The 72089-nt window shown below is 44.3% G+C and overlaps 1 long non-coding RNA gene across 1 annotated transcript; it reads left to right on the top strand.

The window, feature by feature from the left end:
* The first annotated feature begins 39139 nt into the window (after nt 1-39139).
* On the top strand, nt 39140-61810 carry LOC121488979. Its single transcript, XR_005987224.1, has 3 exons — nt 39140-39303; nt 60949-61105; nt 61668-61810. It is a non-coding gene; the product is annotated as an uncharacterized LOC121488979 (long non-coding RNA).
* The last annotated feature ends 10279 nt before the right edge of the window (nt 61811-72089 follow it).

Below are 72089 nucleotides of genomic sequence, written 5' to 3'. Positions count from 1 at the left end.
CTTTTACAAAGGAGGTATAAGGTGTAGAAGACAGAGAAAAGGGGATTAGAGAGATGGCAGTGGGAATACATTGTCTCCAAAGAGCCCTGTGATTGTGTGAAGTGAGAATTCAGGCACAGGGCAGTCAACATATGGATAAAGACTTTCCATACGTTGTTGGGAGATCTAAAACTGACTTCCAGAAAATGCTGCCCTCTGGACCTACCTCTCTTAAGAGGCAAGGTTCATCTAACTGGTTAGGAAGATAGCAACACTAAACTTTTCTGGCACAGACCAGCCTGACCCTTCTGGTGAATTGACAGGCTCTCTAAAAATTACATTTTCTTCTAGAATTGTCTCTGAAACACTCCATCTAACTTTCATCCTGAAAGCATTTGTCAAGCTCCAGTGGACAGGCCACAGAAGAAAATGCTAGGGACTTCATAAAGCACAGAATCTAGTAGAAGACCTTCACACAGAAAACTAGGATCCCAGAGGGTTATATCTTTAATGCAAGCATGAATTAGATATATCCTAGCCCCCTCCCCCTACCACCACTACACTAAACATCAAGGAATATCACCTTTCTTCCATGTTAGCACTTGGGTAAGGGAACAAAATCTCTGCCTTGGCTACTCATAAACACAAGGCCATTGTATAATTTTCCAACCTCAATTCATACTACCTGGGTAGTCCCAAGAAACTCAAGTTGAGAATTAGTGGAGGGCTACTGGCTTGGTAGCAACCTTGGCTTATGGTGCTAAGAAAAATGATGCTTCTGAGATTTATCTCAAAGAATTTCCATTGATAAAACTTTAAAAAAATATGAGCTCACCAGCACAAATCACAAAACTCACAAGGATTCCAGCATAATACTACTGAAAAAAAAAAAAAAAACCCAGACAGGAGATTCAGTGTCCGAAAAGTTTCAGATATTGGATTATTAGTCCATAGAATATAAAACAACTTGTTTTATATTCTGTCTAAAGGAAATAAATTGAGGGTCTATATTAGTTTGCCAGGGCTGTCAAAACAAACTATCACAACCTTGGTGGCTTAAACAACAGATATTTATTTGCTCACAGTGCTAGAGGCTAGAAGTCCAAGACCAAAGTGTCACTAGGATTAATTTCTTCTGAGGCATCTCTCCTGGGCTTTATATGGCCATCTTCTTTGTCTTCATGTGGTCTTCTCACTGAATCTGAATCTCTTCCAATAAGGGCACCAGTTATAATGGATTAGGACCCACCCCAATCATCTCATTTAACCTTAATTACCTCTTTAAAGGACCCATATCCTATGTAGTCACATTCTGATGTACTGGGGGTTAGGATTTCAATAGATTAATTTTGAAGGGCCACATCTCAGCTTATAACAAGCTATATAAATACAAGCAAGGAACAAAAATTTATTAAAATTTTCGAGCATTTTTGAGAAAATATCCAACTAGAACTTCTGGAAATGAAAAGTATAACCATTTTGTAAGCCTCGATGGATGGTTTAAGAGAAGTTTAGCACAGCTGAAGAAATATACAACTGGAAGACAGACCAGCAGTTTACATATTTCACAGTCCAGAGAGAGAAGGAGAAATGATCAGAATTGAGAGACTTCATCCTCAGAATTAAACAGTCCAAGGAATCCAGGCAGGCTTTGCAAAGGAGGAAAAAGAGAAAGAAAGAAAGAAAAAAGAAAAGAAAAGAACACTCAGGGCTGAAACACTGAAGTCAGGGAAGATCTAAAAAGCAGGCAGAGAAGATGGATTGCTTACAAAGGAATGACAAATTTACAACTGACTTCTTAATAGCAGTCATGGGAGCTAGAGGACAGTGGAAACATTTTTAATATGTGGAGAGAAAGTAGCTACCAACCTCAAACCACACCTGCAGGGAAAAAAACCATTCAAAAACAAGAGTGAAATAAAGACACTTTGAGGTAAGAAAAAACAGACTGTTATTTAAAAGGAATCCTAAGGGCTTGTTTGAAGCAGAGGGACGTCATCATGTGTATAAATAATGAGATGAAAAATGGCATAATGAGCCAAGAAAGTGGCAAATGTATGAGTAAATCCCAAAAATGTTGACTTTACAAAACAATGACAAAATAAGTGAAATACACAGGACCAGTAGCGGAGGAATTGGGATAACAGGATTAAAGTGTCCTGGGGCCAACAGGATGTGCAGGTGGAAGGAAACTTGTTAATTAATTTTAGCATATGATAAATGAAGTATGCTTGTGAACAGTCCTGGAGAAGCTCTAGAAGAGAATTACATTTATAAGTCTCCAACTGATAGGAATAAATAAAGTCAGTCTCAAAGAAGGCTAAAAACAAGAAGAGATCTGGAGACGGTTACAGAACACAAGATAAGATAAGGAGATAAAATATTTCAGTGACCCCTTTACACCAAGACCTGATAAATGCCTCAACTAAAAGTCAAAGATGGCAGACTGGGTTTAAAATATCTAGTTACATGCTCATTCAATAGGAAACACATCTATTTTTTTAAAAAGATTTTATTTATTTATTTATTCATGAGACACACACACACACACACAGAGAGGTAGAGACACAGGCAGAAGGAGAAGCAGGCTCCATGCAGGAAGCGGGACGTGGGACTCGATCCTGGAACTCCAGGATCAGGCCCTGAGCTGAAGGCAGATGTTCAACTGCTGAGCCACCCAGGCATCCTAGGAAACACATCTAAAACAGAAGGATCCTTCTTTATTAATATAGAAACTTAAAACTATAAATTCCCTCCCAAATAGCATGTTAAGTGACAGCCTATACATTTGGAGGAGGGGGGGAAGATTTTTTTTTTTTTTTTTTTACTATATACCACTTTGCATTGAAAAATATTTAATGGCATGGGGATATACTTTTAATAATTAATTGTTAAATATTAAAAAATCAAATGGAGCATGAGCAATAAGATTCACTTATCCCCCAAAAGACACAGCCCTATATATTTGTGTCATACATGTATAGAAAAAAGACAAGAAGGAAATATAGTAAAATGTGAGCAGTTTAACTCAGGGTAGCAGGGCTCCAGTATTTTTAGTTTTCTCTATACATTTCTATAATTCCTTTGTACCTTTTCATATTTCCATAATGAAAGTGATTAAGTTTTATAATCGGAAAAGATTTATAAAACAGAAAAGCAACCAATACATAAAACCATATACTGGGGGCATGGAGGGCGACACAGTCTGCTCGTGTCATCCCTAATAAGCATTATTGGATTCCTGTTAGTGAACTTCGCAGGCATGAACCGACACCTGGGAGATAGATAATCAATGTGCCCTCAATGAACTTGCCCCCTTTGCTAGGTGGCTAAGAGCTGACTTGTGCCTGGTGTTGTGACCTCATATGCTTTGTGCTGTGCTATATGCAGTCTCATTCTCCTCTCCCTCAGAGACAAGAATGTGGGAATAGAATATTCAATAGTCTGTAGTACCCATTTGAGATCAGGGTTTTAAAGAGTAACCAAAAAATGCTCTGGGAATCTGAATGTTTCACATGGCACATATACAATTTCTTATGACACTTTCCTATTGCTCTGTTTTCCTTTTGAGTCCAATTTGTTCTTTCCTTAGCTGGGCTTTCTACTAGAACGAAATAAAAAAAAAAGGAAATGGCTTTTCCGATGAAATACCAAGAAAAAACTCTGATGACATTGGAAAAGATTTCCCTCATTTATCCACTGTTGACTTGGAAGGTACATTTCCTCATCTTCAGAAGCGAGAATAATGCTGAATTCCTCTGAAGTCCTGAGATGAGAAATGATGGATTTCCAGAAAGGTTATTACTGAAACATGGGGTTTTCTCAGTGTGGTTCTGAATCTTTCTGACCATCTGATCCATCCATCCATCCATCCATCCAACCATTCATCCATCCACCTATCCATCAATCCTCCTATACACTCAATCTAATGAATACATGTAGAAAAACAATTACACATTATGCATAATAATGCTACAAGGAAGGGAGTAAGATATTAGCCTTGCCCTTGAGAGCCTCATGAGCAAACAAAGAGAAGCATGTACAGAACTAATTATAATGCAAGTTAGACTAAGTGCTAGTGTTTATCATCTGTATGTGAAATGCTGACGGGGAGATAATGCAAGAGCAAAAGTTATTTCCCCTGCCTTAAAGAGATGGATAATCCCATGGGGGATAGAGAATATAACCCCAAGAAACAGTTGTATAACAAATCCTGATGATATTCCCTCGAGTGACCTTGGACTCTGAGTTCAAGGAAAGCAAGCTAAGGGAAGTGCATTCCCTTGCTCAGAAACGTGCTTTTTCCCAGGTCCTCTGAGGCAACAGTGGCAGTCTGTGAAAATGCGCATCTCCTCTATGCGTGGGCAAGTCTGCTGGCACAGGGTTTTACAAGCTGTTTTCATCAGCTTCTTACCTGCTCAGTTGAAATTCCCAGGCGTCACAAGATCCTTGCTTAACCAAGGTAGAGCTCAGTTCCACATAGGACTGACAAGACTCGTATTCAAGGCAGTAACAACAGCAGGTGGATGCCCTAACTGTCCCAGGAGCCCATTTTCTAGACCAGCTGCCCTACAGAACTTTCTATGATGAAAGTACACTGTGTACTAGATGGCCCCTCTCTCATGTGGTCAGTGAGTGCTGGAAATGTGGCTAGTGAGACTTACAGATGAAATTCTTAATTTTATTTCATCTTCTTTGTAATCAATTTAATTCAAATTCAAGTGCCTTCATTTTGATTAATTCAAATTTAACTCATGGCTACTGGATTCGACAGCAGAGTTCTAGATCATGAAGCTCAAGAACATGGGAGGTGACGAGCTTTTCTTGAACTAATAGGCATGTCCTGGTAATTCAGAGAATCACTTAGCTACTGAAGTGGGTAGAACTGGGCCTTGGCTTTCAACCGTCAGATGGTCTTATGCCACAGGGTTCAGTTTCTTGTCTTTTCTCCACCTCCACCCCCAACTGCAATCCAGTGGTTTCAAACATTTGTACCCTGATGAAACAAAGGACTCACAAGACCACTTAACCCAAATTCCATTAACCTGAATGCTAACCTCCTGTTCTACTATTGCCACTTCAAGACTTTTCATTAGAGTGAATGAAAAGTTCAGGACACTTTCAGTGGCACATCAATAAAGCCTGGTATGGGGCCCAAGAATCTGAATTACTAAAAAAATGTATCTAAGTAATTCTCCTGTCCTTTTATTTTATTTTTAAGATTTAATTTATTTATTCATGAGAGACACACACACAGAGAGAGAGATTGAGGCAGAGACACAGGCAGAGGGAGAAGCAGGCTCCAAGCAGGGAGCCTGATGTGGGACTCAATCCCTGGTCTCCAGGATTATGCCTTGGGCTGAAGGCAGCGCTAAACCGCGGAGCCACCCAGGCTGCCCTCTCCTGTACTTTTAGAAACCACATTGCTTCACACCAGAAGCAGAAACACCATATAGAACTTATTGTAATGAGAGCATTTACTCAGCCAACAAATATTTACTGAGCACACAATATTAGGTACGTATGAATATAAGTTAGGGAAATAGCAGTGAACAAGACAGGCAAGATTGCTGTCACATGGTCTAGTGGGAGACAAAAATAAACCATGAACATATAAAAAGATAATTTCAAGTAGAGAATGTTCATTGATGTGTGGAAAACATATAGTGTAAGGGAAAGAGAGAAGGACTGTGTTTAGGAGCTGCTTTAAACTGTAGTCAGAGAAAGTCTGTTTTCAGAGGTGATGCTAAAGCTGAGACTAATTATGTGGAAATCTGGGGGAAAAGCTTTCCAGGCAGAAGGAACAACAAGTGCAAAGACCCTGAGGCAGGGACAAACCTGGGCTGTCTGAGGGCTGAAAGAAGGCCAGTGTGGCTGAATGTAGTGAACAAGTCAGGCTGGGAGGCAAGGAGCACAGGAGTCAGATCATTTCGGGTCTATATAAAGGACAAGTGGCTTACATTGTACTCTCTAATATGGTTAGAAACCATTAGCAAGATTTAAGCAAGAAAGCGATATGGTGGCTTTCCACTTTTAAGAGATTATTTTGGCTGTCAGGTGGAGAATGCATTATAATAGGACAAGTGTAGAAAAGCCTAGAGTTGGGATAGGAGTTCTTGCTGTGGGCTAGACAAGAGATAAGGACTCAGATCAGAGCTGCAGCAGTGAGTGGGGTGAGATGTAGTCAGATTTGAGGGTATATATTGAAGTTAGAGCCAGTAGGACTGGCTGATCGAATGTGGGGTCCTATTAAAAAACAAGAGTCAGAGACAAATGATTTTTAAGATTTGGATGTGAGCAACTGGGTAGACGATGGCACCATTTGACTCACAAAGAAGCCCTAGGGGCAGAAATAGGCTTTGGAAGGTCACCAAGAGTTTACTTTTGGACATTTAAATTTGAGATGTCTATTGGACATCCAGGCAGAAATGTCATAGAGTCAGTTTCCTTAGGGGAAAGATAAGGATTAGAAAGATTTGGAAGTCGTGAATGTATAGATGGTATGAGACCATAAGAGGTTACTGGATAGAGTGTGGAGAAAAGAATGGGGTGTTTTGGTGAGAGGGGGCTGGAGGATGAGAGGAGAGCAGGAAAGGGAAGGGAAGGGAAGAGAAGAGATCCAGAGATTGAATCCTGGGGGATCTAACACTTGGGCGAGCAGAAGAGACTGGGAAATGCAGTAATGTGGTAGGAGGAGGGGCCCTAGAGAAGAAAATGAAGAAGGAGAGAGGGGTCCACTGTGAAAATAGTTGTTGGGGTTTTCTGGAAGATGGATCGGAGAATTGACTTCTGGATTAAGTAAAAGGAGGTCTGTGATCCCACTCTCATAGAGGTGGGGGGAACGTAGAGGATAGGAAGAGAGAAAATAGAGATGGTGATGATTCATATTTTTTGAGAAATTTCATCACAAGGGGAAACAGAGAGATGAGCCATGGTTGGATGGGAATGTAAGGTCAAGAAGAAGTTTTTCTTCTGTTTTTGTTTTTAACAGGAGTCATTTCAAGTCAGATGTATATGTCAATGGGATGACACTGGAGTAAGAAGGATTTTGATGATGCAAAATGTTGAGCCAGTCTCACTATCCCATGAGAAATCGGTCTGTGGTCACCTGGAGAATCCTTCTATACCAGTGCTCGTCTATGAGTCACACAGTGAGAACCGCTTCTGTGGACACTCTTTGAGTTTCCATGTGAAAACAAAGGCTTTTTAGTGGGATTGGACAAAGAGTGTGGCCACCAAGAGCTTGACATCATGTCTTTTAACAACTCGTGGGGTGTGATATCATCAGTTGGCATGAATCTTACCACCCAGGGAGACATGCTGCTCATGATATGGCCCTTGGAGGAGTGAGAGGCAATGAGTGACTCACCCAGCCTGGTGCTCCTTTGAGCGAGAGCCAAACGTAGGGCAGTCCCCCTGGGACTTATATCTGCTACTTCGACCTAGTGCCAATTCTGTGCTGCTCCCCTGATTAAATGGGTGGGTCAGAGCTTTAGCATCATTGGCTTACTCACTAGGATCAGCCCCCTCTTACCATTTGGTGTCCTTTTTGCCCTTACTAATTAAATTCCCTTGTAGGCAGTGAAGACTTAGGAGGTCCCAGGAACTCGGTATAGGTGGGCTGATTCCTACCTTGGTGTCTTTCTTTCTCCTGAAACGCTCCGCCCATAAGCAGTCGAAAGGAGATACGTGGGTAGAGATGGAACCAGGCACACTCTACATATCAATACAGGTATATTGCTCCAGAGCCGGGCCTGTGACATGCTTTCTCTAAAAGGGATAGACTATTTTTGTTCTTCCCCAAAGCACAGGATTTTTCAACAAATGCCTCCAAAGACCTGCTAATGACCCTGATACAGCAAACCATTACACTCAGATCAAGGACTGTATAACAGTAGGCAAGGGGCCCAGATCCACCTGTAGAGTCCAGTGTGCCAGGAATCAACGCGTGTCACTGTCCGACTGGATAGCCAAAGGCTGCTTTCTAAATGCATGACGGCTGCATTTCCAGCTTTTCCTGGGAACAACTGCCCCAACCGTGCCAACAAAACGGCCAGGAATGCATGCTGGTGCATGCACACTCCCACACTGGGCTGCCCAGGCTGAGAAAAGAGTATCTTAGTACTCTTCTAGAATACCTTATGGAGCCACAACACTCTGAGCCATTTGTGGTTAAAATGAAGTTTGCTTACTCAAGACAGAGAGCTTTGGTGATCACTGTTACTGTAGGAAGCCATTTGGGCAAACACTAAAAAGCACAGCTGTGGGGTGCCCTACAGTGAAACTGCTTCTCTTTGCTTTGACAGGAGCTTGTGTTTGAATAAGAGAGCTCCAGTGGCCGATGGGGAACAATAGAAAGAAAGATCAGATGTTACTATGGAAGCATCAAAAAAAAACTTGCAACTCCAGGAAATATCATTGAGGCAGGAAGTCAAAGCAACAGCCCTGTGCTGGCAGGTTCTGGACTGAAATCTTTCTGGGCCTTTTTTTTTTCCCTTAAATTCTTGAGGGACTTGGGGGAAAGGCATGATTATAGAATTGCAGAACAGTTGTAATAATTTGTAAGCAATATCAATTGAAATAGTGATTTGGCCATGGTTTATAAGTCATAATAGAATAATAACATTGTACCCATCACACAAATAATTATGAATGGGAATGAGCCTGACAAGGACAGAAGGTTTAAATCAGAATGAGCAAAATAACAGAAGCAGCAGTCTTCTGGAAGGGTGTATTTGGCCTCCTCATGTTCTCACTAAAATGGACTCTCTCCTACCCCTTCAGCTGAGAATTTAACCTGTGGGGTGCAAAACCTCATAGTGGTGGTTGACTAGGACACCTGGGAAAGGCTCAGGAAAGTGAAGTAGGGTACAATTGCATCCTGGTTTTGGTGCAAAGATCCAAGGGGATGTGTAAGGTGTTCTCAGCACAGGAAACAGTTACCAGGTGCCTGGGGGGCTTGCTTTAGCTAATGCGTTCGCCCCCATGGAATTTCTGAACTACTTTGTTTTAAACAGCCTTTGTGCATCCCTGCATCCCAGAGGGGACCCAAGTGTGGAAGAAAAGGTGAAGCTGGTCTTCAGCAGCTGTCCTTTCCTTTGTCTGCTCTTTCCCCGTAATAACTAGCACCCTCGTAAGAGCTCATGCCTTTGAGGAAGCAGAGAGGCCCTTTGAAAGGCAGTAGGAGTTTGGGCTGGCAGCCTGGGCTTAAAACCCAGGACAATTGACTTTGTGTGACCTTGAGCAAGGTCAAGTTTACCCATCTGCAAAATGGAGATTTAAATACCTACTTAGTAGGGTTACCATGATAATTTAATGATCAAATACATGTAAAGTACTTAGTACAATACAGTTCCTGGCATGAGGGACACTCAATATATGTCAGCTATTACAAGTTTTGATAATCTAGAGCCACTGGCAAATCAGTGTGTTTCTGAGCAGATCTCCCAAAGGTACTTATGCATTAGGAACACTTGGGTTGGAGAACCAATGCTGAACCCAAAGAAATTAATATCCGATTCTTCTAAGGCCTGTGTCCATGAGGGGCCTCTTAGATATGTGTCTTCAGATGATGACAAAATCTTTTCTACTTGGACATAAGGTCATCCTCGGCTCCAGATTCCTGGGTGAGCTCTGTGTGGCTGTTGGGGACTCCCCATCTTGTCCACATGCCCTTTAAGGGGACAGTTAGGAATCCAGAAACTCAGTTTACTGAGGGCCACAGACAGTGCACCTAGATTCTCCCAGAATTCTCTCTCCTCTCACTATGAGTATGAGGTTCCCTCCAGCAGTGAGGGGCCTCATTTAGATATTCGTCCTCAGCAGGGCCACCGATCATACCCAATCTAAGCAGTCTTGATTTGTTCCTTTGTACACAAAAAGCACGTATGTCTCGCAGGACTCACATCAGGGAAAATATAACTAATTAATATAATTTGACTTTGCTTGGTTCTTTTTTTTTTTTTTAAGATTTATTTATTTATTCATGAGAGACATACAGAGAGAGAGAGAGAGAGAGAGGCAGAGACACAGGCAGAGGGAGAAACAGGCTCCATGCAGGGAGCCTGATGTGGGACTCCATCCTGGGTCTCCAGGATCAGGCCCTGGGCCGAAGGCGGTGCTAAACTACTGAACCACGCGGCTGCCCTGCTTGGTTCTTAATGGTTGATTAGTTGATTTATACTAGGGCTTTTTTAGTCACAATGGCAAAAAAAAGAAAAAGAAAAAGAAAGAAAGAAAGAAAAAAGAAAGAAAGAAAGAAAGAAAGAAAGAAAGAAAGAAAGAAAGAAAGAAAGATAAGATTAATGACTTGCAAATGCCATATTTTCACTGATGCTCATGAGTAAGTTTGAGGGGATACAAGGGGAAATCATGCATTATACTAGATGAATCAGTCCCTTAGTGATGCCAGACATATTAGTATAAACTGGGTGGTTTAAAACAGTAGAAAGCTATTCTCTCACAGTTCTGGAAGACTAAGTCTGAAATCAAGGTATCAGCATGGCCATTTTCACTCCAAAGGCTCTACGTGAGACTCCTTCCTTCCCCTTTACCTCTTGGTGGCACCAAGCATTTCTTGGCTCCTGGTACCATAACCCCAATCTGTGCCTCCTCTTCACATGACCTTCTTTCTTTGTCTCTCTGTGTCCAAATCTTCCTCTCCTTTCTTTTATGAGGACATCAGTCATTGGACCTAGGGCCCTCCCTAAAGCCAGAATGACCTCAAGATCCTTAACTAATTACATCTGTAAAGACCCTATTTCAATAAGGTCAGAATCAGGCCTATAAATACTGATGATGAGAACAAACTGATGGTTGTCAGAGGGAAGGGGATGGGGTGATGGGCAAAGTGACCAAGGGGAGTGGGAGACACAGGCTTCTAGTTATGGAATGAATGTCGTGAGGACAAAAGGTACAGCCCAGAGAATATGGTCAATGGTATTGTAACAGTGTTGTATGGTGACAGATGTTAGCCTCACTTGTGGTGAGTACAGTATAATGTACAGAGCTGTTGAATCACTATGTCGTACACCTTAAATTAATGTAACATCGTGTATCAACTATACTCAAATTAAAAAAAATACAAGCAGCCCAGTGGCTCAGTGGTTTAGTGCCGCCTTCAGCCCAGGGCCTGATCCTGGAGTCCCAGGAACGAGTCCCACCTTGGGCTCCCTGTGTGGAGCCTGCTTCTCCCTCTGCCTGTGTCTCTGCCTCTCTCTCTCTGTTTCTCATGAATAAATAAATTAAAAATCTTAAAAAAAAAAAAAAAAAGAAATCCTTGGGATCCCTGGGTGGCTCAGCGGTTTAGCACCTGCCTTTGGCCCAGAGTGCGATCCTGGAGTCCTGGGAGCGAGTCCCACGTGAGGCTCCTGGCATGGAGCCTGCTTCTTCCTCTGCCTGTGTCTCTGCCTCTCTCTCTCACTCTCTCTACGTCTATCATGAATAAATAAATAAAATCTTTAAAAAAATACAAAATAAGGTTATATTCTGAAGTTCTGAGTAGGCATGAATTTTGGGAGAACACTACTGAACATACCACATCAGGGAACATATAATTTAGTAAGAGAGATAAATAAGACAGCAGCTATTAGCTAGACTACAAGGTCAAACATATGTTCTTTTTTTAAAAAAAAATTTTTTTATTGGAGTTCGATTTGCCAACATATAGCATGACACCCAGTGCTCATCCCTCCAAGTGCCCCCCTCATTGCCCATCATCCAGTCACCCCAACCCCCCGCCCACTTCCCCTTCCACTACCCCTTGTTCACTTCCCAGAGTTAGGTGTCTCTCACGTTCAAACATATGTTCTATGAGAGACTTGTGAAGCGTTATGGGCAGAAAAAGGAAAGAATGTTCCCATTCAGCAGATCTGGAGGAAACTGGTAGATAAAGTAACTTGAGAGATAGACCTAGTTGGATGAGAGACATTTTATAAGGTAGGGTATTTCTGGAAGAGGAAAAAGCCTGAATACAAAAACAGAGAAAACAGGAACTGCTCAGGGAACATGGGGTTCTGCTTACGGTGTTATTCTGAATGATCCTTGGCCACTTTATATGTGACATGCATCTTAATAGCAAGCATCTAGCACAGGGCTCTGCACACACTAGAGTCAGTATTTGTTGACTGGGAATATGGAAGAGCTTAACTCCACCTCTCCAGTAGAAAATCTTGTTCTGCTAAGCTAACCTTTGTGGTCACACGCATTATTCTTCACTAACAGGCACTAAATAATGTAATCGATGTAATGATGACAATAAAACTGATTCAGATAAACAGCTAATTAAAGTTGAGCCTAGAAGGGTAACATGGCCTCGTTACTAAGGGGGCCCTCATCACTAAGCATGACTGATTGTTTTCCCTATTCCTGAACAAACTCCCATTTCATTGTCCTTCTATCAGGCAACATATTCATTTACAATGTGCAAGGTACTGACTAAGGAAATCAGTAATGAACAGCACAGAATGGTCTGGGCTCCGTCCTGTTCACAGATGAACATGGAACCCAAATGCCCATCCACCATCCACCAGGGACTGCAATGTGAGGTCACATTTCCTTTCACAGCCAAATCATGATGACTCTGGATTCCTACCCACCAACTTCCCAGGGGTCTCCCTCAACAAACTTCCCTAAACAGTCCTGAGGTTGCCCACCTTGGTGTGTGAGCTGGTCCTCCCTGCCTTTTGTGGACTGCCAACCCTGGACGTCAGAAATCCAGCCAGCACTCTTAGCCTGACTCCTAACTGCTGCTCGCAGATGGCCCTACCTGCGGGAGGAGGAGCCTGGGGCCATGGCCAGCCTGGTCAAGGTCATCCTGGCTTTCTGTAGAGATTGCCCTCTGCTGCCAGTGTCCTGCTCTCCCGGGCACGGTCCAGTCTCTATTTAGCATCTGAGATCACCACGGAGTTAAGCTTTTGCCTGGTCACTTGATTGTTTAAGCTTCGTCTCCTGCACTGGTGCTCTACCTCCTCTGGGTACAGCTGCCACTTCTCGGCTCCCTCACTGGCGGGTGCTCTCCATCAAATGGCATTAATCGGACCCTCGGAGAGCCATCGGATGCCCTACTTTCACAGAATGCAAGGGATTTCATTAACCACTTGATCCAACTTCTCATTTTACAGAGGTTAAAAGATGTTTTCCAAGGCCAAACACATAACCGTATAATTTTATTGATATTTAACTTTATTACCAATCTGTTGTAGAGTTATCCTTGAGCTGATGTGAAAAAGCCCCACTGACCGGGTGGCTTCAACAACAGGAATGGGTGGTCTCATAGTTCTAGAGACGGGAAGCCTGAGGTCCAGGTGTCAGAGGGTGGGTTCCTTCTGTGGCTGTGAAGGAGAGTCTGCTCCACGCTCAGTGTTCCGCTGGTGACCCGTGGTGTTCCTTGGCTCTAAGATGGTGTGTCATTGTAGTGTGTGCCTTCATCTTCACATGGTGTTCTCCCTACATGCCTGATTCCAAATTTGCCCTTTGTCTAGGGACATCAGTCAGATTAGCTAGAAGTCCAGCCTACCCCAGAGAGACTTCGTTGAAATAATTACATCTGCAATGACCCTATTTTCAAACTAGGCCTGCCCTGAGACACTGGTGGTCAGGACTTCAGCATCTGAATTTTAGGGGCCATATTTCAACCCGTAACATCTGTCCTCATCTTCACATGTGATTAGAGCCTGTCAAGATGAGAAGATCATGAATTTGGGGAAGGAAGCACAATTATTTTGTGGCAGAGATGCTCTGTGTTTACCTTAAAAAGAGTTAACCTTCAGGGCTCCCGGGCAGCTCAGTCAGTTAGGTATCCAACTCTTGGTTTAAGCTCAGGTCATGATCTCTGAGTCATGAGATCAAGCTCTGTGTGGGATTCTCTGCTCAGTTCAGAGTCTGCCTGAGAATTTTTCCCCATCTGCTCCTCCCCTACCCCATTGCTCCCCCCTTGTCAAATAAATAAATAAAATCTTAAAAAACAAAACAACAAAAAGACATGTCAACCTCCAAAACAAAGTCCATCTTCTTCCTGTCTTTTAAACTACTTTGCATCAAAAATGGATAATGAAGGCTCATCAACGTGTCTACAGGGTATCTGAGGGCACTGGGTGCAATCAGAACCCCGAGCCCTTTCAGGGGAACAGCCAACGTAGACGCTCTTTGTGGCTGGCCACTTTTATTCCAGCCTCGCATTCAGAGCCTCCCCCAGAAGCCACTGACATTTATTTAGAAACTAATTGTGCTGCGGTTTGGGACTCGAAATGGAAAAAGATCAGCTCACATTGCAATCCATCTTGGAATGAAATGGCTGTTGTGGCACCAGAAGAAAATCGTTCCATTAAGTCAAAGGCAAACCTCAATTCAAAGGACAGAAAGGCCAGAGCCTTGAGCTTCGGGGCTCTGTGTCTTAGCCATGCTGGCATTTTAATAGCATTTCAGTCCCCGTAACACTCAGCTTCTACGCCTGTAAAACTCCCTTTCTCTCCCTTCTTTTCCCCTCACAGTTACTCCGAATTATCCACAAGCATTTTAACCACAGCTACATTCTCTTCTCAGACTGGTCTGATCCTCCTCTTCCAAGAAAGCTATGCCTCCCCCTCTACCATTTGGTGGTGGTGGTGGGGGTCCCCATCCTCTGAATCACGACCGCGTTTAAAATCTGGACCCCCCTCATCCAACACACAGGAGAAAACCCTGGAGGACACCTATTTTGCTGCAAACACATGTATCTGGATTCCCCAGGAGCACGTTAGGAATGGAGAAGCTTGGGTTCCACCCAGACCTGCTGAGCCGGAATCTGTATCTTAAGATGCTCTGTGAGTGGGATGCACAGTAGATTCGAGAAGCACACTCTTGCAGGTTTAGAGCTGGGTGTGGGCCCTCAAGAGCTAATTGTCAAACCAGTGAATGACTCCTTATGTCTCTGGTGCATATTTTGTCCTCTCTGGGCTGGCTTCTGTTCGTGGTCATAGAATGCAAACTATCGTCAGCATTCATTATTTGTCTCCCCAGGCCCACTTAGTTCTCTATAAAACAATCAATATTTTGATATGACTCATAGGATGTTTAATCTGAATTTCTGATTCAAACATAAACACTTGATTTTCTGCTGTTTTGGATTCTCTGTGTCATTGTTTTAACAACTCAAGGACGTTGGGCATTATCATCAGTTAAATGCGAACTTTCTGTATTTTTAAAAGGGAGCACTAGAGAATGTTAACCATGAAGGGGAGCTTAGGAGTCATTAAGATCAGCCTCCCCACTTGGCAGATGAGGAAACTGAGTCATGGTAGAGTCGAAGACTTAGACAAGTTCACGCGTGTCAGAGTGTCAGGAACCCATACCTTTGGGCTCTGGTATGTGTGTTCTGTGCCACCACACACTGGTTCATGCCACCCTGGGCTGGTTAGCAGATTGTACGAGGTGTCTGGCCTGGTAACTTCTCACCTCTAACCAAGGAGAGAAGACTGGAAGCTGAATGTAGTTTTTCCTGCTGTGTCCTACCCTTTGAGCTCTGCTCCGACCACCCCAGAGAGAGAGGAGAGTGAATGAAATGGCAGCCTTCACTGTTGTCACTGTCATAATAAAATGCTGCTTAAGGAGTCTGTCCCACCTACCAGGGACCTCAAGGGGGGAGCATTCTGATTAGATGTCTGGAAACACTGAGAGGACGCACCATCTGCAGATCACAGGTGCAACCATATGAAATATGCCTTGGCCTCTCTACTTTCTATGTGTTTTCACAACACTAAGAGTTTTCACTAACTCTACCAGCAGCAGAGACACTCAGAAAGCAAGCTCCCAGGCTCTGATTAGTTAACTCATTTGACTAACTGAGGGGAAGGAAGATGCCACTGGAGGGCAAGAGCTATGGGGTTTTCCTGAGGGTCATTGACCATGGGCACATGGAGCTCTCTAAGTCCAAAGCCAGTGTTATCACATCTCCACCAGCCCCACGTCCACCCACACCATTCATCAAGTGGCTGCCCGGGCCATACCTGGGCTAGGTGATCTAGGTCTGTTACTAACACCCACCACTAGCCTTTCTCACCGATACACATCCTGAGGCCCAGAGGATATCAATTTCTCCCGGTGATATCAATTAGAATACAAGTTGGGGCAGAGCAGAAATCATAAAGTATGAAGCCTGAAGAGTATGTGAAAGACAGAAAGGATCATCTCCAGGCTGACCTAGAGATGGCCCAGGAATAAATATGCAATATTTATATTATATATATTCTGATCAATATTTATTTATTTAAATCCCTACATAGGTATTTTACATAAAAATAGATGTGTTGAATACAGATTAGCTGGAGCTCATACACACACACAACCCTAATCTCATATGTATGTATATACATATATCTCATATCTCATACATATTTCATACATAAAAATAAGCCTATACATATATATATATATATATTTATATGCAGACATAATCTCTGGGTCTATGGGTCTGACCTGCTCTCACTCCTTAAGGATATTTTTCTTGGGCTATGCTTCCTTTCTGGCATCTCCACAGGACTAGAAAGAGGGACGCAGATGTCAGGAGAGTTTTTTTCCCAAAGAGTACTGAGAAAAAAAAAAAAAAAAACGAAACCAATGCCACCTGTAGTGAGTCGGTCTGTCCATGAGGTGGTGGTGTTAGTACAACGGAAGCAGGAGGGAATAAGGTCAGGGCAAGGAGACGTGCCAATCAAATTGATCATGGAATGATAAACCCATGCCACCTCCACAGATTCCCATCCCCATGTCAGACAAATGCCTGGCCTGGGCCTCCAGGGTGTTGGAGATTTCGCAAACAGATCTTCTCAGCTCCTAGACCAGCCCAACTGAAAGCTTGGAAGCAGCCCAAGGGAAGGGGGCTGAGAAAAGCCATGAGGAGTGCTGGCCACGTCAAGTGGACTTGAGTGGGATGCCCCCACGGTACCTGGACACCCCTCTGCATTCCCTGGCCTGTGGGGGCTGTCATCTGTAGTCACTGATCGCCACGGGAAGCGATCCAGCCAGCACACAAAGCCTGGCGCTGAGTCTTCAGGAGCCCTCAGCCTCCTTGGCAAGCTTCTTCTGCCCTTTCAGCACACACCTGGAGGCTCCCGCTGGGCAGAGTCTGTAGAGACAGGACCCAGGTCAACAAAAGAGCTGTGCATATTGAAAACATTCCCAAACCCCACTCTTTGCGAGCAACTGCTGCTGAAGTCTGAAGCACACTGAAACAGATATTCCCTCTCTGCATGATCTTTGAGGAGAAAAAAAGATGCTAGGAAAATAACTCACCACTAAAACCTTCCCTGGGGCCATAGTCTTGTTTTCTAGTTTTATGAAGTTCCATTTCCATGTGAAAAAAAGTACCCTGTGTCTTCACCAGAGAGAAGGGAAAAGTCACCTTGGTTGACTCTGTCTGCTATGGGCCAGGCATTTTACATTGTCACTCTCAGTCCATCAAAGCCCTCGCTCTTTGGGACTTCACAGAGAGGCAAGTGAGGCTCTGAAAGGCGACGAGACTTGTGTCAGGTGTAGAAGTGTTGCAGATCCAGATCTCTTTGGCTTCCTTCATTCTATCGCCTGTTATGTAGGTGCTAACACTGGCTTTTGAATGAAAAGTGGTAACAATTATATAATAACACCCCTGCACATTTGGGTGGCCCTTTGTACAGTACACACATGCCTTTCGGTTGCCCAAGACCTGCTCAGACAAATCCTAGCACTGAGGTCCACCCCTTTCTGCTCTAATTCTCTCCCTCATTCCTCTCACCAGCCCCAAGCGATGGGTAACCCCAACTGAGCTGGCCCTTGCTCCCCAACTTGCTGTTTGCCTGCTGATTGATTGCTGGTGGGTGGCTGCCACCGACATCCCGGCCCTTGGGGCTTTCGGGGGTCGTGGATCCTGGGTGGGCCCAGCATGATGAGGTGCTAGAAGGGGGCTGCTCCACGTAAGCAAATTTGGCCTGTCTCTCAATTTTACTGAGGGTCAGCCTTGGCTGATGCTGAGCAAAATGTCAGTGACGAGGGTGCTCCTCGGCACAGCCTGGCTTCCTTTCTCATCTGCCAACAAAGGTGGTCTTTTGGTCAAAGCCCCTACATTTGGAAAATAAGTCTTTTTTTTTTTTTAAGATTTTATTTATTTATTTTAGAGAAAGAGAGAACACAAGTCAGGGAAGGGGTAGAGGGAGAAGGAGAAGGTGAAGGGAAGAATCTCAAGCAGACTCCCCGGTGTGGGCAGAGCTCGATCTCACAACCTTGAGTTCATGAGCCGAAATCAAGTGTTGGACACTTAAACGATTGAGCTACCCAGGCGCCCTGGAAAATAAGTCTTATATGGAACTCCAAAGTCAAATTGGACCCAGGAGTGAATTGGATCTGCATGGAAGGGGAATTAGAAATCTAATAAGCTCTGGGGTACTTTGAGTTTGCTATGTAGCAGTAAGAATAATGTGAGACATTTACTGAGTTCCTACTGTAGACCAAGCTCTGTTCTAAGTGCTCCACTCTATCAACTTCTTGCTTCACAACCCTGTCCAATACATACTATTTGTGCCTTCTGGGCACAAAGAGATATAGTGACTTGGCTGAGATCCCACAGCTAGTAAATGAAGTCCAAATTCAAATTCGTCACCACCTCCCTGTCATACCAAAATGGCCCTTGACCTCCCACAGTCATGCTGGATATTTCCTATGGGTTCTGAAGCTCCACTGAGATCTTGTTATTTAGGATCCTTGAGAGAAGCCCCAGGACAAACCAATCTCTGTGCACCAAATGGTTGGAGAAGTACTATTAATAGTAACCCATCATGAGTCTTGAAGCTCTTCTTATTTTCAGTCTTTCCTAGTTTGCTCCCAAATCCTTCCTTCTTTGTCTGTCATGCAGCTGTTCAGTTCCAGTGTGGCCAATTGAGTGAAGGAGGTCTGGGTACCCTAAGTCACGACTCAACTCTACATTTTCAAGTTTTGTGTATTTCAAAGTCAACAGTGGCAAGAATGGGGCAGTGTCCACCCTGGAGGACCGTTATCAAAGTATATTCTTCATCTTAGTCCATTTGGGCTGCTGTAACAAAAAATTACAGACTGGGTAGCTTATAAAGGACAGAAATTTATGGCTTACAGTTCTGGAAGCTGTAATTCCAAGATCAGGGTGCCAACATGATGGGGTGAGGGCCCTGTTCCAGACCGCAGACTTCCTGTTGTAGCCTCACATGACAGAAGGGGCTGAGGAGCTCTCCCGGGTGTCTTTTGTAAGAACACTAATCCCATTCATGAAAGCTCCACCCTCATGGCCTAATCACCCCGAAGGCCCCACCTCCTCATACCCTCACCGTTGGCTTTGGGGGTTAGGATTTCAGCATATGAATTTTGGGGGAGACACAAACATTCAGACCCTAGAACTCTTGAGTCTTTACTGTGGCCTCCCGACTCAGATTCCAGCCTGTAGCTTACACAGGTGAACTGTACTGTGTTCACCCTTATCTTGGCAATAAGGCCATGTGGTTGTTTTGTGTGTTGGTCTTTTTGGTGCCAGTATCCAGGAAATGGGTTTAACTGAAGCTGTAAAAAGAATTTGTCAGGAACACAGAATACACTTCGCTGCATATGCTCACTCTAACAGACACTGTCAATCTAATTAGAGAGCTTGAATTATTAAAGCTTTGGGCTGCAGGTCACCGAGTCACCATGGACACATGCCAGAGTGGCATTGGATTAGGGAGCAGCTGGCTCACAACCGGTTGGTATTTGGACCCCCTCAAATTCGTTTGATTATAACTCATCTCCATCACGAAACCCTGGCGGTCTGTTCCAGGCCTGATCCAAAAGACAGAGCTCTGAATTGGCTCAAGTCCTGGATGCTGGTCCTAAGGCCACAGTTGACTCCTGGGGTCTTTGGTCAGTCCTTTTTCTTCTCAGGGCCCCCATATTCCCACCTGTACCGTGTAGCTACAAATATTTGCTTAGGATCATTTTAGCAGCTGTGAAGTGTCCCAGGATCTTTGAATGAAAGACGCTCTATTAAAGCTTAGGAACCAAGTGACGACTCTGGCCCCATCCACACTACAGAGCTCTGCAGGAGACAGACTGGACCCATTCATCCTTCATACAGTTCCTAATTTTATTCTAAAGCCTCACTGTTGGCCAAGGCTGGTCAGAGAACCGAGCAGTCTTAGCACTTTCAAAGTACCTTCTATTTCATAGGGTTGCTTTTTTTCTTTTTCTTTTTCTTTCTTTCTTTTCTTTTTTTTTTTTTTTTAACCATTGCATATTAGCAAAGGTAAAACTACCATGCAAGGAAAAGAACAACCATGAAAGGAAGAGGCCTTTCTATTTTTTTTTTTTTTTGGTATATTTTTTTATTGAAGTTCGATTTGCCAACATAAGCATAACACCCAGTGCTCATCCCTCCAAGTGCCCCCCTCAGTGCCCATCACCCAGTGACCCCGTCCCCCCGCTCACTTCCCCTTCCACCTCCCCTTGTTCGTTTCCCAGAGTTAGGAGTCTCTCATGTTCTGTCTCCCTCTCTGATATTTCCCACTCATTTTCTCTCCTTTTCTCTTTAATCCTTTTCACTATTTTTTAATTCCCCGAATGAACGAAGCCATATAATGTCAGTCAGCATAATACCCTCCAGTTCCATCCACGCTGAAGCAAATGGTGGGTATTTGTCGTTTCTAATGGCTGAGGAATATTCCATTGTATACAGAGACCACATCTTCTTTATCCATTCATCTTTCAATGGACACCAAGGCTCCTTCCACAGTTTGGCTATTGTGGACATTGCTGCTATAAACATCGGGGTGCAAGTGTCTCGGCTTTTCACTGCATCTGTATCTTTGGGGTAAGTCCCCAGCAGTACAATTGCTGGGTTGTAGGTTAGCTTTATTTTTAACTCTTTGAATTAAAAATAACTCAAAGTTTTAAACTCCACGCAGTTTTCCAGAGTGGCTGTACCAGTTCACATTCCCACCAACAGTGCAAGACGATTTCCCTTTCTCCACGTCAAGAGGCCCTTCTCAAGGAAGATCTGCTTATTAGGCCATTAAAACAGGTCAAGGGGTCCATTTTGCCTGGAGTTGGGATTTATACTATTCATATATTGGGCACTTCTGGGGTCCGCCCTCCATGAGGAGCAGGGTGCCATTTTTGTGTGCATTTTTACAGAGCTGTGCATGTTGATCCAGGGCAGCCACTGTGCAGGAAAGCAGAGATGAGAATGAATAGTATGGTATGTCCAAGGCTGGCTAGGCTTGAGTGCGAGTGTTTTTGCTCCCTAACGTGGCCCCATTGTTGCAACCCATAACCTGCTCCTGTCTTGAGGCTGTAACAACACTGTCTTAGAGCTCACATCATCAGCCTCCTTGAACGCTGAGACTCTCTATCTACCTTCCCAAACCCCTGCCTCTAGTAGCACTTAAGAAAGAACAGTAAGTCTGTACTTACCCTTCTTGGATGCATTTGGCCCCCTTCTTCTTTGAACTTCTTACTAGCCCTTGAAGTCAGGTGTCCTACCCAGATATCATCCTCAGGCTGTGGACACACAGGAAACTCAGCAGTGACTCACTTCCTCAGGGCCAGAGTGGGAACCTAGATGCTCAGTCACCATGGCCTCTAAGCATTGCTCTGTTTCTGGGTGAGCAGAGCATGGCTTCCCTTTGCTCTTGGGGGCCGGGGTGGGGGGAATGCAAATATCTTACGCAAACTTACTGAGGCCTTCTGTGATCTGGTCTGTGTCTTCCTGTTTGGTCTCATCTCCTCTCGCTCCCTTGTTTACTCACCAACCCAGCCACACTGTTCTCCTTTTGTTCCTCAGACTCATCTGAGTTCATCCTACTTTAGGGTTTTTCACTTTTGCTGACCTCTTGACCTAGTATGCTCGGCCCACCAAAATTGGTTCATTAGCTTCTTATTTAGATATTTGTATTAAGTGTCATTTCTCAGAAGTTAATTCTTTCAGTATCTTGTCTAAAATAACCCTTCTCACTCAGATCACTTATACTTTGTGTATCTCCATTGTCTTAAGACTTTTAAAACCATTGACAATTATTGATGTTAAATATGTCTCTGTCCCTCCAACACTAGAACAGAGATTCCACGGACAGAGACCTAGTCTGACACCCTCAGTCCTATACTGCCAATACTATGAAATGTATCAGGTACTCAGTAGTCTCTTTATATAAATGTTTGTTAAATGAATCAATGAATGAACGTACTAAAAATATTTGTTGTGGACTCTAAGAGGTTGCCAGTGAGCTTTATTTCTGAAACCTCAAAGTCTTTAGCATCATCAGTGGGAGTCCCATCCCGACCCCTTGCTTGACCAGTGGAAGGTCATGGTGCTCAACTTGGGCTGGTTTACAGTGGCCCAGTCACCTGGGCTAAATGGGGCTTGCCTATGGCCAGTAGACCACGAAACTAAGGGTGATCCAAGAAGCAACCACCAGAGAGTCCAAATGGGCCACTACTCAGAGGATGTGAGAAAAGGAAGACCTTGGGATGAAGCAAAGCATATAAAGTGGAGAAATCAGGTGAGAATGAGAGCCTGCAGCAATTTCCAGAGCCAAGAGAACAAAGCTGAAGGAACATGGCCATGGGCCCTTTGTTAGAAGCCTGGAACATTTTTGGAGAGTAGGTGAAGAAGGAGTATTAAGAGTCATTTGGTTCAGATCCAAAATGACCTACACTCCTCCTCTTGAAGGCATGAACAGTGGTGGCTGCCCCTGATCTGCTGCTACGGACCTGGTACCAGCCCTCCGCTGTGGGATGGGGGTAGAGGAGCCCTCACTGCTGATTACCTTTCTTGCTGCTGCACAGAGGATGGATTTAGAGGATGGGAAGTTCTCACAAGAAGACCGCCAAAGAGATTAGTCAGCCGTCCAGGAAAGAGGAGATAAGAGCTGGCAAAGACAGAAGGAAGAGAAAGAGATTCAGGCAAGAGGGATTACTGATTCACATTTGAGAACATTTAAGTTAGATCAGATTAGATTGATGGAATGGGGAAGAAGGAAGACACTGTGAGGACTGGGGGATCTGAGCTTGTGCAGCTACGTAGAGGCTGTTCTACGTCTTTACTTCGGACAGCAAGGGAAGGACGAGTCAGAGGAGGGTAATGTGATTTATCTCTGGACGGGCTAAATTTAACAAACTCATAGGCCCGAGAGAGATTTTTTTTTTTTTCTCCATAAACAGATGGAAATAGAAGCCTAGAGCACAAGGGAATGGAAGAAATTGTATTATATTGAGTAAAACGAGGATCCAGAGTAACCAAGAATTTTAGTGGAAGGTGAGGGAACCATGAGGACATTTTTCACTTGAATAAAACTAATGCTAATTAAGGTCAAGCTTGAAGCTGGAGGACACTTTCTTATTCAAATGAAGGGTTTGAGATTTAATTTTTAAAACTCAGGTAGTTTCAGAAATCAGCTTTTTGCCTTACAAAGAGAGAGAGAGAGAGAGAGAGAGAGAGAATGAGAGAGAGAGAGAGAGAGACAGCATGCTCACGAGTATCCCTCCAGAGGCAGAGGCCCAGAGACCAAAACCCAAAGGACCAGATCAGGAAAGTAGAGTTCTCTCCAGTAAAAAAGGTAAAGTTGCTCCCGTTCAGTGCAGCTATCCTCACCATCTCATCCATCTGTGAAGAACATTTTGTTTGTGTAATTCTGAAAAAAAAAAAAATCATATTAAAAAAAATCATGCTATTAATACTAAACATGAAAGCAAAAACAAATGAAAGTCTCTTCCTGCCTCCATGTAAAGAAAAACAAAGTGTCAGAAATAAAAACAAGATAACAAAGATGGAAAAGCAGATCAAACCTCAGAAAGCACACACACAACATGAAAAAGTTTACTAACTATGCGAAATAGAATATAGAACAAAAGGAGTCCTGAAAGAATCCCTCCAATTTTTTTTTATTTTTAATATGAGGAAAGAAAATATTTCACAGCCCAGTATTCCAGCAAAAAGAGACTATTCATGCTGTAGCCTGGGGCCCTTCTTGCTGAGTTCTTGGCATAAGCTCCAGGGCAGGGCTGAAAATATCAGGGAATGAGAGCACTCAGGAGTTAGGGATGAGGGTAGCAGGCGGCGCTGGTGGGGACAGGGGTGTGTGGGGCGAGGCAGGTGGGAAGAACAGGAAGGGAAGCTTGTGGGGTCAGCTTCAAAGTTTCAGCATCAGAGAGCAGAGCTGAGCAGAGGGGCTGGACGCCCTGCTGTAGTCTCACAGGCTGCCTCCAACTTCCCCTTGCATTTTCCTCCAGAAACACAGAGTGACAGAGAGTGGACTCCAATATTTCTTGAGCATCTCTGAAGGCCTACAGGCAGTGTGGACCAGGAAGTAGGAAGGGGTTTGGTAGTCAAATCAACTTGAGGGATCCTGGATATAAAACCTGTTTTGAATTCATTTGCACATTCAAGGCTCTGAGAAGTCCTCCTTTTAAATAAGCCAGTTTATTTAAGCCCCAGGAACATGCCAAAAAACTAGAGATCCACAAAACCTGCTTTATTTTTGCTGCCTTCATGTTCTTATTCTAAATAACAAGGACAATATTAAGGGTCACCAAATTTGATTTGGCTGATCTGATTGGCTGGGCCCATCCCCTCTCATTGTCCTCTGTTTCTGCCTTTAAGTTGCCTGTTATATTGAAAGGAACAACTTTTTCCAAGAAGGTCATCTGAGTAGGTGTGTGGAAAACTGCAACGCTAATTATAAGTACTTTTGTGGAACATCCTATATGTTGCAAACACTTTCACAGAAATCCTATTACTTACCGTCTCTCACTGAAACACAGTGGTATCATGTAGGAAGCTGACTTATCATCGGCACCACAGGGCACAAGCCTGTCGCACTTCCCATCCACTCGGTGTGGTCAGCGCCAGCCCTGGTTCCTCCTTCTCACCATTCTCTTTTGGTTGCTGGTGATCGGTTCCTGACATCCTTCTAGGAGCGCAGCAAGACAAGTATGGTGCATGGACAGTTTAAATTAATAAGTTAAAGATTTAGGATGATTAGATCACTATTTTCTATAGCAACTTCACTGGTCAAAGGTACAATCTCTGGCTGCATTGGAGGCATTTCTCCCACTGATTCCTTCTTAAGTTTGACCTCTAATTTCTTGACTACCCCCACGATGCTGGCTAAACAGGTAGTTTTTATATTGACCTAAAATGCATATTATGTTTCAGTTCCTTGCTGAGTTATCGGATTATTATACCATTGCCAACAGGATCAAGACCAATTGCTTCAACTTCCCTTCACAAATGACAGCAACTCAGCTTCCCAACATCATGGCTGATCACTTTCCAGCCTTGTGCCTTGTGTCCCAGCTCCCCACAACCACCTGCCATTTCCCAAATAAGCCATGCTTCCTCCAAATCCTGCACCTCAACACACCCAGTCTGTGTTCTGTCCCTTCCCTGGCTGTCCTCCCCTTCCTCTGCCCGCAAAATCTTCCCGAGCACCCCGCTTGTCACTTCTTTCTCCAAGCCCCACAGGACTCTGCACCTAGTGTTAGATGGTGCCAAGCAGTTTGAAATTGTTCATGTGTCTTTCTGGTGCTTCCAGAAGGCAGGCAGGGCTTTTGTTTTATGCATGATTGGAGCCCCTGGGCTCGCACAGTGCTTAACGGCACGTAGAAGATGCTTAAGAAACATTCATTGAATGGATGATTCATTTAGACACTGGGACTGCACGGTCTCTGGATTTGAAAGCTTTCCAGGAACTGATCACCAGCAACCAATGGAGAGTGGTGAGAAGGAGGAGCCAGAGCTGGCGCTGACCACGCCAAGTGGTGGGAGGTAGGGACAGGCTTGGGACCCGTGATGTCTATGACAACCCCTTGAGGTGTGGGGGTGGGGAGAGGTATATTTGAGATTTTTAAAAAATGCTTTTCAAAAGGAGAATGGATTAAGGGAGGATGAGAAACATGGCTCAGAGGAAGAATGCTTTCCAAGTGGGCCACGCTGGATGGAAGAGGGAGGAAGAGGGGGGCAGGTTGTAGGCCAAACACATTACATAGCCCACCTTCAGCCTCCATGGAATAGATGGGGCTCCCAGCTTCTCCCCAAGAGGAAAGAAAGCTACCAAGTTCTTTGTGACCAGCTTTTCACCTACTTTTATGGTGTTTCCTCTTCATATTAACCTTTGATTATTTGATTAAGGTCTCTAGGGATAGTTCAGTTCATTCTGAGCTCAATTCCCCCTTGCTAACTCTCCTAAGAGTCCCTGAACCCCAAGGGACCTCCACCAAGTGTCCAGACGTTTTGCTCAGCCACGCAAACGGCCCCTGGTAACTCCAGGCCAGTAGCGAAGACAAGTTGCAAACAGGGCAGGCAGTAGAGATTGTGCTTTCTTTCTGAGATGATCCATACCAGAGAGTCAGAACCAGTCATTACATTATGTTTGTTTACAAAAATTGCTTTCCCTTTTTTAAGCCTAAAAATCCAGCTGTGCCCAAAAGGAGACCACAGGCAATTGCAATTAAAAACGACTTCAGAGTTTCCTTAGCTCTTCCTGTCTCATCTCACAAGGGGGAAAGCAACAGTGGGAGATGTGAACGTCAAACATCTATAGCAGATTTAATAGAAGCCTGCAGCTACTTTCTTCTGGAGAACTTAGGTAGGCTGAATTTAAGGTACTTTTAGATAGCCACGAGTTTTTTGATTTATTCCTTTAGAAGCAGGACAGCAAATGCGAGGATGGCAAGAGAAGAGGAGCAGGGTGAAACAATAGACACAATAGAAGAATGGGTGGAAGAGCCTGCCTAAGCTTATTGAGATAATTCCACTTGAAACCAATCTCGTACAGAGGAAACACCACCAGATATTGAAGAATTATGGAAAAATACCAAGTTGCTCACTTCTTAAAACATGCTAATCAACAGATCCAGTGATAACGATACATATCTTAATTGCTAATTCAATAAACAGCACTAAACACCTACTCTGTACTAAGTCCATGGGGAATATATTCAAAGTAAGGCTATAAATAGGATATAAATAGGAACAATGAGAAGAGTGATATTTATTGAGGGTTACGGCATTCCAGGCACTGGGCCAAGCATTAGCTTATTTAACCTCAGTAGTGAGTATGATTGTTTGCCCATTTTATCTTACCTTATTATTATTATTATTATTTTTTAATGTAGGCTCTACGCCCAACATGGGGTTTGAACTCACGACCCTGAGATCAGAGTCACATGCTCTACTGGCTGAGCCAGCCAGGAACCCCCTGTCCATTTTATAGGTAAGGAAACCATGACTTAGGACAATGAAGTAACTTGCCTGAGGTCACACTGGTAGGTGGCCCTGCTGAGTTCCTGGCTCAGGTCAGCCTGAATTCCTAACCATTATCTCTGGTGACTCCTCTGAGACCAGATCCCTGGAACTTGTAGTCGAATGGGTGTGGGACGCCCGAACAAAGAGTCCGTATGATTAGGACTTGCAGTGGGAAAGGGCACAGTTAAGGAAGTCACCAGAGGGTATTGCCAGAGCAGGAGCTTAAAGGATGAGGAAGAAGACATGCCTTTGGGAGATGGGTGAGGGAAAGTTGGCTCTCGGCATGGTGCCAGGATAAACAGGAGCATCCTACTTGAGGCCGCAGAAGAAGCAAATGGTGCTAGGGTCAGATCAACCACACCCCAAGGGCTCCAGTTTCAGCCTAAGACCAGCTCAAGAAAGAGAACTATCTTGACACAATCACATAGGAGCGAGGTCTGTAGGCCCCTGGAGAAAATGACTGGTGGCCATCAGAGCACTATCATCGTGGAGGTTGGTCCACTGCAGCCTTCCAGGAGGCGAGCTGCACCCTGCTCTGGGGTAGACTAGACGGGGGCCCAGGAAGGTGGGTGCGGCTAGATGGAGCTGCCCAGAAGCAGGGAAGTTACTGAAGATAGCATCAAGCTAGTGCATTTTCCCTAGAGCAGCCTCTCACCAGTTGAACACAAACAACGCGCTGCCGCCCCGGGCATCTGAGGGAGAGACAAAATAAAGGCTGGGTCTGCAGGGGCTCTTCACGCCCCAGGCTCTGTTCATCACTCTGTGCTTGCTTTGTAAGTCATTAAGTTTACAGGACAAAGACCAAAAATCATGGTCTCCAGTCACCTTTGCAGCCCCCAGCCCCGGGGCCTAGTCCCTCACTTCTCCCTACAGAGGCATTCCTTTGCTCCCCATTCCTGCCTCCCGCCCCACATACCAGATTTCCTCCTTTTTTTCATTTTCTGCTGCCAATGGTCTCGAATGCTCCCTCTTTCTTCTTCCAGTTTCTTCTATCAGCCTCTGATGGCCTAGCATCATGGGAGTGGGGTGGGGGGGTGGGGGTAGCTCCAGACCCAGACTTTTTTTTCAGGAAGGATGGTGTCCCCTGGTGGTCCCGGACCATCTAAATCTGAATTCCCTCAGGGAGCTGGACTGAGGCAGACCCATCCAGGGAGATGGGCTGACCTGGAAGCTGCCTTTCAAACAACACTTCTAGGTCACTCTTTGGGCACTAACGTGTGAGAACTACTACCCTGGGGACAAAGAGCCTGGAAACTTTCCCATCTCTGATGGCTTCCTCCCTTTCCTCAACAACCTTCTCTGGTAAATGTAGATGCAGAGTAGAGGCACAGTGAGAGTAATGGGGTTTATCCTTTCTCGTCCTTTGTGTTTACTTATCTGTCTCTTCTGCTAGACCGCGAGTCTCTGAGGAGGAGAGTCATGTTCCCTCAGCTCTCAAGCCCTGGGACTTGGGTGGTGCACGTTCACAGTGGACACTTTACAAATGTTTGCAGAGTGAATAAATTATTGGTGTAGGGAACACTCCCCTCCCTCCTTCCCTCCCTCCCTCCCATCTCTTTCCCTGTCCTCTCCTCCTCTCCCTTCTCTTGGGGGGCCCCTCTTGGCCTTGGGCACGAAACACAAATGTTTTAAGAGGTGGTTAATGTTTAAAGGGAGACGGTCAGACAGAGGCAGGGCAACAGCGAGTTGCTCAACCGACAAACAAATCCACCTTCTTCTGTTCTTTCCTAAGCCAACAGGAAGCAGCCAAAAGTCGGTCACTCACCCAGCAGTGGCTCAGACAGGCCGTCCTGCACAGCAATTGCGCAATGTTGCTGCAACTGCCTGAGGCTATAAATAGTCTATTAAGAAGCCCCAACTGGGATTGGACAGGCCTGATGGGTGGCCCTTATTTGTTACCCCTTCAAACAAGTGGAGATTTTTTTTTTAAGTGTCACTTTATAGAATCTAAGCCTGGGGCAAAGTATTCTATCTTCACCTTTGAGTTCCACCTCCTCTCTCAGGTTATGACTACATTTTAGGGTCTCCATGGGGCTCTGATTCTTTCTGCTTGCTATGAGCCGATACGTCACCCGGCCCCGCTGATGTAGTGATAGTAATGGAGATGACAGTACTTCCTTAGCTGATCCTCCCTTTTTGCTTCATTTCTACAGCCCCTACTCTTGTCTCCTGTCTTATCTCTTCTGTGTGGGCCACCTTCGTGCTTTCCATATTGATTGGTGGCCCTCCCTCCATCCAGTCTGCAAGATCAATTCTCCTACACACTTGTGTTTTTCATGCCTATCCCTGTTTAGAACTTTTCAGTGGCTTCCCATTGCTTACAACAGTGGCTTCCAGTGCTTTCAATGCATACACTATTCTTAAAGCATATATTTATTTATAAATTAAATACATGTGCTACTAATGATCTGTATGGAATATTAGAAAAGTATAATTTCATTGTTAATTTCTGACAAACATAAATATACATAGGAGTTCTAGTATTTTCTACCCCAATGGGTCATGTTGAATATCCCACAGTGGGTATCACTGAGGAGAGCTAAGATTGAATCGGTTTTATAGGTCATCAAAGCCTTACAAGACCTAATTCCAGGTCACTCATTCATTCAAGCAACATTTATTAGAGACTATGATGGCCAGGCACTGGGCTAGGCTTACAGGGTCATAATCAATAGTCACAGCCCCTTTAGATCAGGAGCTCACAGATGAATGGAGGAGATAAAGACATAAATAAAACAACTCTTGGAGAGTCATACATATCATCATAGAAGTTTGCACAAGACATTAATGGAGAAGAGAGAAAAGAAATAATTGCCTGGGAGAGTCAGGAAAGGCTTCACAAGGACCATTTCAGCTGGGTCTTGAAGGAGGAGTAGAAGTTCATCATGTCACAGAAAGGCAAAAGGGCCTTCGAGGCATAGGGGAGAACATAGGCAAAAACAAACAGGTGAAACAAGAACATGGTACATTGGAGAAGTCACCAGAAGTTTCCAGGGACTGGTGGAGTATGTGAGGAGTGACAGAAGATGGGGCTTGGAAGGGAAGGTTGAGGTCAAACCATGGAAAACCTTGTCTGCCACACCAAGAAGTTTGGATTTGATCCTGAAGTTCGTGGGAGTTGTGAGATGTTTTGACAAACTGCATTCATCTCAAATGTGTTTTTACCTATCTTCTCTATAGGAGTAGTGGAATGTGAAGCAGGAAGAAGAAAGTCAGCTGTTTCTCAGGGCAGGTGCGGCCGACCTTCCCTTCCATCCTCTGTACGTACTACTCATTGGCTAGCTTTTCCCTTCCAAACTATTGTCCTTCACACCTGAAAATGGTGCAGAGGACTGCCGTCTCTATGATGGGTATCTTGGGTTGTTCCTCCCAGGAGGCTGCCAGGCTCATCCTAAGCCATCTATATGTGCCCTCTCGTGACCAGGGGCAGGCATTTTTACGATCCTTGGTCTATGTTTGCAATGGTCTGTGTTCAAAGCCTAGAACTTTCCTCTGCAGAGGGGAGCTTTACTCTGTGCACTGCTAAAACAGTAGTGCTGCCCTTTTGGCCCTATGTGCTAACAAAATGAAAAAGCCGTTCAGAGGGAGAACACTGTATTGAATTAGAAATAATACAGATCCTCATCTGAAGTAGAAAAAGACGTCCCAAGGTCATAAAACTGAAACGACACACATGAGGTGTAGCTTTGTAGGGATGTGACCATCAGGGCAGGTGACACCCTGGGAAACAACTGGGTGTAGTCGACGATGGACAGGCACAGAGACAGAGACAGCAGTGTTGGTCTTAGCTCTGAACACCAGTCATTTTCTTGAAAAGCTCACAATGCACCCTTCTGGCTTTCTCTATATATCCCCCTCTGTCAAAAGAAGGCACAGGATGGCTGCTGTCTCAGAAACTGCTTCCAAAGTGTCACACTTACTTTCCCCTATCTCCACAGAAGACCAACGAAAACAAGATTTATCAGGTCAGCACTGCCTTTTTACGGGTATATCTGAAATCTGGCTGCTTTCATCCTTCTGGTCTAGACAATGATACTGATCTGCCATTTTAATTTGGAAGTTCTTCAGAAGGGAAGAAAATGAAACAAACATTCTATGCTCTCTGTCATTCTCACCCAGGCTTCATTCTGCAGCTTCTCTAATGTCCTCAAACAAGGAATGAGGATAAGGGAGAAGGAAAGAAACATGCAAGAGGAAGCATGTCTTCCCCTTGCTTCTGACACCTCATCAGAAGCAGAAGGGACGAGAAACCATCACTCCACCCAATCAGGAAAATTGACTGTTGTGCCTTGAGTACTACATTTAAACAGTCTCCTCTTTGCCAACGAGTGATAATGTCAGCTGACCTCATTAGGGTATCATAGGAGAAATAACAATACAACTTAAAAACGTACTGTCAGCCAAGTCCTGGTGTGTACCATTTGTCACAGGCAATATTAACTGCTTCTTACATGGGTAGTGTTTGCCCCCAGATAAAGTGCTTCACCCCATTTTTTCCTGCAGAAGCTAAGTCCAGGCAGCACTGGCTCAATAGGCAGGATGGACTGCATGGGGTTTTGCTAGTAGGAGGGCCCAGTGAACCTCTTCGCCAAGTTACGGCTGAAGGCAGGCCTCCTGTTTAAGGCTACTAAGCAGGTCAGCATGGTCTATGCTCTATTTTAGGCAAGGAAGAGCTCTGCAAACAGCAAGAAGCTCTAGCACCTCTTGAACCAGATGGCCTTAGGCAGGGGTTCACATAATTTCACTAGTGGAGGCCCCAAGAAATACAATAGATATGTATATTTATTTATAGTCATATACTACTGATAGATTATTTATTTATTACTATTCATTTATCTTTAGATGTATCACAACCACTGGAGGGTTGGCCCTAGCACCATCCCTCACCTGTGCTCCCTGTGGAGCAGAGGCTGGCCAATTACCGCCTGTGCCCCCAATCCTGCCCAGGGTGTGTTTTTGTGCACCCCACGAGCTGAAATGATTTTTTGCATTTATAAAGGGCTGTAAAAAAGTCCGTGGAGAAGAACGAGCAACAGAGACCTTACGTGATACCCAAAGCCTAAAGCACTTACAACGTGGCCCTTTGTGAGCAAGCCCGGCCACCCCCGCTCTCGAGGTCTTATTTCTCGTGCATGACATGATTTATGGTTGTTTTCTTGTCATTTCATCCTTACAGCCACCTCGTGAAGCAGGTGGGACAGTTGTTATGTCCATTTTAAAGGTGAGGACACAGAAGCCCGGAACAGTTACATAATGGCTCCAGGGTCACGGCCACGGTCGAAAGGCTGGGAATAGACCCGAGGTCTAATTCTCCATCTGGGATTCTTATCAGTACAGCCCAGAATCACCGACCCAGCTCATCTTCCCGGGGCGGGGAGTTGAACTGCATCCTTTGATTTGAGGGTTCGGGTCTGTCCACCCTTTCTTAGCAGGCCGCTCAGGGGGCGGGGCGGGGGTGCGGAAGAGTGTTTGGAAATGCTAGCAATGTTTAACTAGCCTCATTGCAGACTTGGGCAGGCCAGGCCACGCAAGGTCACCTGCCCGGCAGCGGTGCGCGGAGCCGCTCTGGAGCCCAGCAGCCCGCCCCCGCCCCTGGTCCCCGGGACGCGCGCCCCGCGGCTGGAGGTGCGCGCATGCGCGGCGGGGAGCGGCCCGCGCCCTGAAGGCCCGCGTTGTGCTCGGGCGGCGGGAGTGCGGCTGCCCCTGCGCCCCCCGCGGCCCCGCTCCCGGCGGCCAGCCCTGCTCAGAGGCGGCTTGTTCTCCCCGCCGCCTGGGCAAGGTCTCCCTGACCCGGGGACCCCCCCACCCCCCCTCCTGCTGCCCCGGGGCCTGAAGAGGGGCTTTGTGCCCCGGAGGCAGACCTTAATCCTCTTGAACGCTACCGAGCTAGAGACCTCAAATAAAGCCCCCTGTAAGCCTGGGGTCTGCGTCACCTGGGGCGGCAGGGACCGCGCTGCCTGACGCGGCTGACCTAGGAGGTTTCCCTGCAAATGGTGGGAGGCTGCACTCGGAGCCTTGAGGGGCTTTTCTTTTTTTTTTTTTTTTATAAAGATTTTATTTATTTATTCATGAGAGGCACAGAGAGAGAGAGGCAGGCAGAGACACAGGCAGAGGGAGAAGCAGGCCCCGTGCAGGGAGCCCGATGTGGGACTCGATCCCGGGTCTCCAGGATCACGCCCTGGGCCAAAGGCAGGCACTAAACCACTGAGCCATCCAGGGATCCCCCCTCCTTTTTTTTTTTTTTAAGGTTTAATTCATTTATTCATGAGAGATGCAGAGAGAGAGACAGAGACAGAGACAGAGGGAGAAGCAGGCTCCATGCAGGGAGCCGGATGTGGGACTCGATCCTGGGACCCCGGAGATCATGACATGAGCCAAAGGCAGATGCTCCACCATGGAGCCACCTGGGTGCCCCTCCCACACCCACCCTGCCAAGGGCTCTTCTAAGAACTTACCGTTCCAAGTCCTCACACGTCTTCCTGTCTACCTGCAGTGGAGGGACAGAGTGCCGCTCTTCGAGATAGACCTCTAAGCAGCAAATTGGCTAGGTCATTACTAATTTAGTCATTTTTGTCATTTTACTACATTAGTCCTTCCTGTGCAGAGACCTGGCTGCTAGGGAAGGAGAGGAGAGAGAGGAAAAGGAAGAAGACAGACAGAGGTGGGCTCCTGCTAAGTCAGAGCCTGGGAGCTCTGAGATTGCAGGTGAAGTTGCAAAGGAAGGGGTTCAAGGTCAAGGGGAGGCCGCAGCTCTGAGGGGTCGGCAGGGGTGAGGTCTTGCTCTCCTTGTATCTGGCTTTGAGATATCTCTTTTCACGGTGCCTCTAACCTAAGAGAATCTTCTCCCTGCCTCCTTGTGCCCATCGTCCTCCTCCCATCTCTACCCCAGCAGCAGCCCTGTCCTCCCTCCTTCAGGTCACAGAGGTGCCTTTGCACGCCCTGCTTCCAGATCGTATCCAAAAGAGCACACTGACCATTCCTTTCTCAGGACTCGTCCCTGCCTTGCACTTCTCCTGACCCTTCTTTCTTTCGCCCTTGAATCACAATGTTCAGAGCCCTGCCCTCCTTCCATCGTAGCCTGAGAGCCACTTGAGGGAGGGCCCTGTCTGACTCAGCAGCATCAAGCTCGGTCCCTTGTCCATAGCAGCCATGCAATACATATGGAGCCACTGTGCTATTTCCTCATCGTTCTTCCAGCCAGACGTTAAGAAAATCATTTAAAACCCTAGGTAAGGGCCAGCTTGGTCACTGAGAGCAGCTCGGAATCTAAGAGAGATTTCTTCTAGTCCAGAGCATAAAAAAAAAAAAATAATGTTATTCAGGACATTAGTTGCATCAGACACTAACAGACGTTTCCAAACTTGTTAGCAATCCACCCATCCGATATGTCTGCCAGTGCAAACACTGCCAACGATGGGGGAGAAGAAAGAGCCTTCTTTTCCCTTCAAAGTCATTCACATATAAAGACCAGCTAGGATTTATAGAAGGCAGTCCTTACAAAGGGGCTCACACGTGTTAGCTCTGAAACCATACTTTTCTTTCTCCGTTGTATATTTGTAGGTCCTTTATTTATACCTGCCAAGAGAGGCAACCTGCTGTGTCTGCTTATTTGCTGATTCATTGCTGATTTAAACTCAGCAAATAGCAACAAAAAGCTGTTTTAATGAGATTTTAAAGTTCAGCTGTGAAAATTGAAAACTACCCAACACCAACCGCCACCGCCCCCCCCCCCCCAACCACCTGAGAGTATTGCGCTGCAATGTTCTTGTCGGTCACAGGGATTCTATTTCTGACCTGTCAGCTCACAGTAGTGGGAAAGTGCCACGGGTAGGAAGGATGAACTGCCATTGGCCTGCCTAGGCTTGCCAAGGACACTGTTGGGAGAATGATATAGATAATGTCTGCAAAGGGCCCCGCGTAGCCCCTGGCAACCAGGAGATGCTCCATAAATGTTGGTTGTCCTGTCTGCACTCCCTTCTCTTCTCATCTGAGTAGGGTTCATTGCAGTGCTTCGTATTCTTTAATATGGAGCTTGGAGGATGAATGCATTCAGAGCTCTGCATAATTAAAAAAAATGCATTCAGCCAGACACTAAAAGAAACTGTGCATGAGCCAATGATGGCAGCGTGTCACAAATCAAGAGTTAGGATTAGTCCAATTCTATTACTGAGATGTGCGAAAAAAATATTAATTAATCTATTTTTTAAATTTTATTTTTAAAAAGATTATATTTATTTATTCATGAGAGAGAGAGAGAGGCATAGACACAGGCAGAGGGAGAAGCAGGCTCCATGCAGGGAGCCCAACGTGGGACTCGATCTGGGGTCTCCAGGATCATGCCCTGGACCCAAGGCGGCTCTAAACCATTGAGCACCCAGGCTGCCCAAATTAATCTATTTTTATTGTGTCAATCAATCATTGAGGCCCCAACTTGTCCTATTAATAGGAAGTCAAGTCTCTCCCTCTTGAGACCCTCCATTTCTCATTCAAAAAGGGTTCCTGCAGTTCAGGTCCAGCTCAGTCCAAAGGTGCTGATGCTCAGTCCTGGTTTCAAGCCCAGGCGTAGGAGGAACTGAAACTCAATAGTCAGCTACAGGCTCTGAATGTCCGTGGCAGCCAGTATTATGGACATAGATTCAGGTGTCACAGTCCATAGACATTTGCCCATGCAGTGGCAGTGCCCTGTGTTTCTGCCTCTGAACTCAGATATTTAAACTCTTGCATCAGCCGCATGCTGTGCAGAAACCAGTCTTCCCTCAGGTTCAGGGATCCCCAGGCTAGGGGTTGAAAGATGCCTGCATATTCGGCAGGCAAGTCACAGAGATGAATGAGGTGGACTGGTTTAAGAAAAATTAGCACATGGGCTTTATTTTTGACCAAAGTTTAATGCATGTGGGTTATACATAATGTAATATTGATTTTATTTTATATAAAAATCAAAATTTATATAAAAATGCAAATTGAGGGCTAATAGTATTTGATAATAAAGCAAAACTTTCTTCTTATAAATCATTTCTTCTTAAATATAAATCTGGGTATCTGACACCTTTGCTTCTGTACCACAATTTCCATGTCTAGTCCTGTATTTTGTGCTACAAACACGAATAGAATATTTGCATTGTTAGAATTCTGGTATTTTGATATTGTCATCCTTAATTTTTAGTACTACTTTCCCCTACAATGCAATACTGTCAGTCTATAGTGCTTTCTTTATATTAGGATTAATTGAGAAAAGCAAACTCAACAGAGTTACTTTATTTTCATTAAGCTTGAAATACACATTTTGGAACCTGGTCTTCAGATCTACAAGTTTGAGAACAAAGTTCAGACTATTGCTTTCATTTCTGGAAAACATATTCCAGTGTAGCTAAGTGAGCCAGATAAAATTCCCCACAAAGTGAATTTCTTAGAGGTAATTTCTGTATAAATGAGTGAATTGAAACTTACAGTTTTATTTTATTTTAAAGGTTTTATGTATTTATTCATGAGAGACACAGGGGGGGAGAGAGAGAGGGAGAGAGAGAGAGAGAGAGAGAGAGAAGCAGGTTCCATGCAGGAGCCTGATGTGGGACTCAATGTGGGACTCGATCCCGGGACTCCAGGATCATGCTCTGAGCTGAAGGCAGGTACTAAACCACTGAGCCACCCAGGGATCCCCCGAAACTTACAGTTTTAAACTAGAGTATACTGACTATACTATACTCATGGACACTCTTTTTTAAAGATTTTATTTTTATTTATTTATTTGACAGAGACAGAGCACAAGCAGGGGTAGTAGCAGGCAGAGGGAGAGGGAGAAGCAGGCTCCCCATGGAGCAGGGAGCCCTATGTGGGGCTCCATCCCAGGACCCTGGGATCATGACCTGAGCCGAAGGCAGACACTTAACCAACTGAGCCACTGAGGAGCCCTCATGGACATTCTTGAAGAGAATGATTCCAAGTGTTTCAATGGTCTAGTTTTTTTGTGGATTGGTGTGGAGAGTTTTCTCTGAGTCATATGAACCAGTCAGTTTCTTTCAACGATTCAAAAACCACTTCCTAACTCAAAACCACCTAACCTGATCAACCCAAAATCCATGAAATACAGCAGAATATGGCATCAGTGCTTCAAGAGGGTTACACAAGTGATTGTATGACCAGCAGTTCAGGCTACACTAGCATATCTAGTACTGGTATTAATTACTACATCCCTGACAGTTTCCAGCCCTAACCTTTTACTTCTAAGCAATTACTGGTCATTAATGTAACAAATAGACATAAGTTCAATGTCCTTATAAATGTTGCCTTGCCAAGTAACATAAAAACTCTGACATCAACACCAAACTGATCATAGATCATAGCCTGTAACCATGCTAATAAAGACCAGTCTACATTTAAACTATCAAGACTATCTTGGCACCCCAAGATATGTCATTTTCTGATCATTATATTTATCATAATGGTATCATACCCAAATCGTTTTCCAGACCACGAGTCCTAATCAATTCCATGAAAAAAATATGTGTGTACTAATGTACTAACTCATCAGATACAAGAAAATTCCAGAAATTATTTAACTTTGTTACATAACTTCTACTGTAGATTTTTGGCCATACTTTTAAAACACTAAGCAACAGGATTTCTGGTTGCTTCTGTTGGAGTTACATTATGTCTGTTGTATTTAATAGATACTGTTTAATAAGCTGACTACCTAACACCATCTTTTGTCTGTCATCTTTTTTTTTTTTTTTTTTTTTTTGGTGCCCGGGCAAAAATTTCCTTTCATGTGTGCTGGCATTTAATTGCAGAATCAGTTAATGTATTCACAGTTTAAAAAAAAATGCTTTCCAGTCATGCATCTTTCCCATACTTGTCAGAGTTATGACTACACTTTGTAAGTCGTTCTTTTGACACAGAAACACAACTTTCTCAGGGTATCTTTCTTTTCAGAAGAGCAGTGAGTGGGAATTCAGTCTAGCTGGCATGTGACATTGAACTAGGCAGCTTCTCTGGGTCTCAAGTTACTTCCTTGTATGTGATGGCTGGTGACCGGATTACCTCTAAGGTCTTAGCAATTCTATGTTAGGTTATGAATGTTATGACCCAAAGTGGCCTCAGATGCCTCCTCTACCTAAGAGGCAAGCTGTCTGGCAGAAGGACTTTTTCCCAAGGACAGTGAGCTATCAGCTGTCATAGAGACTCTTAGCAAAGCAGCAAAATTATGATCTGTCCCAGCTTTAACTAACCTAGATGTGATCTCTATAGTGCGTTTCATTGGTTTTTGCTTTGTGTCTACCAGTATGTAGGGTAGAGAAGGGAAGCAGGAAGATGGGAGAAATGGAAGTGGGAGAGAATCTAATGTCATGTACCTATGGCAAAGCAGCAGTGTGCTAGTCTTTTTACATAGGGGGTCCATTTGATCCTCTCAATGAAACCATGCATGTCACAAATGATATTATTCCCACCTAACATATAAGGAAGAGAAGCTCAGAGAAGCCAGGAATTCTGGCCAGAGTGATACAGTTAGCGGCAGATCCAGGACTGGAGCAGCCCAAAGCTTACATTGTACCTACTAAACACTGCATGATTCTTGGTTCCAATGCACAGCCTTCCTTGCTAGGGAACTTTCTTGGGTCACCCATCTCCTGAGTTATCTATGCTAAACAAGAAGGTTCTATTCTCTTGTGCCCATTGGGCTTGGAGACCATGGATCAACCTTGGGTTGACTGAATTGGAGGCCAACTGAAGAGAGACAAGGCCAGGATGAAGTGTCTGGTGTAAGGGTTAACAAAACCCAGGAGCTGAAGGCCGAAGCAGAGTCCTGGGTCCGTGCTGGGTGGGTCTGCAGGAGGCTGGGTCTAGGAGAGGGCTGGCCATCTATGACCAACCAGGAGTGGCAGTGAGCTGGTCCTGGGCACAGGGCCTCATTGGACTTGGGAGCTGCAGGACCTTGTGTTTCAACTGTAAAGCAGAGACTGTCAGATAGTCAAATCCTATCCAGAAGATGGAGAAACCAATGGCACCATCAGACTGATTTAATACCATCTGACACCTGTGCTGCCTTGTATTAACAGAGCATCAGTAAGATATAATGAGAGGTAACCTCCTGACAATATATGGCATTTTCTTCTTTCTCCCTCTCTCTCCCCTCTTACTCCCCTTTCTCCCTCACTTCTCTTTCACTCTGTTCTTTCCCCTCATTTCCCTACTAATGTTTATTATGAAAACTGAAAAAAAAGGAAAATAAAAGGGAAAAGAAAGAGAGAGAGAGAGAGAAATCAGTAGAAGGTCTTATGATGAGAAGCTACAATTCTCAATGCTTACCCTAGTTTTCAGAAGTGAATGCCTTCTGCTCTTAATTCTGGTGGTTACCAGTTTAACTCTAAATTTATACACTAATTCTAGTGTGTAAATTCTATGTAAATTCTACACTAGAATTTATAAATTTATACACTAATTCTAGTGGTAATTATACACTACTTCTTCACCTGATTTAAGACATTGTCTAATCACTTGAAGGATTTAATGCACTTTATTCTATCTGCTTCTGCCTCCACCCCAATTTCTTTTTTAAATTTTTTATTGGAGTTCAATTTGCCAACACATAGCATAACACCCAGTTCTCATCCTGCCAAGTGCCCCCCTCAGTGGCCATCATCCAGTCACCCCAACCCCCTGCCCGTCTCCCTTTCCACTACCCCTCGTTCGTTTCCCAGAGTTAGGTGTGTCCTGTTTTGTCACCCTCACTGATATTTTCTCTCATTTCCCTTTATTCCCTTTCACTAATTTTTATATTCCCCAAATGAATGAGACCATATAATGTTTGTCCTCCGATTGACTTATTTCACTCAGCATAATACCCTCCAGTTCCATCCACGTCGAAGCAAATGGTGGGTGTTTGTCGTTTCTAAAGGCTGAGGAATATTCCATTGTATGCATAGACCACAGCTTCTTTATCCATTCATCTTTTGATGGACACTGAGGCTCCTTCCACAGTTTGGCTATTGTGGACATTGCTGCTATAAACAGTGGGGTGCAGGTGTTCCGGCGTTTCACTGCATCTGTATCTTTGCCCACCCCAATTTTTGTTGATGCTTTTTGTGCTACTGTTCATTTCCTTTGTACCTTTGAGTAATAATATAAGCATATATTTTTATATTCTATCAGCTTTAGAAAGTACCTCTTTTTTCCAACTTTATTGAGATAATAAACTATAACTATGTAAATTTAAGGTGTACAACATGATGATTTGGTATACACATATAGTATGAAATGATTACCACAATAAGTTTAGTTAATGTGTTCATCTTCATTTCATATAGTTATTTTACCTTTGTGTGGAGAACATTTAAGATCTACTCTCTTTGCAACTTCCAGTCACCACACTATATGTTAGATCTCCAGAACTTATTCATCTTATGAATTGAAAGTTTGTCTCCTTAGACCAACATCCAGCTATTTCCCTGACCCACCAACCTCTGGCAACCACCATTTACCATTCTACTCCCATTTCTAAGAATGTGGATTTTTTTTTTTTTTAGAGTCTACATGTAAGTGATTCTATGTAGTATTTGTCTTTCTCTGACTTATTTAATTTAACAGAACTCTCTCAAGTTTCACCCATGTTGTCCCAAATGACAGGATATCTTTCGTTTTTTAATGGCTGAGTGATATGCAATATTAATATTCAATAATATTCAACTATATATATATCGCATTTTCTGTATCCGTTCATCTGTCAGTGGACACTTAGGCTCGTTCCATGTCTTTCCTATTATAAATAATGCCCCAATGGACATAGAGTACAGATAACTTTTCGAGATAGTGATTTTGTTTCCTTTGGATGTATACCCTAAAGTGGGATTACTGGATCATATAGTAGTTCTATTTTTAATTTTTTGAGGAACCTCCATACTATTTTCCATAATAGCTATACTGATTTACATGGAAAATGCCTCTCGATTCCAAGCTAAATTAGATTATGATATGAGTGCTCCACCCTTCTCCCCGTATCCTTCTCATTTTCTGACATCTGGAATTTGTTTTTACACTGTCAAGGTTGATCATACTGCATTTTTTATAAACACATTTAAGTCTTCTGTGTTCTACGAGGCTGATTCTCAATGTTGGAAGCCAATAAACTTTATGTTATATAAACTGAAATTATTAATACATTAACCAATTCTTTCCCGAAATACTGAGGCAGGACCTGAGCTGATAATATATCATGGGCCCAATATCAAGAAGCATGTGCTGTGCCTTCGAGTTAAAGGGATTTCCTTCATTATATGCAACCGTGCCCCAGTACCATGCCACTGTTTGGTGGGGCTGATTGATATGCAGTTTTCACTTTGGTGTGAGCAGAAAGAGACTTCTGGGTAGCAAACTCTCTAATGTCAAAAACAGGGGGATATTTACACAAGGAGCTACTAAGCCCTAATTCTCAAAAAGAACATTCAACCTCTGTGGAGAAGGGAGTTCTGATTTTTGCCTAGAGTTTGGCCGCCCAGATTCCAAACTGGGATTGGGGGAGGAGAGTGTGAGAGGGCACCAACTGGCCAGTTCATCTGCAAAAAATTTCAGTGATCTCTGCAACCCCACTCCTCCACCCTTGCCATCACTCTGGAATATGGCTTCACTGATCCGATTATCCGTCAGTAGGCTTTTAGTCTCTTCATCTCTACTGAAAATGTGCTGGGATCTCTCCTACAACTACCTTGACTGTTTTTATTTTATTGAGGTCTCTGAAAAGAGGCATAAGCCACATCATGTATATTTTATTTTGTTCCTGATGATGACATAGTTCAGCTTTGTTATAAAGAGAAATTTCAAACAATCAAGAAAAATATAAAAAGGAGGGGAAAATCCATAGAATCTTGCAACATGGAGATAACCACTGTTAAAATCCTGATGAAAGTCCTTCCTAGATCCTCTTCCTAGATCCTCTAGCTTTTCTGGTTCTGTGTGGAATTGCTGGAGGCAGTTTGCCTGTACTTGTATCTCTGAGTCTTCACTCCTCAAGAGCCATTAAGCCCAAAGTAGGAAAATAGAGACGAATGCTCCTCACTTTCTATGTTGCAGCCACCATCCAGGGCTTTACTGAAAGGAGGAGTCTGGGTATATGATTCCCCCCCAGGATTGTCCCGTCTTTCTCTACTTTAATTGCTTCTGGCTTTTGGAGCATCTTATAGTGAAGACATTGTATCCCCTAAGCATTCCATGTCCTTTTGCGGAGAAGGTTTTCTAGAACAGATTTTTCTGGGTTCTTCTTTCCCAGGGTCAGAGTGGGCATATAAAATATCAAATTAGTTGGTTCCTGAAACTTCCCAGTTAGATCAGGCTGCCAAGTATTCTTATGAGTTAAAACCAATAAATGCCCCTCTAGTCTGTCTTTACTGATGAGTGGGCCTTCTCTCTGAATATATGGGTCCTGCGGTGGGAGGGAGGAGGCTTTGAGACAGTCTTGGAGAATCTGAGAGTGAAATACTCAGGGAACAGCTATCCTGACCATCCTTCTTCCCTGGAACAAGGTCATTCTTCTTTTTTCTATTTTGCTGGAATTGTGTTTGTTTGCTCATTTGTTTTGGACATGAGTTGGGAAAGAGACAAGTCTGGCCCATCTCCAGCTGATTGCTGCATCAGCTGTGGGGTAGCAGGAACTTAGTTTGCCTTCTGCTGTATGGGGTGACCCACAGGGTCAGAGACAAGAGGACTCTCCATGGGCGTGGGCCTGGCAGACTCAGTCACTGTGTTCTTTCCATGTGGGGTCCACGCAGGCACCCATGTGAAGGCATCAGATGGCTTGTGCTTCTCTGGGCCATCAGTCAACTCTCTGAGTCTGGGCTTTGCTTCTGACTTGGCCCAAGCTCCTGGCAGAGAAGAGGCTGCAGATTGGGGAAGGTCTCGGTGTCTCAGCCACAGACAGGCTTAAAGGAACAAAGCCATTACATCCACTCTCTGAAGAGGACTTTAAAACTTTCCTTGTGTTCATTCTTTTCTCCTCCACCCACTTGTGGGACACTTTAGACAAATTGCCTTCAGGATGCTGAGGCTCTGTGCCCAGGCAAGGAAAGTGCAGAGGGGACAGGGTTCCACCTGGGAACAACAGCTTGGCAAATGGCCTCATTCTCTTACCATTTGATGATTAGACTGTCACAAGGACCAGGACACCAAAGTTTTTCACCTTGGATACACAGATAATTGGACTACTCTTTGAGACTTTGATTGAATCTCACTTTTTCTGAGTCATGATCCCTGTGGAGATGGACCATTCTATGGTTATTTTGGAAGTGAATTCCTCTATAAGAAATGTATCTGTTCTGAATTTGTTCTTGTGACCAAAAATTCTGTAGCTAAAGCCTGACAATGAAACCTTTCCAACATTCATTCATTCATTCATTCATTCATTCATTCATTCATTTATTGCAATGCATCAGGTGGTCGAATGAAGAGATCAGATATGGAAATAGAAACACAATTTTAAAAGTCATCTTGCCCAGTTCCCCATACCCTGGAAAGAACTGGTTATAGAACAAGGGCACCTGGGTAACAACGACTCATTCTTCTAGACCCAACTCCCTTCCCATATTCAAGGTAAAACTGGACTCGCTGGTCTTTATGGTACATAATATACTTCTGATTGCACCATTCTGTAATTATTTGTTTTTGTCTTTCTTCCTATTAGAATTTGAGCCCCTTAAGAGTAACAATTCTTATTTCTTTCTTTTTATAATTTATTTATTTATTCACGAGAGACACACAGAGAGAAAGGCAGAGACATAGGCAGAGGGAGAAGCAGGGTCCCTGTGGGGAGCTGGATGTGGAACTCGATCCCAGGATCCCCGGGATCATGATCTGAGCCAAAGGCAGATGCTCAAAACCACTGAGCCACCCAGGTGCCCTCTTAACTATTTTTGTATTTCTATCACTGAACATAGCACCTTACTCATAAGCTTTTGGAAAGTGTGTCAAATGGGGGCACCTGAGATGCTCAGTTGGTTAAGCACCTGACTGGTGATTTCGGCTCAGGTAGATCATGATCTCATGGGTTATGGGATCAAGCCCCAGGTTAGGTTCCATGCTCAGCCTGGAGTCTGCTGGAGATTCTGTCCTTCTGCTCCTCTCCCATTTGCACACACATACACACATGTATGTATGTATGTGTTCTCTCTCTCAGATAAATAAATCTTGAAAAAAAATTGTAAATGTTTGTTCAATGAATGAATACATGAATGAATGGCATGTAGATCATAGACTTCCCTTCCCAGCTTAGAAGCCCAAAAAGGGTGTTGCCCCTTGAAACATGTTTGTCAGTAATAACAAAAATAACAGTTACAACTTATTGAGCACTCCTGTGAGCCAGAGATCAGGCTAAGTACTTTATGCACAGTATCTCATTTAATCTGGATCCTTCCTCCAAGTATGCATATATTGTTATATGATCTCAGAGTATGTTGTACTTCCCCATTGTGGTACGTATCACACCTACAAATAATTGTTTACTTTCCTTGGATTGTTGTCTTTCCTTGGATCAAGAGCCCCCAAGGGTAGAAATGCTATCTTTATTGTACATGATGCTGAATCATCCAGCATGGAGCCCATATAATGTGTGCCACGTAATAAATACTGAATTAATATGTTTTATTTTAATGAAAGCTTCAAATCCCTGAGTGTTGAGTGCTATTGCCAGTACTCTTTAGCGTAATTGCAATCCTGAGTGTCTCTATTCTTTTCCATTCCTTAGACAGAACATAAAGGTAACTGGCAAATTTTCCTTATGGTGGCTGAAGATGTTGATGGCCTCAGTGATCACCTTTAGGTTACTCTGTACCTCGAAATTTGGAAGAGATTCCCCACTCCACCACCCCTGCTCCCTGATTGTTTATCCTTTTAGCCACCCTTGGCACATCTGTGTTGCTGTCTCTACCAACATGACATTGCTTCCAGGCATTGCCACTGTTGCTTTGGGATCCCAGGTACTAACAGAGGTAGAATAAAGTATAAATAAAGCCACACACAGGAGCAAAACAGGGCAGGGCAGGGTTCAGTGCAGAAAGAGCAGGAGTCTGATGTTGAGACCACCAGTCCCAGGTCTGAAAGCTTGGAAATCTCAAGCCACCCTGATTTCCCTTGAAGGAGTAAAGTGGGTCTTCACTGCCACCAATCAGAGGGGATTTTCCTTTGACTTCAGCTAGATTCTAGCCCCAGCCCATTTTCCCCTCTGCCACATTCAACATTTCCATCCTAATAGGATTGTCTGCCTTTGTCTGAAGTTTGTTCTGCTCATTGGGGCTCCTTGCTATCATCATAGACCTCAACTTCTCCTCATTGCTCTATTTCCAGAGGCAGCCATCTCCTTGTGGTCTGTTCCCACTGCCAGGACAGAGTCGTGCAATCTCCATAACGTGGAACTAGGGCTAGGAACATTCCCATTATACCAGGGCACCGAACCAAGTTTCTGAGAGTGGCACACTTTCTGGACGCTATTCTCCCTTTCACCTTTATGAATTCCAGAAATGCAGATTACCCTCACAGATCTGGGACAGGCTGCCAACCTCTGGAGTCGTTGCCATTCTGGTAGGGGGCATCGGGAATCTAACCGTTTCAGAGCTAAATTGGCTGAGAGTGGCAGGAGTGTGATTTGGACTGGCACTGGCCATGTTTGGCATCCTAGGCTTATTGTTGGGGTCACGTAGAGGAACAGTGGCGACTCACAGTTTCCATTTTAATAATAAACTGCAGATGCTTATTTAAAGTACCCAGACATTTATTTCAAAGCTAGGGAGGCAGCCTTGAACAGTGGAAACAAACAGGACTAGTTGCTGGGAGTCTTGGTCACTCGATGTGTGATCTTAAGTGTCACTCGATCTTCTTGGACTCAGTTGTCCCATCTATAGCATGCGGGGCTTGTTGGGATGGAGGTGTTAGCTGATGCCATGGTGACTGGTAATCATTTTGCAATATATAAATTTATCAAATCAACGTGTCATGCACTTTAACTCACAATGCTGTATGCCAATTACATTGCAATAAAGCCCAGGAAGAAATGAGGTTGTTGACTAGTTCACCTCTGAGATTCCTCTTAGAGCAACACTAGGGTTTCTTGAAGATCTTTTATTTCTCTCTCTTTTAAAAAAGATTTATTTATTTGAGAAAGAGAAGGAGAGCACACAGGGAGAATGAGAGGGAGAAGCAGACCCCCTGCTGAGCAGAGCGCCCAACGTGGGGCTCGATCCTAGGACCCTGGGACCATGACCTGAGCTGAAGGCAGGTGCTTAACCAACTAAGCCACCCAGGTGTCCCAGGTCTTTTATTTCTCAAGTGAAAATCACCCCAGTCTTAAGACAACATACCCCTCTTTCCTGTCCTGTGGTATTGGGAAGCTACTTCTTCAGACCCATGAACCCGGACTTGAACCACCTTGGAAGACAGGTCTTCTATTGTGAGCCACAACTCTGAAAATGGCCTTCACAGCCAACTTCCAGTGTTGCTGAACTACCTTGTCCATTCTGAATCAAAATATACAGCGACATGTCATGTAGGAAAAGTCTCAAATGGAAAATAAAACAGGTGTCTCACGAGAGATCATCTTCGCTATTTATACAAGACAGCCTATGCTTTTTAAAAAAGATTGTTTCCTAATTACAAAAGGAATTCATTCTCATTTAAAATTTGGAAAGCTATGGTAAGTTTAGGGCAAAGGGTAAAATTAGTCTCAATCTCATAATTCTATCCCATCCCACATAGAAACTATTAGCATTCTGGTATATTCTTCACTTTCTGTGCAGTTTTTTACATTGTTGAGATCATGCTACTTGTATTATTTCAAACTTTTTCCCCACTTAAAATTGCATAATGGGCATGTCCTCATGTCATTGAAGCCGTATCTAAATAATAATATTTTAATGGCTTCATAATATTCTATATTGTGGACATTGCCCTGAAGTTGAATAGTTAGGTCATTTGTGGTTTTATTCTTTCTGTTTTTTTTTTTTTTTTAACTTTTAACATCCACGTTCCTATATCTCTGAAATTTTCAGGTTATTTCCTTGAAATATATTCCCAGAAATGGGTTATTAAATTTAAAAGTACAAATGGTCTTAAAACTCTTGATGCTGTTTGGGTCTTAATTTTTCAAATACATTTTATGACTCAATATCACCATTTTTTCTCTTAAAGAATATCATCTCCATTTCAGTCATGAGAAAACTTTAACTTGTCTGGAAGCAACACAGGCCTAACCCTCCTCTGAGGAAACCTCAAAAAAAAAAAAAAAAAAAAACCCAGATCTTTGTCAGCAACTGTCCATCAGCTTCGAGAATTCCTGTCTGTTCCCAGGTCTCGCCACGTCCCCAGGGTACTGATCTTCAATGTCACTGTGAAATGAGGGATTGTAAAGAAGTCGAGAGAATGGTTTTTGACTGGAAGGAATAGAAAATGAATGAGTGCAAAAAATCCTAAACTGTATTATCAGAGTCCCTATTTGATACCATCCACTTGAGCCACATTAAAAAATAATAGGAACTGCTCTTACTAGGCTGAGCTGTGTGACTTTGGGTGTGTTCCACAGCCTGGCTGTGGTCCAGGGTCCTCCTGTGCAACGAGAGAAGAGTGAATGAAGTGATTTATTAGGTGTTTGCAGGCCAGCATGATTCCGCATTTCTTCGTACCATGCGGATCATGAGGTGATATCCTAAATCTACCTTGAACCAATTTTGAGTTTGGGATTTGAGTTTGGGATTTTCTTTGAAATGACAATCATTACCAATGGCCATCTTGGGGGTGTGGGATGTTGCAGAATAGTCTATAGGTGAAGAGTTTGAATTGAAGCTTTGCTAATTATTAGCCATGCATGTCTTTAGGTCAACGACATAAATACTTTGAGCATTAGTTTTTTCAACGGCAGAAGGGTTGATAACAGAGCCTATTGCCTGAGACCGTTGGAGGATTAGGGAGATAATGTGTGGGACCAGCACACAGAAAATACTGAGGACTGCCAAGTTTGCTGTGCCAAAATGAGCATTGCTCCTAGAACGATGGGGAAAACAGGGTCAGGGAAGTTGCCCATTGACAAAAACCACCCAGCAGGGTAGTGACAACACCATGGATCACCTGTGGTCCCCTTGCCCCAGTTTACTCCTTCGTCGCCACATCATTCAGGAAATAGCTGAGCAAAGACAAAGACGTCTAGTGGAAGCTCAGGAAAGAGATCACTGTCTTCCTGATCCTGGTCCAAAGCCAACAGCGAGCATTATGTGCCTCCAATCATGTGTCATCCAAGAAAGAGGGAAAAGTCCTGAGCAGACACCACTGTCTAAGAAGGACAAGTTCTGAACTCTTCTGTCTGCTGTACCGGATCTCTCGTGGCTTGGTCTCAGTTACCTTTCCATGCGCACTCGCTGCCACAGCCTCTCAGGGCCCCAGCTTGCACAACAGTCCCTCGTACAGCGTTCCCCCCGGCACAGGCATTTCACCATGGCACTGCTGGAGCCACTGCCTTCTTGCAGAAGACCTTGTCCCTGTGCCATCTCCTCCTCCACCTCTTGGCAGCTCCTCCTCATTCTTCAAGGTCCAGCCCAAATGATGCTCCTCCCTGGATAAAGGCTTCTTCTTCTTCCCAGACACATTCCTTGCTCCTGGCTCTGGCTGGGTTATGAAGACACCCATGTTTACCAGCATGCTGGATAATGTGACCCCTGTGACTTAGCTCCAGAACATGTGGATACAGGAGGCCCTCCTCCTCTGGCATCTCCAGCATAACCTACGTGTTCAGATCTTCCAAGCGCTGAGCAAGGTTTGCTTCTGCAAGGCCTCCGAAACCTACAGAGTCTGAAACTTAAGATAAATGCGTGGTTCTTCTTCTTCTTCTTCTTCTTCTTCTTCTTCTTCTTCTCCTTCTCCTTCTCCTTCTCCTTCTTTCTTCTTCTCCTTCTCCTTCTCCTTCTCCTTCTTCTTCTCCTTCTCCTTCTTCTTCTTCTTCTTCTTCTTCTGTTAGAGAGAATGAAAGAGACAGCGCATGAGAGCATTTGCACATACAAGTGAGCAGGGGAGGGTCAGATAGAGAGGTAGATAATCTTAAGCAGGTTCCTTGCTCAGTGCAGAGCCCAATGCGAGGCTCGATCTCCCCACCCTGAGATCATGACCTGAGCCAAAATCAAGTGTCAGATGCTTAACTGACTGAGCCACCCAGGCACCTCTGGTTGTTCTTCTCAGAGGAGAGCTAGAAGAAAATTATTATTTCTATTTTTTTGTTTTATTCAACAGTAAACACAAGTAAGAAACAAACCTTAAACATATTGCCGTGCCGCAATTATTATTTCTATTTTTCTCCCGCTGTTACAATGGAGATCCTTTTTTTTTTTTTTAAATCTTTGGAGCCCTAGTGCTTCTGGCAGGGTACACTAGTCCATGCACAGTCGCCGATCTGTGGTTTGCTAAGTGCTCTGACAATGAGTCAGTCACTTACTGAATGGACATTACTGTGTCCAGTAATTTGCAGGGTGCCCTGGAGACTCTCAGAGACACACCTGCCTTTCAGCTGAACTCAGATGCAGCCACAACACTCAACCTTTTTAACGCCAGAGATGCTCATTCTATTAAATATTAGTATTAAGAGGTTAAGGTGTATTAAGGCCCCACGGAGTTCTCTGTGGTTCTTTGCACCTGCATTCCAGACTCTTCTGATGTGTGTTTATTTCTGTGTAAAGTTACTCCCTCTCATTTCTGCCTAAGCTCCCACCAAGCTTTGACAGGTCCCTCTCCTCCCAACGCCTTCCAGCCACATGTAGGCTTTCTAATACCTAGTCTCCTCTGTTTTCCTCCAGTGGCTTTGTGTTTGCTTGTCTAGTCTCCTCTGTAAGATTCTAGGTTCCTGCCCAAGGGGATTTCTCATCTTCTTTTCAACTCTTCAGAGTTCTTGACAGATTGCTAGGTACACAATGGGCACTTAAGAAATCATTCATTCATTAGTATGGACATTCTTCACATTCCAAGAGATGAAATTGGGATCTTCTAATCTCTTACTCAAGTGTGATCTGGACCAGCAACACCGGCATCTTCTGGAAACCTGGTAGAAATGCAGAGGCAGGCCTGCCTTAGATCCGCTAACACAGAATCTGCATTTTCACAAGACCTGCCGCATTCATATTCATGAGAAGCAGTGGACTAAATGACACTAATTGTCAAAGTCTTGACCTTTTCGGCCTCACTTGCTCCACTGCTTTTGCTTCCCCCATTCTTGGCTCTTCATACTCCCCTCACCGCTGGGCTCCAGCTCCTGCCCCAGGGCATCACTCCAACCATTTTCTCTCCAATATCCCAATTCTCTCACTCCTCTAGGATCTCTGTTCTTGTCCACAAAATGCCAACAGTTCACTTTCTCCATTCTTTGTGACTGCTCTTGGCAATAGCTCGGGCCTCTACTGTGCTACAGGGCCTCCTGTTTTGTCAAATCTGTGCACACCTTCCTTACCAAACTGCCATGTGAGAGGTATTCAGCAGGAAATCTGAATTCAATCTTTTCTTGAATGACTTATAGCTCTTTTTTGCCTTTTCTGTTTATCAACTCACTCCTAACTGAACAGAAGTTAGGAATTCATTGGTCAGCAAAAAATGTGGGGTGGCAGTGAAATCTGTGCTCTTCATTTATAGATTCAGCTGCTAGAAAGAATTTGAGAACTGAGCTGTCTTCATTAGTCAAGCCTACTCTTTCACTGAAAGAAAGTATGGTTCACTTTAAGGCAATCAAACATAGAAAATCATACTTAGAAGCAGGAATGGCAGGGTTTGCTTTAAACGATAATTCTTCCACTTAAAAACATTCAAAAGATCTTTAAACTGAGAGTCTTTAAAGTGACTTTGAAAATTACATTTGTTCACCTTTTGATAAGAGCACAGATGTCTTGAAATTCAAGGGAGACTTATTTTCAGTTTGAGTTGCTGTATTTTATGTGGAATCCAGGAGAAAAAAAAACAGGTTTGGAGCCTGAATTACAGAGAAAATCGCTTCAATTCCCCACCCACATATTTTGTAGCAGGACCTAAGCAGTTAAATACTTCTGCTGATGATCGTATTACTGTTTGACTCCTCTCCTACCTGAGGCTTGATTTACAGTGATAATTTTCTGTAGACATTTTAAAAAGTGATTGTTCATAATGAAAAGAGATATATTGGAGAGAGTCTTCCTTAAAGCCAAGGGCTGACAATAATTGGGTCGTTTGATTTCTATTCATTTTTCTTAAATCTCTGATTGCTTGCACAATAACTTTCTTCCCCAATCAATTAGTCTAACAATTCATATCAATATTTTATTTTTAATGGTTGACTACTCATTTCATTAAAAATGTAAGTGCATTAGCTCTGTGTAGAATGATTCCATTGGGATAGGCTTATTTAAATATTCATAACATAAAAATTAATAAATCTGAGCACAGTGTTTGCATTTTAAAAAGTCAGGCTACTGTCAGGTGTATTTGGTCCTAGATGAGATTCACTAAATTAAAAACCTTGAGTGTCATCTTTTTATTGATTCTTCTTTACAATAAAACAATGCAACAGAAATGCTATTAGAATAGAATTACTACCTAATAATTCATCAGTTCTCTCAACTTCATCCATTGATAGCAAGTTGCCCTTCCCTCATCTTTCATGCTACTTCCCACTATCACCTAGATTTTGACTATTGAATCAGCCTGACTGAAATCGAAGTTAAATGTTAGTTATGAATAGTATTTACTTCCATTTCATTCAGTCTCTCTCTTCTCTCTCTACCTCCCACCACCACCACCTAAGTAAAACCAATGCATCATAATGAGGTACAGCAAGAGCTATAGGGACAACTGCTTCCATTGGACTTGCTCCCAACTGGAGGAAGAAGCATACATCTCACAGGTAGCAAAGGCTGTTGTATATTTGTTTATGAGTATATAGAGCCTTAGAATCAGAAAATCTGACAAATCTGTATAACAAGTTAGGAGGTAGAAGATTCCAACTAGAGGATGGCATCTCTGATAAGCTACCAAAGGCTTGGAATGCCATTTACATCATTCACAAAAATTAACTTGAAATGGATTAAAGACTTAAATGGGAATGTAAATTGATGCAGCCACTATAGAAAACAGTATGGAGGTTCCTCAAAAAATTAAAAATAAAACTTCTGTATGATACAGCAAGCCCATTTCTGAGTATTGTTGGGTATTTACCCAAACAAAATGGAATCACTATTTTGAAGATATATCTGCAGTCTAATTATCATTGCAGCATTATTCACATTAGCCAAGATCTGGAAGCAACCCAAGTATCTATCTATGGATGACTGGATAAAGAAAATGTGTCACACACACACACACACACACACACACACACGGGAATATTATTTGGCCTTAAAAAAAGAAGGAAATCCTGCCATTTGTGACAACATGGATGAAACTAGAGGGCATTATGCTAAGTGAAATAAGCCAGACAGACAAAGACAAACACCACATGGTATCACTTATATGTGGAATCTAAAAAATAATACTAATAAAGTCAAACTCATAGAACCAGAGGACAGAATAGTAGTTGCCAGGGTTGGTGAACAGGAGGAAATGAGGAAATGTTGGTCAAAGAATACAAACTTGCAGTTATAAGATGAATAGCTCCTGAAGACCTAAGGTACAGCACAGGGACTATAGTTTATAATAGCATATTATATACCTGAAATTTGCTAAGAGAGTAAATCTTAAGTGGTCATACCACACATACACAAAAGAGGTAACTATGTGAGGTGATGTATATATTAATTTGATTGGTGATCACTTCACAGTGTATAGGTATATCAAATCATCACATTCATACATACAAGTCAAATATGTACAATTCTATTTGTCATATATCCTTCTGTAAAGCTGGGGGGTGGGAAGGAAAGGAAGTGGGGGAATCCAAACAGTTCAGGGCATCCCTGAAAAGCTACCAAAGGCTTGAAAATACCATTCAGAAATAAGCACACTAGAGTAGTCAGATGTGCCCTCCTCCAAGAACCCCCAAACAACCTAGCCTGGAATTACTGTTTTCTGATACTCAACCTCAGATCACTTCTGTTAACAAAGCCTGGGTGGATTGGACAGAAAGGACCTCTGCTAGAAATATGAGTGGGCCACCTGTCAGAATGGGACCCAGGGGGATGACATTTTGCAGCCTCCAACAGTCCCACCTGTGCCAGTATGTATAATGTTTGTGAACAGGGTTATTGGGAAGGATACAGAATTTGGAATCAAAAGACCAAACTTCTAACCCTTATCTATTAAATCCCTAAATTCATTTCCAGTTCTAAAATTATGTATACAAAAAGTAGCTATTGAAAGAGAAAACTCAAGATTAGACGTGAAATAGGTGGTACAAAAGTGACCCCATCTTACCGCATAGAAACCCAGACTGCACGCCCTCGTTTAGAATCCCTAGACAGCCTCAGAATCCTTCTCTACCCTCTCCTTGGTCAGACTCTACAAAATGCTCCTAATTGATTTATGACTTGAAATTCACCTGCCATCCCCAAAGATGAATGATTAACATGAGGGAAAAAGTCATCTCCACTTGAATGAGGCCGGTAGAGCATCCCAGTAGCAACCCTTCAGGCGCCCAAGGCCTCCACAGATTTTGAAGGTCAAAACTCAAGTTTGAGACCAAAGGAAGAGTGAACTGATCAGAATAGCAAAGACAAGATCCTCAAATTTGAAATGGTCACTGAAGTCAAGCACAGAGACGCTTCTGTGTTGAGTTCTCAGAGATGTGGAGCTGTGTTTGTGATTCTGGTCGTCCTTTATAAATTAAATTCTTCTCCTGGGCCAAGAGAGGAAAGAAAATACTCAGATCCATACACTGTGTTTATTTGATTTTACTGGAAACTTATAAAATTCAGTTGTTCTATTATAAATGAGGCACATGTGGAATCCATATACACAGCAGAGAGACAGATGGTGCATAGTCTCTCCTTGCGTGCGTACACACAGACGATGAATGTCTAAGATATACAAAGCATTGAATGTTTAAAGATTATGTGTATATTATATACAGCTGAAAAATCCTGGAGTCATCTACTCCAGAGCTTCTCAAAATGTGGTTTACAAACCATCTGTCTCAGAACCTGCTGGTGTCTGAGTGGGGGTGCAGACCTCCCGAATCGGTGTCTCCCAGACTCTACCAAGTAGATTGTGGGACAGTGATGCTTTACTGGTTGGCTGGAGTCTCTTGAAGCAACAAATGTTACTCTGTGACTCTGGGGACCTCGGTATGTGCTTCTGTGCAAAACTGTATTTCATTGCAAATATAAACGCAATTTAAACTTAACAGTGGATTTAAATCCTCTTAATTCCTGTCTCCGTCTATCAGCGAATGGTGGCTATAATGAAATTTGTGTTGCTTTGTTTCATTAGTTCTTCTTTCTGGGTTTGTAGCACATGAAATTTAGCTAGAGTGAAGCTTTGTTACATCTGGACTGCTTCTTCCTTCTAAGTCATTATAGCCTCCTTATAGTTTTCTGGCTGTGCCCTTGACACAATGAAACGGTCCTGATTTTCTGAAATTGAATAATTAAATGGGCAAGAATGAGCTATGGTAAAATGAACAAGAGCAATGCTGATATTTATACCCCTCTCCTCTTATCTAGAGGCAGCCCACAAATTTAAACTAGTATGATTAAGCCAGAGTACAGTGGATCTCTTCATCATTATGGAAAAGCAGGTCCCTGGGAAGAGTAAATTATGGCACCTGTTTAGTTGCATTAAAATCACTACCCAAAAGGTATAGACAATAATTAAATAATATACCATAAGTGACAGAAACTGAAGGGAAAATTTCAGAAGTTAAATGTACTAAATGTCTCAAGCTGGCCAGGGCTCCGAGCACAGAGCCTTCATTTGTAGAATCCAGTGATAGCTGCACATGACAAAGGACTAACAAATTGAAGAACCTTCTAGCATCAGTTCAGGACCAAAGAGTAGAAAGTTGCTGTCCTTTGAGGAACTCCCTGGACCACTCTGCACAAACAAGATGGGCCAACAGCTTGCATGTGAAAACAGTCCAGGACCTCAAGATTCAAAATGCTTAGCCAAGCCCCTGAAAATGCTCATCATCCAATGTGGTTTGGGGTGTAGGGTGCTGTCCTCCTGGAGAGCTCTCCTCGCTTAACCTAGGCATCCTCTGTGCTGTCCTTTGGGAAAAGAGCTGTTGTCAAAATTTCTGTTAAGGGGAGAATCTTGCAGATCTTATCATGCTACAAATTGTTACCTGCAACCCTGGAGTAAGAATTTATGGCAGCTCCTCTGTAGGACTAAGGAGTGGAGATACCAGGTAGCACAGCTGGAGATGCTCAAGCCTCTAATTTCCCAGAACCCCTCTTGGAGGTAGTAGAAAGATTTGATGAGGCTGCAAGCCCTGTTTTGAGCTGTGGGGATAGCAAATGTGGAAAAAAAGGGTCAGATACTTAGCCTGATACCTGGAGAGAAACCATAAACCCCCAGCATGGTGGATAATAACAGTTACTGGGCTCTTTCCATGTATCCATTCTACTCCTACTACTACAACTACGACTACTACTATATACGCTCCTAATCTCATCTGGCACAATGCCCACAAGAAGCCCATGAGGTTCACATGCTAATCCCTATTAAATAGATAAGAAAATTGCAGTTTAGGGAACTAAGACTCTTGGTCAAGGTCTGTGGTCTGATTCTAAAGGACCCTGCTCTCAACTCCTAGTCAACATACCGTTCATGGATGATGGTACTTAAGACTCACAGTTGCCCTCCATATGGTGGGTGGCCTGACTCACCACCACCCTATTTTATAGATGAGGAAGTGGAGGCCTAGGGAGCTTGGGTGAGACATTGCCTGCAGGGACAACTCAGAAGTGCCAGCTCCAGGATTCCGTCCATGTCTACCTATGCTAAAGCCTGCCCTTGGTGGATAATGATGAGGTCATGGTGGGGGGAGGGGAGGAGGAGGGACCTTCAGCACAGTGACAAACCCTGGCTGAGACCTGTGTGGGTCAGACCTTGATACAAGGCCTTGCCTGGTGCCAACCAGGCCTGGAGCTAACATCATCCAAACCCTGCAGTAGTTGTGCAGATAGGACTCTCTCTCCTATCTTAAGCCAAAAGATACATTCAGTCTGAACTGAGTGACAAAATGCACGGCTCAGGCAATAATGGGTCCAGAGGGGCAGAAGAAATTGGCGTGAGGCTCAGTGGTTTGGAAAAGTCTCCTGAAGGAAGGGGATTTGAGATGTGTAGAAAATGTGGTATCTGGAGATGCAAAGAATTATTTATTACACATCTTTTTACCCAATATTGCCAAATGTTCTCCATGTATTAGACATGATGGGGAGGCTGAAGGAATATTAAATGCATTTTCTAGGCTTAAGTGACTTAGAGCCTAGTTGGTGAAATAGAACATATAGGAAGTGACAGTGATCAATACTAGCCAATATCCAATTAAGGGCTAAATTGTGTTCCATTATCTGGAAGTACTATAGAGTTTCAGAAGACCAGAGATCAGGAAGGGGGAGGACGGTCAGAAAAAGTTTCCTGTGGGAGGTGGTTTTTTAATGTGGCTTCAAGAATCCAGGGGTCAGATGGAGGGTGTTACACCCATAAACGCATGCAACGGGGAGAGAGCATAGTGCGTTCGTGAGTCAGTGAGCAGTGGAGTGGGCAGGGATGGTAGCAAGCCTCGGTAACATCTTCAAGTTTGGGGGTTGGAATAAACCGAGTCCCTCAAATTACCCAAAGTAATTTGGAATTCAGGTTGCTACTCTATGAGTTAAACCATGAAACTTGTACCCAGCGGATTGAAGCAAGAAGTACAAAATCATCTAAGAGAGCTTGCCTCCAGCCCTGCAGCCCTCAGCAGTAACGGGGACTTAGGTTTTCTCCATCTCTAAAGAAAGAGCTATCAGAAAGAGGGACAGTTGACCACAGAGCTAGGAGCATCATTATGTGAGTGTCCACTCTGCCTATCTCAGTTGTCCGCTCTGAGAGGCTGTTGTAGGTGTCATTTTTAATCACAGCAGCCTCTGTGAGCATAGCTGGGCCAGGGGTCTTTCACCAAGAGGGCCTCTAGTCCTCTCACAGATGAGGTGGTCAAACAATTGAAATGGATCAAGCCCAGACTATGGCAAAATTGCCCCATAAAACCACTCTCTAGGGACTTGTTAGATACCTAACTCCCCCAAATGACCCCAGGGCCATTGCACATGCCTCCCTAGTTGGGCACTGTACGACTCCAGGGGTGTCATCACCCACTCCCATGCACAAGTGCACTTGGCAGCCCTGTGTGATCTCTTAAATGAGTTTCCATTTAAACTTCAGTGAATATACTATGAAGGCCCTCAGCAATTCTCAGTGCTGGAGAGCAAAGAGAGCTAAGTTAGAGTCCCTTTCTGGGCCCCTCGGGCTCTGGCAGCTGAATGAGTGTGACCAACAGCATCAGGAACCATATATGAGCAGAGCATGAATTCCCCTTCACCGCCACCATGGGGGGAAATACTCCACATTCACTTCCTATCTTTAACAGAGCCCCGGGCTCTGGCAACTGTCAGAAAATCATCAGTGTCCCCAGCCTTGCACACGAAGGAGACAAGATTGTGGGACCAGCTACTGCAGATACTTGAAAATTCCAGGCTGTGCTTATCTGACCTGACATTGACCTGATTTCAGAGACAGTCCTGTTTTCTTGGTGGCTCAATTCATGCCAGAAATGTTGCTGTTTTATAAATGACCAGCCGACACTGCTGGGCAGTGCAGGGCTCCTGGTATCAAGGTTAAGGCAAATGGCCCAGGAATCTTGAATAGAAATGAGGACAGGCCCAGCAAAGAGAAGGTGGCTCTTCAGAGCCCCAGGGTCTTTCCCAGAACACAGGTTCAGTGTAGTGGAAGGGGCATGTCCACATTTTTTGAGCTAGGGCATGATCCATGGCGCCTCATCAATGATACCTTTCCCCTCAGTGAAAGGAAGCCAAGAGTCCTTTCATGCCAGCTAATCGGCATGATGTGTTAGGTGCCTGGAACCTTGAGAGGAAGAGAACGGGCAGTGAGAACTTTAAAGTAGGAGGGAGAAATTGTGTGTGTCTGTGTGTGGGTATGTATGTGTGGGTGCATGTGAATTGGACTGGGGGATGGTTAGGATGGAGAAGGGTAAAGGGTTTTGTTGAAGATGCCTGGGAACCGGGTGAGGGACTCGTTTATAATTCCCATTTTCTTTCAGTGAATTCAAAATCCACAGAGAGAAAGACACAGTCAACATTTGGAGAGCCGTGTGTCAGCTTTGTTACAAATAACCTGGCCGCTGAGTGTGGTTGGAGATCTGCAGCCCAAAGGTTGTACTAATTCAGTCTCTGAAATGCCCAAGCAGATAAGAGGTCAGCAGTCTACCCCGACAGGACTGGGCCATTCTGCAGGCAGTGGATGGATCATCCTGCCTGCAGACAGATCTGGAAGGAAAAGGAACCAGGAAGGGCTGAGCCACAAAGGCCAAGATACTCCTAAAACACTTCCCAGACAACTGACTTCCTCCTAAGACTGAGGGGTTGGATATACTTAAGGTAACCAAGAGGTGACTTTCAAAGTAGCTCCTTCTTGGAGCACCTGGCTGGCTCAGTGGTTGAGCATCTGCCTTCAGCTCAGGGAGTGATCCCGGGGTCCTGGGATCGAGTTCCACATCAGGATCCCCACAGGGAGCCTGCTTCTCCCCCTTGTCTATGTCTCTGACTCTCTCTGTTGTGTCTCGAATGAATGAATGAATGAATGAATGAATGAATGAATAAATAAGTAAATAAATCTATCTATCTCATGGAAGCACAAGCCCAGGGGGAGAATTATCCCCACCCCTTAGCATGTTCTATGCAAACATAAAGCAAAGATTAGAATCCCCTATCAAGGCCAGGCCCTATAAAGCTTCCCTCATCTGTGACTGATCTACACTGACTAGGAACAGGTACCTCTCGGGGTGTCCTGTAGACTTCCAAGATACGCATTGGTGGTCCTGCTGTCACCAGGCTTGGTTTTCCAGGCCCAGAGAGACCTTCATGTTGCCATAGTGCTCAGTGAGTTATGGGATAAGAAGAATAAAAGTGTCTATATAGGTAAAGAGGGTACCCCCAAAACTTCCCTGTCTTGCTTGTGCTTATCGAGTGTTGATCTTACCTCCAAACCACATTTGCCCTCGAGAACAGGACAGCTGCATGGTCTTTCTCCAAACTGTGCTTGTTCCTCCTCAGTTTGCATTCCTGATGGTTCAGTGATTTGGTCTCTGTTTGTAAACCAGCAGACAGAGCGTAGCTAGGACTGTCCCCACCAATCATTATTGCCATCATCAAATGTTTGGAAGGTCACCTTGTCCAATCTCCTACTCCCTCCCAAAAAATCCCCTCAGAGAGGCAGAGGTGGGAGTGGGGAATTGGGGGAAGAGAGTCAAAAGGTACAAGCTTTCAATTAAAAGATCAATAAATCCTGGGAATGTAGCATACGGCATGGGGACTATGGTCAACAATATTATATTTTATATCTGAAAGTTTGCTGAGAGAGTGGATCATAAAAGCTCTTATCCCAAGAAAATAATAATGAATATGTGAGTTGATGAATGCTAACTTACTGCGGGAATCATTTTGCAATATATACAGATATCAAATCTGTATGCCGTACACCTAAAATGAATACAATGTCAGTTCTGCTCCCGTAAAACTGGACAAAATTTTAAAAAATTCTCTCAATAATCCCTCTCAGATAGCTGTTGGCATAGCTCCTGTTTTCCAGGCCTTTGTTAGAACAGTGCTGAGGGCACCTGGGTGGCTCAGTGGTTGAGTGTCTGCCTTCGGCTCAGAGAGTGATCCTGGGGTCCTGGGATCGAGTCCTGAATCAGGATCCCCACAGGGAGCCTGCTTCTCCCTCTGCCTATGTCTGCCCCACCCCCCGTGTCTCTTATGAATAAATAAATTTAAAAATATCTAGAATGGTGCTGAATGCCGTATTCATTTGGGGACAATAATCTCAATTAGAGGGACACTCTGTAGTGGGATTGTGTTTAAGTTCATTTCAAGCTTAACTGGTGCCCTACCACTTCCTTTCAAATGCCTGTGACATTACAAATCTTTCTACAGTATGTTGAAGGAGTTGACGTTCTCCTTGCTGAGCCAACTTGTGGGGGATTAATCTAAGAGGACGAGGCTAAGGGGCCAACGTTGAATATTTAGATGTTGATGGGGGCTACAGTGGGAGGCCAGGTCAAGAACGCAGAGGAGCAGCTCCAGGTTGCTAGGCCATGGGCAAAACGAGACGAAGTGGGAGTTGGGGAGGGTTTCCTTAGGGCCCAGAGTCACAAATAGAAGGCACTCAGGGGAAGATAGAGAGCGGAGATGTCTCTGGCACCAGTACCATCCTCTTCACCTAAGGGGGTTGCACGGTGATTGTTAGTCTTTGGCTTTCTACTTCCTTTTAAAACCCTGGCACTCTGGTATGTGAGCACAGGAAGCTGGATACAGCCACAGGCCTTGGGACACCCACCAGGATAATTCTGAACCTCATAGTCCTGTGTGAAAAAACTTTACATATATTTAAGATGTCAATAACCTGTGAAGTACTACCATGTACCTAAAAATGGTGGTAAAATATTGCATGAGGTAGAAAACCAAGAAAAGAGACAGAATGAAAATTGGGGTTATTGGCATCCAAGTTATGGAAAGTTCCATGTAATAGTGTTTAATCCTATTTTCTAGTCAGCATCTTGGACATGGTGATGATGTTAACCAACACCAGGAAGCTCTTCTCGCAGATCATCCCCTGGATCTGAGAAAATGCTGCTCTCTTGGTGACAGAAGTAGATGAGATGGATATTGCTTCTTTGTGTGACTTCGGAGGGTCTACAGGACATGGGTGAGAATGTGACTTTAGGAAATGATGCTGCCTATGAGTCTGGTTTCTTTTTTGGACTCCTGAGGCTTGAGCACTCACCTGAATAAAATAAGCATGTACGAGGTAACTGTGACTGTGAACGGCATTCTGACCACTGTTCCTGCCTCTTTTGCTTTGCTCTTTAATGTAGTTGAAATGTCCCAGTTTGCACTAGAAAATAAGCCCTTGTTTGTTGATGAAACCCAATTGTATGGCTAGGATGGTGCTCATAAATCCTCTGAATTCAGTCTTCTGGAATTTTCCCAGATTGAAATCAAATACCCACACTCCTGCCTGGCTCTCAAATTCCAAGTCAGCAGTATCTCCCCTCACACACAGACTGTATGTGACATTTTTGTGGGAGGTTATCACAGCATAAGGACTGTGCAAGGACTCGGGGCTTATCTAATCGGGTTTTCTTGACACTTGTTTTATTGCATTCAAATCTCACCACCTGATCAAATGACTGCACTGGTTAGTGAGCTGTTGCAAAAGAGCTTCCTGACAAATCTTTGCCCTTGTTCTAAACCCATTCTCCCACCAGTTAGAGGAGTTTGGCTTCCTGGGCTACGTTGTTCCTGGCTGGTCACTGACATGGAAACCCCAAACCATCTCTCCAGTTTGAGGAAATATTGTTCAGTGGGGTAAGTATTCGGTCAAGAAGATTCTTAAGGTCCCTTCCACGTCTTGCTATTGAGGATTCTAAAACCCAACTGCCACGGCATTTAGTACTATTCCTCCCTGCTCCCTGACACCAAAATAGGCATTCAATAAATATTTGTGGAATAAATGAGTGAGTAAAAAAAGTGAATGACAAATCAACAAATACAATTGTCAAATGACTATGACCCAAGTCCTTCTCCCAGTTCCTCCCTGGAAAACCATTCTGCTCGAGATAAAAACTCGTGCAAAAAGGGCCCCTGGTGCCAGGTATGCTCACTGGTATGCCTGAGTTCCAGGGCAGGCAAAAAACTTTGCTCTGGGTGTTCTTGTATCAGGGAGACGTGACTGACACCCTTCAAAACAAATAGGGTTCGCACTCCCACCCACCAGGACGGCTATCATTTAGAAAAAGGAAAATAAGCATTGGGAGGGATGTGGAGAAATTGGGACCCTTGTATGGTGCTGATGGGAATGTGAAATGGTGCCACCATGGTAGAAAATAGTTTGGCTGTTCCTTGAAAAGTGAAGCGTAGAATGACCCAGCAGTTCCATTTCTAGATATACACCCGAAAGAACTGAAAGCAGGAGCTCAAACAGATACTTGTGTATGAATGTGCGTGGCAACATTATTCACAATTGTCCAAAGGTGGAAATGACCACCCAACAGATGAATATATAAACAAGAAGTGGTTTCTGCCTACGTGAATTACTATTCAGCTTTAAAAAAGAGGGCGACTCTGACACATACTATGACACAGATGAACCTTGAAAGCATGATGCTAAGCGAAATGAGCCAGACAGAAAAGAACAAGTGTTGCCTGATTCCACTTCTATGAAATATCTAGAACTTGCATAGTCATAGAGATGGAGAGTAGCACAGAGGTTACCAGGGGCCGAAGGGAGGGGAGAATGAGGAGTTCTTATTTAAGGGGTACAGAGTCACAGGTTGGGATGATGAAAAACATTCTAGAAATGGATAGTGGTGACAGTTGTCCAATACTGAGAAGGTTTTTAAACGCCCCTGAATCCTACACTGAAAAAAGATCACAACAGCAAATTTTATCTGTGTCTATTTTAGTACAATAAAAAATAGTGCAGATGACCAAACCAAACCAAAGGGGTTGTGAAGGATCAGAGGTCGAAGAAGAGTATCAGGTAAATAATGCCTCAAAATCCTGCTAACCATAGGAGCTGGCATCTCACGGTGCTTTCCTCTATCACTTAGGGCATCCCTGTGGGGGATTAGTATCCCATTTCACCAGCGAATAAACTGAGGCTCAGAAAGGTTGACCCTCCAGACATGTCATCCACTGGTAGCAGAGTCGTGACTTAAACATCTTTGTTCACCCTGGAAAGGCTGCACCACCTGCAGTCGTGCCTTCCTAAAGTGCCCACCATGCAGCTTGCAGAAATGCAGCCCACCCCGAGGACCAGCCAGCGAGGCTGACTAGGCCGTGAGGGGGGCTGACCCTGACATCAAGAGCCTGGCCTCCAGCCCCCGGCTGGCCTCACTCTCACCCTGCCCTGGGAGTGAGGGAAGGTCTCGAAGCAGGCAGGTGCACTGAAGGCATTGGGATGCACTAGCTTTGAAGATCTATCTGACTGCAAAATAAACAAGCCTCAACCCCCCACCCCCCGCCCCCGAGCTTATGTATTCAGGGATCTCTTCAAGGCATTTGACATCAAATTCTAATCTTCTGCATGTCAGGATCCCGCCCTTTGCCCACAGCCCCATGGGTAGTCTCTCAAGAACACTTTCCCATAGTTTGACATTTGAATCTGGCATCTTTGGCATAAAATCACTATCTGCAAATATCCTGAGGCGTTTCCCGCACCTGGTAAAATTCCCGCATATCATCTTTACTTTGTATGTGAGATTAATCTCTTTAGGGCCCCATTTAGCACAGAGACGACCATACATCTCCTGATTTTCTGGTTCCAGAAGTCACTACGTCAAACCATTTCTGAGCAAAATGATCCATCTGTGTAAGTAATCTTGACCACTCTCCTGCCAAAACTGGGCACGTTCAGCTGTGCCTGTTGCTCTCCGTCACAGCTTGAAAGGTGGCAACAAAGGCCCCTCGATCCTGAATTTCCCCCGCGAGCCATTCACCCATGGACTTCTGTTGTTCTTGGCATTCCTGCAAGTGTGCTGTTAATTAAACTCACCAAATTAGTATTTTCAGACAGCAGTGCCTCAGGGTGCCAAGGGCAGGCCATGCACACCCCGCCCACTGTCCATCTGTGAGGTCCAGTGCTCTGTCTCTGGAACAGTGAGCCTTGAGTTCCCAGGCCTGGTGGCGTGTTGGCCCAAATACCTGGCCCCTGCAGCCGGGCGGAGGCAGTGGTGCCTACTGGTTAGGAACATGGGCTCACATTAGAAACGACAAACACCCACCATTTGCTTCGATGTGGATGGAACTGGAGGGTATTATGCTGAGTGAAATAAGTCAATCGGAGAAGGACAAACATTATATGTTCTCATTCACTTGGAGAATATAAATAATAGTGAAAGGGAATAGAGGGGAAGGGAGAAGAAATGGGTAGGAAATATCAGAAAGGGAAACAGAACATGAAGATTCCTAACTGGGAAACGAACAAGGGGTGGTGGAAGGGGAGGTGGGTGTGGGTGGCGGTGACTGGGTGGCGGGCACTGAGGGGGGCACTTTATGGGATGAGCACTGGGTGTTATTCTGTATGTTGGCAAATTGAACACCAATAAAAAATAAATTTATTATTTAAAAAAAAAAGGGGGGGCAGCCCCGGTGGTGCAGCAGTTTGGCGCCGCTTGCAGCCTGGGGTGTGATCCTGGAGACCCAGGATCGAGTCCCACATCGGGCTCCCTGCATGGAGCCTGCTTCTCCCTCTGTCTGTGTCTCTGCCTCTCTCTGTGTGTCTATGAATAAATAAATAAAATCTTTAAAAAAAATTTTTTTTAAAAAAGGAACATGGGCTCAGAGAGACTGCTGGGGTTTCGATCCTGGCTCTGCCATGAACAGATCCTGGTATTCAGTTTCCTCATCTATGAAATGGGGAGAGCAGCAGTTTGTCCATCTGTAAGTGGTTGGGGTTAAATGGATTCTTTCATTTAAAGCATTTAAAATAGTGTCGGAGGAGGGACGCCTGGGTGGCTCAGCGGTTGAGCATCTGCCTTTGAGTCAGGTCGTGATCTCAGAGTCCGGGATTGAGTCCCTCATCGGCCTCCTTGCAGAGAGACTACTTCTCCCTCTGCCTATGTCTCTGTCTCTCTCTCTCTCATGAATAAATACATAAAATCTTAAAAAAAAATTATGTTGGAGGGGCGCCTGGGTGCCTCAGTCAGCTAAGCATCCAACTCTTGATTTTGACTCAGGTCATGATCTCAGGGTTGTGAGATCTCCTGCCTCGGACTCTGCGCTGAGGGTGGAGCCTGCTTATGATTCTCTCTCTTCCTGTCCTTCTGCCCCTCCCCTGCCAAAATAGCCTTGGAAGCAGAGTAAGAGCTCAATAGAAACTAATCCCTACCGCTGTTAGTACTATTAGTATGTACTTGGATTTACAGAGCAATTCACCAAAATGCCAACCTTTAAAAATTTCCTGGCAGTACCTTCTCCACATCAACAATTTAAGTACTCAAGGGCAGTCATGTTGAGTGACAGTCATTGGCCTTCTCCGAATCCCCTATAAATCTTCAGAGGCTGCAATAACTTGGAAGTCAAAGATTATGAATGCTCAACTGCCAGTTTTTGAGTCCCTTACTCCTACATCAATTGTTGGAAGAACATTTCACAACTTACAGAAAACTTTGTCTTATATTACCTGACTGTGCTCAGAGCTCTCACCTCCTGCCATATTGATTGAGCTTTGATGTCACAGATGTTCTAGTGTTCCTTTCGCACATGCCTTTCTCTTTGTGTGTCATGGCTCCTTGGGGACATTTTGGTTCTTCTCTGTTCTTCATTACGTGGCTCATCCTTATAGACCTTTAGGCATTGGCTTAGGTTTCTCCTCACCTGGGGACCTTCCCAGGGAGTCCTGGCCCAGTCTGCATGACAGTATCTTGTATTCATCACATACTCTGGTGGTCACATGTTACGTTTTCCTGCTAGAGCCTAAATTCCTTGAGGACAGAGATTGTGCCGTTTCTTATGTTCTCTCTGGTCCTTACCACAATATTTGGTATCTCAAGAGTGTTCAGAAATTAATGAGCAATCCCTTGAGGGATACAGAACTCAACAGGGAGGGTTCTTAGAGAGGGGATACAGTCAACATGACCGGGAATTTTGGAAAAGACTTCACAGCACAAGTGACATGTGGAATTGAGCCTTTAAAGGTGAGAATGATTTTGAAAAGCAGAAGAAGGAAACCAAGGGTCTCCAGACTAAGGAACTAATAACTCAGGCTGGAGGTCTGCTGAGGCCAAAACCTGGAGGGATGGGGAGCTGGAGGGAGGGAGCACTGGGGTGGAAGGTGAGGCTCATCTGGCCAGTCAGATGGTGAAGGATGCTTTGCACCAGGAAGAGGTTGGGCCTTGTTCTGCCAAGAATGGGGATCGACGAAAACATTTGAAACAAGAGAGTGTTTTAGAAAGTCTATGGCTGAAACAGGGGTGCAGGGGTGCATCGTGTGCTCGCATCTGCAGAGAACATGGATACATAGATACTCATGTTGATATGTGCCTGTGCTATCTCTGGAAAGACATACTCTAGAAACTGGTTCAGTGGTCAGCCCTGTAGGAAGGAACTTTGTGGGGAGACAGAGGTGGTAGGAAGACAATTTTTGCTGAATTCTTTTTGCCCTGTCTCCATTTGTCCTTGTGTTTTTGTTATATTTTCTAAAAGAGTGCAAGTTTTAAATAGCTAGTAAAACTGTGAGAATGAAGAATGAAAGAAAGGAAAAAGGAAAGAAAGAAATGAATCATGCATGGCAACGTGAGAGAACGAATCAGGTGGGAGACAGTGGGGACAGGGTGGGGGCGAGGGGGTTATCCCCGGCCCAGGGCTCTCCTGCCCAGACAGCCGAGCCCATGGCAGGCTTGAGTTGGCACACACCCTCTTTCCCTCCCAGAGACAAGTTCCCTGCTACAAATCTTATTTCAGACCGTGATCCCAACCTCACATATTCAACAAGGCAAATTCATCCCCTGCTGTAATCAGAGAGGGTGGCTCCTGCTCCTACATTGAGTCCACTCTGCCTCACACCCATCGGCTTCCTCAGATGATAGACCTCTGTGGACCTCAGATGATAGACCTCCCTGTTCCCACTCACCGAGTCACATTGCTGGGGCTTTGTGCTAAAGCAGCCTTTCTTAGTGACTACAGTAGACACAGGCAGGAGGAAGGAGAGGGGCTTGATCCCCCCACCCTTGGAAAAGCACTTCCGTGTGTGATCAGGGGTTCACCCTCCCAACCTCCAAGGCCTACTGCTCTGTTTTCGGGATGTTTGGAATTTGAAGAGGAAGAAAGAATGTCAAGTCGGCTGAGAAACCCAAATTCAGGAAGATCAAATCAACAGGGAGTCTTATCCTGGTTGTTACAATGGCCATGGGATTGTGAAGAGCTATTCTTTTTGGACTGCCAGTGAGAGAAATTTCTAGGAAAAAAATATTCGCAATATTTTTCACTCAGGAATTTATCATTTAAGGTACTGATGACAACACAAATATAGGAGTGCCTCAGTTTAAGAAACCCAATTTTTAAAGAATCTGAAAAAAAAAGAAAAAAAATACAAAATACAAAATCTGGACTTTGTAATAGGATGTTACAAACCGGGGTGGCTCAGTTGGTTAAATGTCCGACTTGATTTCAGCTCAGGTCATGATCTCAGGGTCCTGGGATAGAGCCTCACATGGGGCTCTGCGCTCAGTGAAGAGTACTTGTTCCTCTCCCTCCCTCTCAGCCCCTCCTTTCTCTCTCTCTCTCTCTTTCTCAAAATGAATAAATAAAATCTCAAAAAAAATTATACCAAACAAAAATGTAATGTTTCCAGTCCTGGTCTCAGGAACACCTCTCTGCCACTGTCTAGTCGATCTTGAGCAACTCCTTTCATCCATCTGGGCTTCAGGTTTCCCTTCAGATCCACAGGATACATTTCAGCTCTCTCCTGAATTCTAGCAGCAAGTATTTGCATTCCGAAAACTTTCTTGATTTATTCATTGATGGCCTTACCTGTTAACCTAAAGTTCATCCAGCACCACTTCTCAAGATGCTGACAGCTCATCTGAGCAGGGGTGGGCATAGCTGGGGCACTTCAATCACCCAGAGCTTTCGTCCTTCAAACATTGGGGGGCTGGGCAGCTTTATTTTGCTCTAAGAACACCTCTGGTGCTGGCCATCATGGCATGACCAAAGCCAGGATGTGCCCAGGATGAGGGCCCCTTCGGTGGCAGCAAGAACCTCCTCTTGCCTATGAATTTGTTGATATGAAAATCGGGCTTCTGATACTGCTCACAGATCAGCACTTGTGTCTGTCAGTTTTTCAAAAGCCTCTGTTGATGGGAGCACAACTCTTGCTTGCTAGCAAGGGTCTGAAAGTGGTTTGAAATAACTTGAACAAATTTTTCAAGATGTTCTGCCTTTTAGGAATAGGCGGCAAATAGTAAATATCATTAAAATTAATTGTGCCAAACAGACGCTCACAATTTAAATTGAATTGTCAGTTCTGCATAATAAAAGGTTAAAATTATGTGTCACACAAGGAATAAATTTAACCTGATTATTTGACTCAAAATTAAATTAAAGACTGAGTGCACTTACATTTTAATACATTTTATGTTGTTATATGCTTTCCCTTAGAGTCATTTATATCTAAGCCATATTTCTTTAAAGCAGGTAATGTAAATTTGCTACCTCTAGTGTCTTTATATCCCCAAAGCATGAGATATTTCTTCCATATAACTTTGTTTTCTGGTAATGATAGTTCGTGCATCTTAGTATTTTTTTTTCTTAAAGATTTTTACTTATTTATTCATGAGAGACACAGAGAGAGAGAGAGGCAGAGACACAGGCAGAGGGAGAAGCAGGCTCCATGCAGGGAGCCCGATGTGGGACTCGATCCCAGGACTGCAGGATCATGACCCAAGCCAAAGGCAGACGCTCAACCACTGAGCCACCCAGGCGTCCCGAATCTTAGTATTTTTTATGTTGGTTCTCTCTCTCAGATTCTCATGGAAAACCATCTATTTCCACATTGTCTTTAATTTGGGTGACTCTACTAGATACATTAGCAACTGCTGAAGATATTGATCCTCACTCCTCCCAGTCCAACAGACCCTGTAGAGTAGGCCAGACAAAAGAAAGGACCTGCTGGCCTGGGTTTTTATTGTTAAGTCAGGCAACCCTATCCCAGAGCCCTGCTCCTGTTCTCAGACCTCCACCTCTGCCTACTTCTCCCCTTCTTGTCTGTGTCCTCTTCTTACTACTACCCCCTGCCTGTGGTCTTGCTTACCCACTTGCTCCTGTGGTCCCCACCCATACCTGCCCATCTTGCAGGGCCAAACTTATGAACAGGAGGCTCCCTGCTGTAGGGACCCAGCTCCAAACTCAGACGGCTAAGCTTCCCTCTCACTCCTTGGGTTCAGTCTTTTGCCAAATATTTCATATGTCTCTCATGTCCACATGCTCAGCTCCTTGCTGAGGGTGGCAAGAGAAACTCACCCTGGTCCTGGAGCACCTTTTATACACGGTGATTGGTGACCAAAGCACATGGATGAAACTAACAAGAGAGAGAACCAAAAGGCCATCACTCTGGGGTGGGTTCTTAGGTATGGAAACTTCTAAATGTGAGAATCACATTTCCAAGACCATCCCAAAACATTCTGTGTGTCTACAGACTATCTAGACCCTGGAGGACATGATTCCACTTTCTTACTACTGAGTCATTATTTCATTAAATGAGCTGGACTCAGAAGGGCATAGGCAGAAAGCAATTACATGATTTTTTCTGTGCTAAGTTGAGTGCTTCTTCTTTCCTTCTGGATGAAACCTCAGACAGTTCCTATGAGAGTAACAAGCCTCATTTTTCAGATAATAAAAATGCCCAGGTCAATCCAGATATCAATTTGGCATACAATTTAAATCCCTCTCTTCTTGCCAGATTGGTCCTGATACCAGATTAGGAGCTGGCGGTGAGATAAAGTCTGTGGTTGACTTCTTCGATATTTTCACTCCTCCTGCCTGATTCAGGCTTTCCAGAACCAGAGGAGAGTGAAAGAAAGGGAAGGGGAAAGAAAGGGCTTGCTTGGTTGTCACCATTATAATCTGGTGTCAGGCTGATTCTTTGTCCCATGTAACATTTTTTGTGGGTTCCCTTGGCACCTTGCTTAACCTCACTGGGATCTCCAACTTGAGCTCCTTCAAAGTCACAGTAGTGCCCAGTTGGCCACTCACCGCCCTGGCTTACCCCATGTCAGGGTACCTTTGCCTCTTCGCCTTGTCTCTTTACTGTGCTTCCTGGCAGGGGAGCCCTGACCCCCTTCTTCTCTTTGGGCTTTACAGATGGAAAACAGACACCAGTGTGCAGTCACCCAATTCTGGGCCACACAGGTGAAGCTCTCCCAGTGGTTTCTGAAATCTGTCTCACTTTACTTACGGTGAGGGGAATATATCCCTTCTCTTCCTCTCAAGCCATGAGGGCAGGGGTGAGGACAGGGACAGGGGGATGCTCAGCTGCTGCCAGGTCTCCCCAAGCTAATAAATTCTTAGCCTCCTCTTTTAAATTTTTGAAGCAGATGTCAGAACAAGTTTTGGACCACCCCTTTGCCAGCCCCACACAGATGATCTAGCACCTTCTTTAGGGCAGTTATTAGCTTTGGGGCCTTGCCCAAATTTCAATACAAGAGTATCATGTTAATATCCCATTACAGTTACTACTTAGGAAACCAAATGAGAGTATTGAAGAGTCATTTTTAGTATGAGAGCTTCTAGAAATCTAATTGTGCTAAATTTTACCTTGTTTTACTCCTGAATTTATTTCTGAGGAGGGCGAGGAATCACACGAGGACTACTCTCTGAACTTCCTAAGAGTGTTCTGAAGGGAACCCTGGACACAATTACATGAACTCTTCATGTTTTTGGAAAGATTTCAAAGGGGGAAAACGTGCATTTCAAATGTTCCCATGTGGAGGCACTAAAAGGGAAATGGGGTATGAAGCACTCTGAATATCAGAATTATAACAAATGCTCTGATGATAAAAAAGACGAGGGGCAGGTGTCTTAGGAGAACCCCGTGGTAGTAGAGTGGATCCTGTGAAGTTGGGTAGGTGAAGGGCACGAGCAGAGGCCAGAAGGAGACCACACCCCAGGACACATGGAGAGAGGCAGCCTGAACCTGGAAGGGAAGCGGAAGGAGTCAGAGGCCAGGAGGAGCTGAGGTTTTGGACGCAGTCAGGACGGCACATGTTTTGTGTTTAATGCAAAGAACTCCACTGGCATGCTAAGCTCTGTTCTACACACATATCTGAATGTGTCTGAACATCACAAAAGCAAGGTACAACTATTATCCCCATTTCACAGGTGGGGCGAGGGAGGCGCGGACAGTTAAAGCGACCTGCCCATCATCAGACAACTTGAAAGTGGCAAAGTCAGAGTTCAGAGACTGTGCCCTGAACCTCCACTTGCTGCCTCCCTGTTAGTTCATCCATTCTGAGCTCTACCAGAAGCTCTGATCCTCTGAGGGTGTGGACTGTGTTCTGCTCACATCTGTAATCCCAGCATTTAGCTCAATGCCTGGTGTGCAGCACACACTCCAAGTTTGTTGAATTGAGCAAGTGTAATGGGTAGGATGAGCCCCTCCTGTGTCCTGTTTTTTTAAAGATTTTATTTGTTTATTTTAGAGACAGGGAGAGAGCCGGGGGAGGGACAGAGGGAGAGGCAGAGAGAGAATCTCAAGCAGACTCTGTGCTGAACATGGAACCCAACATGGGACTCAGTCTCACAACCCTGAGATCATGACCTGAGCCATAATCAAGAGTTGGATGCTCAATCGACTGAGCCATATAGGCACCCCACCCTGGGTCCTAATTTTGCCAAGACCTCCAAAGCACAGATAATGGATAAGTATTATCTACTGTCTAAAGAGAAGAGCTGGCCACGTCTACCTTAAGCATAGAGGAGGTCAATCAAGTCCAGCAACCACCTATGCATATGGCTTGTGGCTCTTAGGAGAGAAGGATTTCCTTGGAGGGAGTATGTAAGACTAGGACCTCTGTGGCCCTCCCCTCCATATTCTCTCTCTGTCTCTCCACCCTCCCCACAGCCACCCAGGATACACTAAGAAGAACCCTAAGGAACTACTGGTGGAGATTAGAGGATTTTTTTAGGAAAAG

Source organism: Vulpes lagopus, chromosome 4 (assembly GCF_018345385.1).
Source record: "Vulpes lagopus strain Blue_001 chromosome 4, ASM1834538v1, whole genome shotgun sequence".
NCBI classification, from domain to species: domain Eukaryota; kingdom Metazoa; phylum Chordata; class Mammalia; order Carnivora; family Canidae; genus Vulpes; species Vulpes lagopus.
This window is presented reverse-complemented; position numbering and strand designations above follow the sequence as displayed.